General features: G+C 40.1%; 2 protein-coding genes across 4 annotated transcripts; both read right to left on the reverse strand.

Moving 5' to 3' along the window:
- Nucleotides 1–35,064: 35,064 nt before the first annotated feature.
- igf2b (insulin-like growth factor 2b) lies at nt 35,065–43,224 on the reverse strand. The gene is made up of 4 exons (XM_012853243.3): nt 43,053–43,224; nt 42,068–42,218; nt 39,671–39,852; nt 35,065–38,542 (listed from the first exon to the last, which is right to left on the reverse strand). Exons 1-4 carry the CDS (start codon nt 43,125–43,127, stop codon nt 38,303–38,305), a joined length of 648 nt encoding a protein of 215 aa, XP_012708697.1. The 5' UTR covers nt 43,128–43,224; the 3' UTR covers nt 35,065–38,302.
- Nucleotides 43,225–45,617: 2,393 nt separating this feature from the next.
- th (tyrosine hydroxylase) lies at nt 45,618–55,409 on the reverse strand. 3 transcript variants are annotated; one of them, XM_012853240.3, is made up of 14 exons: nt 55,205–55,409; nt 54,862–54,957; nt 54,544–54,747; nt 53,338–53,512; nt 53,143–53,231; nt 52,942–53,009; nt 52,777–52,827; nt 49,608–49,753; nt 49,367–49,502; nt 47,633–47,702; nt 47,479–47,535; nt 47,254–47,349; nt 47,027–47,160; nt 45,618–46,430 (listed from the first exon to the last, which is right to left on the reverse strand). In XM_012853240.3, the coding sequence occupies exons 1-14, from the start codon at nt 55,286–55,288 to the stop codon at nt 46,271–46,273; spliced, it is 1,566 nt and encodes a 521-aa protein (XP_012708694.1). In that variant the 5' UTR covers nt 55,289–55,409; the 3' UTR covers nt 45,618–46,270. The 3 variants fall into 3 exon arrangements, with proteins under 3 accessions (XP_012708694.1, XP_021166642.1, XP_012708695.1); XM_021310967.2 differs by having other exon boundaries at nt 54,862–54,946; nt 55,205–55,268; XM_012853241.3 differs by lacking the exon at nt 54,862–54,957 and having other exon boundaries at nt 55,205–55,408.
- Nucleotides 55,410–60,948: the final 5,539 nt, after the last annotated feature.

Here is a 60,948-nt window from a genome sequence, read left to right on the forward strand (position 1 = left end):
GGTCTTTATCGTAATAGTCGGACCCAGTAATCTTTACTCCTTAGTTACTGAAAGGTTATATCCTGGTGTCTTAAACCATAGCCATACCATTTCAAAACGTTGTATTTTAGCCAGAAAAAATGGTTAATGATCAGCCTAAAGACTATTTGTGTGTAGCCAACATCTAGTCATGTCATCAGTCTGGTTTCAGGAAACACACAGTAAAGTTACAACCACCATAAAAGTTGTAAATGACATTGTTGAAGCCTTGGATGCCAATAACTACTGTGCTGCCCTTTTCATTGACATGTCTAAGGCACTTGACACTGTTGATCATAGCTTCCTTTGTCAAAAGCTGTCTGATATTGCTTTATCAGATAATGTTGTACGTTGCAGTGTTGTTTTTTGCAATCATTTTAGTCTATTGGATGAAAATTCTTATTGTTTTTTTTCACATTTAGTAATTTCTATGGAATGGTTTATAGTCTAGTTTTAGACAACGAAAACTCAAAATTGTTTTAGTCTAGTTTTAGTTTAAGAAAGTGTGTTCTCCATGTCTGTATATAAAGTGCACCATCTGTAAAATGAACAAAAAAGTTCTCTCTCTCTCTCTCTCTCTCTCTCTCTCTCTCTCTCTCTCTTTCTCTCTTTCTGTCTGTCTCTCTCTCTCTCTGTCTCTTTCTCTCTCGCTCTGTCGCTCTCTCTCTCTCTCTCTCTCTCACACACACACACACACACGCGCACACACACACACACACACATGCACACACACACACACACACACACACACACACACACCTCCTTGTTTCAAATACTTACTGAGGACCTTGCTTTGAGTTCCATTAATCTTAACCCTTTCTATGGCCTAATTCTGAACCTAACCCCAAACTTAACCTTTACCACTTACCATTACCATTACCTTTGCCATTACTGCATTTCGTTGCCTTGTACCTGTACCTGTGTAATGAAAATAAAGTTTAATCTAATATAATCTAATCTACCACTACAAACCTAACCCTAACCCAAACCTAAACGTAATGGAGACCTTGGTCCTAAACATAATCCCTAGCTCAGAAAAAAGTGAGGACTAAAGAAAGGTCTGTAGTCCTCACTGGTTTATAACAGAGTGTAAATCTCTCTCATCATTGTACCTTATATGCTCAGGTCAACTGGCCATCAATATCAAGCTGTAGACTCATGCATTGGTATAGTTTTTATCTTTAAAGCTATCCTTGGATTGTTTATACCTTGTCTATCCTCCTTCATGTCACTTAGACAATTCAGGCACAACCTTTATGTATTTCAGTGTTCTGTTAATATGATCTTGGAAAAAATGTCTTTTTCTAAATCTACCCCCTTAACGTGGAACACTGCAGCAAGACTCAAAACTGTTTACATTGATTCCTAGAGATATTAAATTTATTTTAAGAAAAATAGTGAAAACCTATCATGAAATTTACACTTATTTTGGGTCATAAACTATCATCTTATTTTATTTAAATTTAATCATTTGTAATACTTCTGTTTATAACTTTATTGTTAGTTTGTTTTATTGTTAGAGAAACAGTTTTTTCTTGTAACTGACCTGTAGAATATGCAGTCTTATAAACAAATAGTAATGAAAACAAACACAAATTATGGCATTATCTAATCCAGGCTGGGATATAAAGTGTTAAACAAGCTAGCAAATGGTTCACGTATTCATGTATTGTCTATTCACATGTGATTGAACCCAAGCTTTTGTTGTATGAACGATTAAGGGTTTTTGTTATTAATACTACAGAAAAAATATCTGGCACCTTATTTAAAATCTGTAGTTTTAGTTAATCAATATTTGGCTAATACACCTCTTCTTAAAGTTTGTGCAGGCTGGTAAACAAGGCTATAATTAACGGAGACATTGCACTGATATAAAGAGTTACAATTGGAAAATAAGGCATGTTCCAAATGCTGATAAAAACTTTAGATATCAGGGATTTTGTTCTTATGTCTTAGGGGAACACCTAAGACATTTTTATATGCAAATTTTCATATTAAAGTTCACAATTTCCGGATTCTCTGTAATACTTATCGAAGTGATTTAGGAATAGGACTTTCAGTACCCAAGCGCCAGTTGAACATTACATTGGGAAACAAAAAAGTCAATGTGTGAAATGTTAACACGGCATTGATGAAAATGTTATCACTTTAAAGAACAGGGATTAAGCTGACATTATTTTGTAAGTGTTTCATGGTGTACACTGATATTGTAATTGTGTCCAGTATACTAAATCAAAGCTGAAGTCCAGGCTGCTGCAGTGTCTAGCATCCACTTTTTTTGACAGGAAATTTTATTTTGTCTCAACCCAGGTTTCTGGGTTGAGACAAACCTGAAAATGCTGATCCAACACATTCTAAGCTAGGTTAAGAAGGCTGGTATAATGTCCTAGCCATCAAGTGATGTAGCTACTATGGAGAGAAAAATAAAGACAACGCACATAAAGTTAAAATTTAAATAATGGCAAAAACAATGCAAAAATTCACATCACCTGCAAACGCCTGGTGGGCAAGCCTGGGCTGCTGGAGCTTGGCTGGGCTCAGCCCACAGAAGCTACAGGTAGCCCCCTCTATGTGAGCCCACCACCTGCAGAGAGAAACTGCAAGAGGTCGAGAGCAATGCAAGCTGGATGGCAGGAAAGGACAGGGACATTGCTGTGGTAATCACTAGGGGCATAAACTGGCTTTAGGGACGTGGAATGTCACCTCACTGATGGGGAAGAAGCCGGAGTTGTGTGTGAGGTTGAACAGTACTAGCTAGAAAATGTTGGACTCACCTCTACACACAGATTGGGCTCTGGAAACTTGCATCTGGAGAGGGGCTGGATTCTCTTGTACTAGGGTTAGAGGTGTTGGGCAGGAATGGGGATATTCACAAGCCCCTGGTTGAACACCTTGCTTTTCCCCAGTGAGCGAGAGGGTCACCTCATTGTGACTTCAAGGTGCAAGAAGGAAGGTTCTGAGTGTTGTCTGTGCTTATGTAACAAACAGCAGTTCAGATTACCCGACTCTATCCTAGAGTCTCTGGATGATGTCATGGAATGGGTGCCATCTGTGGCTTCAGTAGTACTCCTGGGGAACCTCAACACTCATGTAGGCAATGAGGGTGCTACCTGGAGGGGTGTGATCAGGAGGAATGGCCTCCTTGACTTGAAAACGAATAGCATTTTGTTGTTGGATGTCTGTGCAAGGCCATACCAAGCGCAATGTTCAAGCACAAGGTGGTTCATAAGTGTACTTACTTTGTGCAAGCCCACCTCGGGCCAGAGGTTGATGATTTTGTAACCATATCATTAGACCTGTGGTGTTACGTCTTGGAAACATGGGTAAAGAAAGGGACAGAACTGATCACTACCTGGTAGTGAGTTCGATCCAGCGGCAGGGGAGGCTGCCGGACAGACCTGGTAATGCAGAATGAGTTATGAGGGTGAACCACGAATGTCTGGCTGAAGAACCTGTCCAAGTGATTTCTCCCGAAGGAGGTTGGGGACACTGAATTAAAAAGTGGTGGCAACCAGGGGATGTGCTTGTCGATACTAGTGGTGAGTGAAGCTGTCAAGCTAAAGAAGAAAGCCATTTAGACTTGGTTATCCTTGGGGACTCCTGAAGTAGCTGATTACTGGTACTGGGCAGCCATAAGGACTGCAGCTCCTGTGAACGTGGAAACAAAAACTCTGGCATGGGAGGAATTTGGAGAGACCATGGAGAAAGACTTTTGGTTATTCTCAAAGAAGATTGAAAAAATAACTAAATTAAGAGAAACAAGTTGTGTATGCTTTGGGAGTAGAACTGCGGCCTCAAACTGAAGACATTGTTGTGCGGTGAAAGGAACAGTTTTATAATTTCTTCAACCCAGTCACCATGTCCCCTGTGGAGGAGGCAGGGCCTGAGGAATTGGGTGAAGGCCATTCCTTCACTGTGCCAGAGGTCGCCATGGTAGTTCAAAAGCTCCACAGTTGCAGGGCACCATGTGTGGATGACATTTAGTCTGAATTTCTGAAGGCTCTTGACATTGTAGGGCTGTCATGATTGAAACCCCTCTTCAATGCCACATGGAGGACCAGGACAACACATATGGAGTGTCAGACAGGGGTGGTGGTCCCATTTTTAAGAAAGGGTACCAGAGGGTGTGTTACAATTATTGAGGGATCCCTTTTTTCAGCCTCCATGGGAAAGCTTACTGTGGGGTGTTTGAGAGGACATTGATTCAACTGATTGTTGAACGTCAGATCCAGGAGGAGCAATGTGGCCTTCATCCTGGCCATGGACCAGATTTGCTGGGAGTATGCTACTCCGGTCTACATGTGTTTAGTGGATCTGGAAAAGGCATATGACAGTGTTCCTCCACATATTTTGTGGGGTGGTCCTGTGGGAGTATGGGGTAACTGGACAGGTTTTAAGAGCCATGCAGTCCTTGTATGCCCAAAGCAAGAGCTGTGTCTGCATTCTCTGCACAAAGCCAGGCCTGTTTCCATTACGCGTTGGACTCCACCAGGGCTGCCCCTTGTCACCAATCCTGTTTGTGGTGTTCATGGACAGGCTCTCAAGGCGTAGTCGTTGAGAGGAAGGTGTCTGGTTTGGGAACCTCAGGATCACATCTTTGCTTTTTGCGAATTATGTGATTCTGTTGTCTTGTTGGAGGCATGACCTCCAACGTGCACTGAAATGGTTCGCAGCTGGGTGTGGAACGGCCCGGGATGAGAGTTAGCTACTTTAAGTCTGAGGCCATTGTCCTTGACAGGAGAAAGGTGGATTGCCCCCTTTGGGTTGGAGGTCATTCTCTGCCTCAAGCAAAGGAGTTTAAAGGAGTAATAAGAAACATTTTAATGATTTAGATAGAAAGAACTAAAAATAACGCTGTGAAGATAATATTTCAGATGGACTATGGTATGATGTTACGTCGCAGCTCTCTGAATTGTTCTCCAGTCTCTTGTTTACATAGATGGGCCAGATGTCAGTGTAGACAGCTGCCCCTCCCTGCCCGAGCAGCACAGTGTAGGAGCAACATGGCAGAGATCACCCCAGCAGATCAAAATATTCTCTTGCTAACAGCATTATAATGTTATGAGTTACTTACTACTTCACTTGAAGTGTTCCTCCAAAAGGTGATGCTGTTTTGTTGAGTTTTTGTCCTTTACAAATATGCGCATAGAAGGCGACAGGTGAGAAGGGGAAGGAGGGGCACGGCTTGTTACACATCTTGTTTTGGTCTGTTATCCGGGGGGGTGCTCAAAGTTGAGCCACTGCTTCTCCACTTCGAAAGAAGCCAGTTCTAGTGATTTGGGCAACTGATCACGATACCCACTAAGTGCTTTCCTTTGAGGGTTTTCTAGGTGCATTTTCCACAGGGACCACAGGGAAAACACAGAACCTGCGGGGAGGCTATATATCCTGTTTAGCCTTGGAACACCTTGGGGTCTCCCAGAATGAGCTGGAGGATGGCGTGGGAGAGAGGGGTGTCAGAGTTTCTCTCCTGGACCAATAACGGATAAACAGAAAACAATAAATGGATCAATTTCAGTGTATAGTATGAATACTAATAAAGTCAAAGCATATCAATGAGTCTAAGGGATTTTAAGTGATGGAAATAAAATTAAATAGGAAACTAAGTAATATGAGTATATTTTAAATAAAAACACATTGTGTGTTTTTAATTTAAAAAAAAATATGGCTTGAAACTATTTAACTAGTTTACCTGTCATCATGTTCACTCTGTTGGACTAAAGTTCTGGCATTTCACTTTTATTTCAAGCAATTCGATTTGATCTCAACATTTATGAACCTTTAATCTAACCTTTTCATTTAAGTTGTACCAAACCAATTCTTTGAACTTGTTCTTTCTGATAGCTTAACGACAATCCCAAACTCAAAAGATATGTCAGAAGTGAATTACCAGAACTTTGTTCTAGAGGCCTTCAGCACCTGGTTATAGTTAAAGCTTTAAGAGGATCAATGCTGAGTGACTGTTTATTCTTTCAAGCACTCCCCCTTAGATACTTCATCAACTGCCGGACAGATGAGCAAACATTTCTTATAACCGTAAAATGAGCTCACCCCGGAGTTACACTGACTTAAGGGAAGTTATTAGGGTTGAAGGTCAGGAGCTCACAGCAGGTTTACGGCCTGAGGTCTGAAGTGAGTAAAGCGGACTTACACATCCAAAGCACATCACGGGCACCCTTTAAAAAAACAGAAAGAGTCATCTGATCAACAGATGCAGTTTAACGTCTGGGCTGCCAGCTGTTTGCAGTGTAGCTTTGTAGCTTGTATCTCTCTTAGTCACGCATGAAAAAAAAGAAAGATCCTGGCTCACCGGGCACCATATTTACAGCATGTCATTTAACTTTCAGCAAGCAGGATGTTTCATAGATTCAAACACTTCCTGTTGCTGTGTTTACTGAGGATGTCTCCTCATGCATTATGTGAGAGGATGCCATTTGAGATGAGTGCGCTGTTTTTCCCGGCACACTTACTTTTCCTTTTTGCCATCTCAGGAGATGTAAGGAGAAGCTGAAAACAAATGAAGACTGTGTGCTCTTTCAGAAACAGAGGACAGAGAACTGAAAGGATGCTGTGCACAAGATAGCTTTATCTGTTTACATTATACTTTTAACTTTTAAACTTTAATCAGACTTTAAATGTTTTATTAGAGTTGAAGTAAATCTTTCCCTGCTTGTGCTGAAGGTTTCTCAAGCTGTATCAGCCCTGAGCAATTATTTCTTCAAATATTAAAGTATCAGATTTCTTTTGTAATATTAAAATCTAAATTATTTAATACTATCTCTTGCAAGACAGACATTTGTCAGACAGTTGCCAGTATTTTGGGTAAATTTCTAGTAGATTGTTTGATCTTGTCCATTCAATTTGCTCCGGCCCTATGGGTGTAGATGAGTGCTTCAGGACCACGGACAGAGGCTCTGACGAGGTACACTCTGGTATTGGATGTTCTGCTACAACAGCCCCTCCTTCCTTTTAATTTATTTTTTATCTCTAATGTTCAAAAGACTATTTACTGCATATGTTAAACAAATATAATATTGCTTGCACATACACGAGGGATGTGTTTTGGGTTTCAGTCTTAAAATCTTTCTCATATCAGAGGTTTTGTAGATTACAATATTTTTTAAAACAGGATGTGTGTGATCACAAAAAGCCAAGCAGAGTCTGATATGATCTGATGTAACATCCAATTTGGCCTATTTAATACATTTGTAATAATTGATTTATTTTTATTATTATTTATCCCAAATTCATATTTTAAACAGAAACCTTTGTTGATTCATCCAGACACAAGATGCTGTTGTCATAACAGAAGCACAAAAGGATTAGATTATTTCTTGCTTAATTCTATTCACTCACATGACGAATCACTAGAGGAATCATGCTTTCTTTAGCTTCATTATTTGCACCAACGTGGCACCCACTTCCCAGCTATTAGGGAAGTGAAAACACTCTTAAATGTCACTCAGTGGTTTCTCAATAGTCCCTGCATGAACTCAACTTTGCTGATTTCACAGTTTAAATGTGCAACAGCATGGAACAGTGGATATCTATGGAAAATAAATAGGTCATGTCTGAAATGCTTCCACAAAAGTTGGATGACAATTATCATTAGTTGGTAGTCAACTATTTAATCTTTATAACTTATTCTTGTTTATTTTCCCATCCAGGCAGATCTTTAGTTTATGAGTTCTGCAGACATTTGCATGTCTGGAAAAAAAAGCTACATTTGTATTGTATATTTTATTGGATAGATCTGTAAACTTACCATGTTATGACAGTCCGTCTAAATTCACTGGATGGGTAAGGGCAGCATTAATTAGGGAAGAACACTAGAACCCTATGGTCACTCTGGAGGAGCTGTAGTGATCCACAACTCTGATGAGAGAATCTATCAATTGGACAACATACAGAGGCACATTTTACAACTCTGGCCTTTATGAATGAGTGTGAAGAAGAAGGCTATTGTTGAAAAAGCCCTGCTTACTACAAGCCATCAGTGTACATGGCAAACATAATTAAAAAAAAGGTGAGACCAAAATGGAACTTTCTGACCCACAAGCCAAATGCTAAGTGTGTGTGTGTATGGGGGGGACACTAACATTGCAAATCAGTCATGTACTAATTAACGTAGATCAACGTCCAACAGACTGTAACTGCAGAAAAACTTCTAATATGATATGAGTCTAATATATTGATAATATACCTAGGATTACAAATATATTATATATGTGTCTAAAATATTAACTCATTAGCAGGCCGCACATTTCAGATTTATTTATTTAAATAATTTTCACCATTTGAACAAATTTGTATTGGTTTATCACTCAAAATTACAATGATAAAAACTGGGGTTTGTGGCTTTAATGTGACAAGACATGAAAGTTCTAGCACCTGTTAAACTACCTGAAAGTCCTCCAGATCATCTTATCTCATCCAGCTTAGGCCTTTTCACTTTCCCCTTCCATCTCCATTTGTCTTCCTCCACAGTGGAGCCGCTGTTCATTGCCAAGCTTCCAGTCTCAACAAGAGCGGATGCTCATTTCATTCCCACCGCTCTACTCAAAAATAAGCCTCACTCTACATGAGTAACAGCAGTGATGCAGACAAGAGCAACATGGCAGAGAGTGATCAGAGGAATGTGCATTTTTCTGTCTTCAGGTCCCTGCTGGTCTAGTGCAAAGTTTTTGGTTGAGGTGCAGATGGGTTGGGTGGTGGGGAGTAGGGGGGGTCGGCCTAGCTTAACCTCTGACCTCACTCTTCCCCCTGGGTAACCCTGCCCCTTGCCCCCTCCTGAGCCCCTTTAGCCCCTTCCGCCCCTCTACCCCCTCGATTTCTGGCAGAGATGGATGAGAGGGAGCCCGACGAGAGATCACACGCATTCTACACCCCTCCTCAGCAAAAACAAAGCGTGTGGCATTTAAAGGAAGAGCGAGAGAGCGGACCTTTAATCTGACAGGCCGTGCCGGCCTCAGACAGACCTTGGGAACAGCTGAAGAACACACACAGAGGGGAAAGACGAAGGTGGGGGGTAAGCGACCCCTGATAGAGACGTCCCTCTGCATTCCTCCTGTTGTCCAAGCAAGCAGTAAATATTTGTCAACGGCCCACAACATGTCTTTACCTTTCCCTGCTGTTTCTTCTGAACGAGCCACATATCAGGGATGCCTGTCTGAGCAGCGAGACATGCAGTGTCTCAGACAGACGCGGTAGTCCCCTCTTCTTGCCGGTGTTTTGTTACCCCAAAAGCACCTCGGTCGGCTTGTTTGCCCTTCAAGTAAAGAAGTAAAACATGGCCTTTCACTTTTACAACACAAAATTGTAGGAATAATGGAGCAAAGGCGGAGAAGGATGTGGAGTGGTGACCCGCCTGTCAGGACGTCTAAACAAAGAGGGAGTGGAGGGTCAATCAGGCAGACCTGATAAGCCTGGTCCAGGCCTCTGCTAGCCACTGTTTATTCTGTAGACATACCACTGATCCACAGTCACTTCCTTCCAAGTGGATCGTGGGCACAGAAAGGGATGAATGAGAAAAACATGTAAGGATATGCCGATACGTCCAGGTTGCTATGTTAAAATGTCTGAAAAAATATAAAGGAAAAGTGGTTGGTGAGAGAGGAGGAAGAGGACAATCACTGGTGAAATACAGTGTGATTTTTTTCATTTCATGTGTGTTTTATGAAGATTTTTTTTTTTTACTTTCACATAAGACACATGCTACTTTTGAGCTTTAAAAAAGCATTAAATTATTCACAATAAGTTCGTTTTTTTATATTTAACTTATTGTATTTTTATTGAATCGTATTTTATACATCAACCTTGTGGTTGATTAAAAAAATGCTTTTTTGGGGTAAGAGAATATGTTTATTTTGTAAGAGATGGGATTCTAAAAATTAAAAGCTTCTAGGATAAAATAAGAGCTATTTTATGAGTTCCTAGTCTTTGGACGGCGCATTGAAGGCAGATGGTTTAAATTTTCAAACTGGGATACACCTTGTTGAAGCATGAGAGGTATTTAAATGATTTAAATTCAAGTTGAAAAAGGGGCTTTGCTTCTAGAGCAGAAGTAAATTAACTGAAAGGGATTTGCTCATCACTGGCAGTTCAGCACCTTTGACATTACCTGAAGATCTAATCTTCAACACGAAATTGGAGAACCCCTGAAGTAGGGTATTAAAGGGATAGCTCAAAGTCCTTAAAGTGAGATTCTGTTTTAAATAAAAGCATCAACAGGTTAATATTTTTACCCACAGTACCCACTTAACCTTTCAACTATTTTTCACTTCAAAAATCCCCCAACCGTCCCTTCAGGCATGTTCTTATCTATGGTTTTGTAAATCTCAGGTTTTTGCTACTGAATGAAAGGAGAAGCAAATAAAAGCAAGAAAAAGTAATCCAACAGCTGAGCCTTGATTTCACAATTGGGACCTGGAAAAGTGATGTAATTCAGAGAGAATGGTTGTGGTTGCCTTTACTGTGAGAGGTTTACTGGCCCCAGGCTAGCCGTCTAGAGGGTACACATGTCTATTTGCAGAGAGCGGGAAGCACAGTGCTATAAAAACGAAAGAGCTTATGTTCAGAGCGCCTCATAAATTAAGGCCTAATAGCAGTGAAATAACACCCCAAAACATCCATAATAAAGAAAGACGTGTAAACATCCTGTATGTTAGGCTGAGCTGGAACCTGTCAGTCTCTGGATTCCTATCATCTCTGCTGATATTTATTTCCCACGGTGTCCAGAGAAGACCTCTTGGCCTTTCTTCTCCCCTTACTCTGTTGTGCTTTAGATTTTGACCCCGCCAGTGGGTTTTACCTGTTCTGGCTTAACACTCGCCGCCTCAGACATAAGCCAGCCGAGATTTATCACAGCGCAAGATATCTCACTTAGAAGGTATTTCCTGATCTACACTTTCCACTCTCGTCGTTGGTGGTGGGGTTGGAGGGGTGAGGCTCCTCTCATCCCTGATAACATATTATCTATTGGCTTAAGAAGTTGACAGGAAACAAATTCCTCGGAATGACAAAAGCCTGGAATGTGCTACAAGGAGGTTGTCTCCCACACTCCCTTTGCGAACCCACTCAACCCCCTCCTTTCTGCTCGGCCCTTCATTCCCTTCCATCTGAAGGATGTTTTTGTTGGGTAATTGATGCAAAGGTGCCATTGATAAGAAAGAATGAAACATCAAACCAACCTCACAGAGGAGCAGACAGGTTGGGAAGGGTGGAGGGCGGGGGGAGTTTGAATCAATCGTCTAGGAACACCTCAAAAGGGAGGATTAATCAGTCTTTCTTCTCCATCTCTGTTCTCACGTTTTCTGTTTTTCTTCCCTCTCACCCCTCCTCCATCTGTGTTTTTCCTTTTTCAATTTTTCTCGGCAGTGTGTGTGTCTGTGTGTGTGTGTGTGTGTGTGTTTTCACCATTAAGAACTCATAAAATTTCGGGAAATGAGCACAAAGCTCTGAAATGCAAGTGTTACAGAAGGTCTGTTTCCTCACCACAAATTAGACTGGGTGACAGTGCGGCTCTGACATCTTTAATTCATCACATTAATCGTCCTCTAATGGTTAAGATGTGTGTGAGACTCGGACAAGCCGAAAGGTGTGGTGAAGGTTAAGAAAGTGAAAACAGTTTGGCAGACGGTTAAGGTTTATGGTCGTGGTTTGTTTTCAGAAAGCCAGCGGTCATGATTGAATCAGAGAGAAACTCACCACAACAGCATTTTAGTGTTTACCTTCTGTCTGTTTCAGTTCTGCCAGGTCACGTCATTTTTTTTTTTTTTTTTGCTGGCTCTCACGTGTCTCTCACATGCTTCTCAAAGATTATTAAGAGTCTCTTTTCTAAATTAAATATGAAACAGTGCTTTGCAAAGTTCCTTGTACCTCCTTTAGCTCTTTCAAAAATTCAGCATGTTACAAATACAAACTTTATTTTATTGTTTTGAGATTTATTTATGATAGACTAACGCAAAGCGAAAATTGCTAGAAATAATGGTTTAAAGACTTTTTTAAGAATAAAAATCAACGAACTGTGGTCCCTATTGGTATTGTGTCCCCATTAGTCTGATGTTCCTAAATAAAATCCAATGCAAATCCAGATATGAGTTTCATAGCTCGACAACTATTAGCTGTGTCGAATAGGGAAATCACCCTGATCAAGCTATCCCTACAATGAAACGTGGTGGTGGCAGCATCATACTTTGGAGAGGTGTGTCTTTTCCAAGGGCAGGGAATTGGATGAAGCTAAATTTACGGCAGTCCTTGTTTAAAAAAAGCTGTTACAGAGGGATGCAGGAGACTTGAGACTTGAGGCAGAGCCTCGCCTGTCAGTGGGACAGCAACCCTAAACATGCAGCCTGGACTACAGCATCTTCATGGCTCAGTCAAAATCCAGACCTAAATTTAATGAGAATCTGTGACAAAACTTGAAAATTGCTGTCCACAGATACTCTCCATCCAAACAGGATGAGCATGAGCTACTTCCTAAAGAAGAACAGAGGGGGAAATGTACGTTTCGTGGCGTGCAAGCTGATAGTGTCATGATTTTGAGAACTTTGAGTTTTTGATTTTCTGTTTGTTTGTTTGGACTTTTTCCTTCCCATTTTTACCTGATCCTAAAGTTTTGCCTTCTTTAGTTCACTTTTCAGTGCTCCTTACTTGTTAGGAGTTTTCCTGATTAGATCATTCTTTAATTGAGCCTTGTTTAGCTTAATGTGTACGAAAATAGGAGCTGGGAAATGGGTAAACCCGAGTAAAAAGGGTTCCAGTTAATACAGTCGTAAACGTCGGGATTCCAAAATAAAACCTTAAACACTAAATGTTAGGATTCCAATATGGTAACAGCCAGGAAAGCTGTTGGTTTGTTCGTAATACCACTTCTAAACGTCCTTTAAAGCTATATGTCCACATGCAAACACCGCTTTAATTGTGTAATTTGATAGATTTTAGAGATTGGAGTTTAGAGTTGCAGCCTCTACATTTAACATTGATTGTAGACACACTCTTACAGCTGTGTCTTGGAAAATAAACATATTTTATCACAGCTTACTGTTGTTGATGCAAGGAGCTGCCATGTTGGATCTGACAATTCGCCGTAAAAATGTCTTTCCATGAGGAAATTCCGACTATAACGACTGTTACAATTGATTTTTTTTTTATCAGAAGCCAGGATTTCCGACTGCAACATCACTCTCTCCCTCTGTCTCTCACTCTCTGCCACTCTGCAGTCCAGCTTACTCAGTTCACCTGTGTCAGCTCCTTATCTCTCATGCCACTCACCTGTTTGCCACAGAATTTAAGCTCCTGTTTTTTTTTGTCTTGTTCCTGGATTATTTCATTTTTGTTCATGTTTATGCCTGGCCAAGTTATGCTTGTTTTTTGTTCATGCTTCATGCCTCATCCTCCTCATGTCTCCTCCGTAAGATTTTATTTATTTTTTCTGTATTAAATTTCTTAAAAACAAATGTCCACTCACCGTGCTGTATTTGGGGTCTTGCTCCTGAATCTAGATAGAGATGACTTGAAGCTGTAATTTCACTAAAATTGGGGGTTCTGCAAAGCATTGACTGACTACAAATGCCAGCCACAATTGTTTTGATATTCGAAAAGAAATGTTGAATCCTGTGTATAATTTTCTTTCCATCTTACTAATAAGCAACGCTTCGTGTTGGTCTTTTACAGCACAATAAAGCCTGCTGAAGCTTGCTGTTGCATCTGGGGTGTGAATACTTTTTGCAAGGCATTACACATCACATTATATTCCATCTCATCTGAACCAGGCCCATGTTGGACAGACTTTGGCTTCTTTGCAGTAGACTGATGTCATGGGTCGAATTCCTGTCAAGAAGTAGGCCAGGGCCCTGTATGATAGCAGATTGCTGACTAATCATAGGGAACAAGCTGGAGAGGAGACAATGCTCAAGCTCAAAGGAGCTTTGTACTGACAGCAACTCAGTGAGTGAATCAATGCTACCAGGGGCCTCCGCCGTGGTGTTTCCAGTCCAGAAAGTTTTGTCGCCGCTTGATGCAACCTATAAATGGCTTTATCAACATATTTTCTTTAGAGATAAAAGTGATTGTGTGTGCTTCTGCTGCACCTGTCTCATGTGTTGTATCTGAAAAATCCCTAACTGTGCAAGGAAGAAGCCCGATGTAGCCAGTTTCTGTTTATTGTTCCTCTGCCGAGCAGATCTCTCACTGTGGCCTCTTGGAACGTGGAGATGCCTTTCCATTGTGAGAGGGGGTAGAGGAGGAAAAAAAAAAAAACAATAACAAAAGGAAGGGGGCAGGGGACTGTCTGCTCATTGTGTGGTTCTGGTGTGCGAGTGCACAGACGTGTATGTGTGTGTTGGAAGTGTGTTGTGTAAGGGAGAAGTTGCCTAGAGGGGGGTTTGGGCTCGACTGCTCCTAGGGCTGGGCATGTTCCTCGAATGCCGATCCTGGAATTCCACACCCGAGGTCAAGATTTGTATTTTCAATCTCACCTTAAGCCATTCCCCAAAACACACACGCTCTCACATCCCTGATATTCTGCTGACCAGGAGAGTGAAATGGCCTTTGTAAGTGAAGTATCCACTCGTATGCTAAGGTGGGTCAAAAGGAATTTGCCTCCAGCAACATGTTTTCCACTATTCATATTGACCTATACAGGACCGTCAGATAAAGCAGCTGCAAATTCTTTGATGCAAATTGAGGTTCCAACTTTATTTTTTGTTTTTTGGGGTAAAAGAAAATGTGAACTTTGAATTACTTGTTAGCACAAGGCTGCGTTGACTCTAAGCATGATTTATTTAGCTGTTTGCAGACAGTTGAGGATGCTCCCAAAGAAGCTTTAGAACTGGTTGGTTACACAATGACGTGACTTGCAAATCATCTTTAGACTGTTAAATTAAATGAATGATGCTCAAGTCAAAATTATTCCAGTGGCAAATTCCATCAAATGATTAGTTACCGTAACTTTAATAAGTGTCAATTTGGTGGAATTATATTATTATTATTATTATTATTATTTTTATTATTATATTTTTTCTTTATATATATATATATATATATATATATATATATATATATATATATATATTATAACATTTCATTTTTTACATAAAATATCATGATTAGTCCACAGCATATAAGCTATCCAATCCAAAATTAGGTTTGTGTTAAATGCAAAACTGCCAGTGTTTTGTGAATTGGCAGCCAGATTTAAAAAAAAAAATTGTAAAATATACCTTAATAAACTATATGCAAATATATGTGACAGGAGACTCAAATTCAAAATGAAAATATTTTAATCTGTATTTTGTATTAATTTCAATAACAGACTTTTCTACTACATTTAAGCATAAAGGGATGATATTTATCCCCACAACATTAGAAGCTTAATCTAATTTATTTTACCAGAAATTGAAATTGAGTTAAGTTTACTTAAATTTGCTATTGTTGTATGAAATTTACATTACTGTGATGTAATTGAACATAATTTAATATTTGCAATATTAGATTAATTTGCAACATTGACTTCCATTTCCCATTTTTGTGGGGGCAGGGGGTTGAATGCAGAAAGTATATAAACACTTCTTTCAAGATTTATCTTGTGGAATCCTGTTTTCAGTCAGCTTGCAGTGTAAATCTTTGAAAGTGCCAAATTATTCCCCAGTGCTTCAGGCGCTTTTTGTATCCACCTGCTCAGAAACATGCAATTCATGAGCAATGTGTCCTTCGAGTAGTTCACGCCCACAGTTCAGTCATGTCAATGCACATCTTCAGCCCACGTCCTGTAAATTTGCAGCAAGACGAAAAGCTCCTATGACAAGTTAACCAAGGGGTGATCAGCTGCTCTACTGTCTGTGTTCAAAAGCTTTTTTTGGAACTGCTGCAGAAGTGATGTGTTGGATCAGCCAGATGTGCTGGAGGTCGGCCTAGCTGTACAAGTTATGCTTGTAAAAGGACCGCAATAACTTAATATAATGGTTTCTCTAAAACGGATCATGCATTTTGATTGGATGATGTAAAACAGGTTGATGTTCTGTCTTGTCCCACAAAATATTTGATTAAACATAATTAACAATGGACCCAAACATATTCTCCATAAATATTTAATTTGTATAACGAGTATAATGAGTATAACCAAACTTGCAAGATTTCTCAATTGCTTTGCTTTTATGTGGAATTCTTCTATAAACCTTTGCTCATAGATACAGGAACAACTTATGTCAAGTTATGAAAGAATATATATATATATATATATATATATATATATATATATATATATATATATATATATATGAAGTGCAGTTACATTCAGTGATTGTCATAATTATTGGCACTCTTTTTAAAAATGCATTAATATAATACATCATCTTCAAAGTCTGGTTTTATTCTCTAACCTTAAAAGGTTAGAAAGTACAACCTTTAATTTTAGCCATGTATCTGCAGAATTTCTCTCAATCATCCAGAGTGACATAGTATATTGAATAAGGGACCACATGAATCCTTTGGAATCTGGTTTGCTGTTTCTATCCCAGATCATCTACAGCTCTAGGCACATTCTCATGCCCTCTCGTCTTTGGCTCCCCTCACAAATGTTCTGTAGGATTTGGTTCAGCAAACTGATTAATTAAACCATTTCTGTGTTGATTTGGCCATTTGTTTGAATCAGTAGCCTACTGAAAGACAACAAAGACAAATTTTCAGTTTTCTGGCAGATGCTTGAATTTTAAATATTGAGTTTATGGTACTTTAAGCTCTAACAAAGTTTCAGGTCCACAACACCACAGCCCACAGTTTTGTGATGTGTTGGTCGATGCACCGACAAGGATAGAGGAGATCATCCAAAAAGATTGCAACAACTGCTGAGCAGCCGAATATGGAAAGTAAAAACAAAGCTTGTTTTAAAAAAAATAGGTGACGAGAACTCCACTCTTTTTCCAGTGTGAATAAGGGATTTCTATGTATGAAAATAAATGCATTGCTTTTGCGAACTTTGTTCTCTCTTTTCAGCTCTTCTTCTCCTTGTCTGTTAAGATGACTCGGCGCAATATTGACCCCCAAGAGGCTATTGTGAAAAATGTATATTTCTGAGTGGAGCGCGGTTGTTCAGATGAGCTAAAAAATAAACATGAATGAACACGTGCTTGGCCACGGGTTCAAGCGGCTCCTGTGCACAGACGCGAAGAGGTTTGACAAGGCGTGAGCTGTGAGCTTTGGAGATTTTGTTTTAAATCTATTTCCTACAGTGCGGTGGCCCTTGTACGGTATTATTTTTCATAAAATCTATTGTTTTAAACTATGGTCTGACGGTGGATCTTCCTGATACCATTCGGTGTCTTTAAAGTTCAACAAGAATAATTCATTTCCTGTTCTCTTGTCTTTCCCGTTTTGAATAGCTGCTCACACAGTATTTAGGGCAGGAAGGCTTAGACCAGGGGTGTCAAACTCATTTCTATATGGGGCCACTTTGGCGTCATGAAGTCACTAAAAGGGCCGGTTGCACATGTATTGACGATACTTTTCATTTCATAATTTCATTCCAGTTCACATAGAAATATAAAAAATGCACAGTAACATAAAGGTAGCAACCTTAGGCCCAATATATACAGTTTATCTGCAAAAAAAGTTGATATTGGGGTGAGTTACACTTACAGGAGGCACAGTTTTAGCCACTTTATACACTTTAAAAGGATATATGCCTCTACTTTATGACATGAAGTGCCTTTTTTTTTGGCTCTTGAGGGCCAGATAATTTGCATTGACGGGCCGGATTCGGCCCGCGGGCCTTGAGTTTGACACCTGTGGCTTAGACACTCTAATCAACTTAAAGCAGTTGCAAACCAAACAACAAACCCTGAGCAAAACGGCCCAAAAAAACTGTGTCTCTTCATTAAAGCTTTATATGAAAATAATATAGCAGTTAAACAAAACACAACCCCAGGCCAGCAACTTGTATTTGACGGGTTGCCAGTCCAACGCAGAGAGACACAGAAAAAGTAACCATGGAGAAGCAGCTCGGTTTTTATTTGTCATTGCAGCTTTTTAAATTCCAACAAAGTTTGTTGCTGCATCCTGCCTGTCCCTTTAGGGAGCAGTGGGCCGCCACCTCGCGGCACCCACGGAGCACTCCGTGGCCAAGCGTCTTGCTCAGGGACCCACAGCGGCAGTCTGGGTCTCTACCCACTTTGCCGCCACTCCCCCACATTAGAGGGTTGGAGTAAATCAGAAAAACAAATTAACCTTACGTGTGTTTTCAGACAGCGGGAGGATGCCAGAGAACTTGGAAAGTACCTACGAATGCACGGAAAGAACACGCCAACTCCCTGCATAACAGTACTGATCTGGATAGTAACGCAGGGCCTCCTTGCTGCAAGGCAATGGTGCTAAAAATCTGCTGCAAATTTGCACTAAATAATGTTTGAGTTTGAGAAAAATTGCAAGACTATGCTACTTCAACTTTTTTTTTAAACGGTTTTACCGAGTGACAACAACTGCAATTAAATCAATACCAAGGTACCTTCTGGAGTTACTCAACCTCCTACAAGAACACAGTTGCACTGACTGAACATTCAGGAAAATATCACCTGGGAACACATCGATGCTCTGCCGGCAGCGACAGAGTAAGGAGCGACTTGAAAGGACGGACCGGCTCTCCCTCCCTCTCCAAAACATGCCAGGATTGAATGCTCCTTTTCAGCCTGAAACAGCAGAGAAACTGGAGGAAAAGAAAAAAAATGTCAGCTGATTGAAGAGAACCATTGTTTGTTCAGTAATCTGCTACAGTGTCAGCATCTGTCTCATGTGTTGCTGTCAGTGATGTTACGCACACGTTGACAAGCAAACACTGCGCTGCGGACTCTTTCCATGCCTCCTACTGTTTCCCAGGAATTTGGCCTGAAGCACCGCGGACACACTCCAGCAGACACACGCACACACACACACACACAGTCAGACATACGTTGTGGCCTAATGAACATAACAGAGCAGCAAGCCATTACACATACCTCATTCATTTCCCTGCACTGTTTTGCTTTGTCACAGACGCGAACAGCTGCAGATGCTGCACGTACACACACACGTGTGTCCTCTTAGGCACGCTCCTATCAAACAACACTTAGTATTGCACACAGTCACCGAATCCTACCAGCATACTTGAGATTACACGCTCTCCCAAATTTTGTGTGTGTGTGTGTTTGTGTGTGTGTTTGTGTGTTTGTGACGTTGCACTAGCGGGAAATTTGGCTGTGAGATGAATCCCTGCTTTTATTTCATGTTGTACTTGGCGCCTGTTGTATGACTAAACACGCACGCACACACACACACATTTAGATTTATTGTCTAAATCGTTTTTGCTTTTTATTTTTGCTAGGATTACTGTTAAAAGATAAAAGGTGTTGAAAAGACACCTTTTAACGTATTTTTGGATACGCGTGATAACAAAAAAAGTGTGACTGAGTCCTTTAATCTCTCTGTTAATCTCTTTTTTTTTTGGTCCCCCTCCCCCGTCATCCACTCAACAAAAAACAACAACAACAACAACAAAAAAAAACAGGATTGTTGACTCTGGGGAGCCAAGCTGAGGCGACAGACGCATCATCCCTTATTGTCAGACTGCTGGAAAGCCCGGGACAGAGAGACCCTCCAGGCTCTCCCTGTGGGGTACACAGATGAGCAGGTGATACTGCTGGTATTTGGACCGGGACAGGTGGAGCGGGACATTCGGAGAAGGGGGGGGGGGAGATGGCCCTGCGGTGTCATCGCCTGCACTGCACGCTTCCCCTCTGGAGCGTCTACTGCCAAACGTCTGACATCGGCCCTGGATCCGGCGTGGTGTTTTGCTTGGCCGCTGTGTTTATTTTCATAGAAAGAACATCTTTATTGATAAAACTTTGTCTGTTGTCTGCGGCTGTTTTGCTCAGTGTTTTTGTTTGCTTTGCCAGTCTGTCGCAAGAACTCTGTCTCTCCTCTGACCTGCGGGAGGTGCATAGTAAGTTTTTTTTTTTTTTTTCTTCCTCCCATTTTGAGGAAAATAATGCTTGTCCTCAAAGAAACCTTTAGTGGATACAAAAAAGAAAACAATATATACAGTGTTGTGCAAGTATTCATATCCCTTGAACTTTACCAGATAAGATCAAATTACAACCACAGGCTTGAGCCCATTTTCTGTGATTCTTGACTCTTCTTTTTTTCCCCAGGCTCAGTAAGAAAACACGGAGAGTGTCTGTAAACAACCGTTCTCTAATCCTACCACAGATTCTCTGTTGTATTTGGGTCAGGTCTTTGACTAGGTCATTCTAAGTCATGCAAATGCTTTGATTAAAACCAGTCTATTGTTTCTATAGCTGTATGTTTACAGTCATGGAAGGTGAACCTTGAAAGGTATTGAGCCCCAGCCTCAATACGTTGGTGGCCTGTGAAAGGTTTGACTCCACAGCTTCACTGTCTTTAGCTCCAATCATCTTCCCACCCGTTCTGAGTAGCTTCTCTGCTCCTGGAGAAGAGAAGTATACCCACAGTATGATGCTGCCACCGCCATGCTTCTCCATGAGATGGTGTTTGTAGGGCCATGTACAGTCTTAGTGTTCTACCACACACAGCCTTCTGCTTGGAGGCCAAAAAGGGAAATGTTGGCCTCCTCTGACTGCTCCGCCTTCTTTCACATTTACTGGTCCCCTGCATGGCATGTAGAACATTTTAAATGGGGGTTCTTACACATTTATCCTCTTCTTGCCACTCTTCCATATAGGCCAGGTTTATGGAGTCCACAGCTGATGGTTTTCCTGTTGACCGCTTCTTCAACCAGAGCTTTGGATCTCTGCAGCTCCTCTTGGACTTCTATCTGTTTCTTGGCTGCTTCTCTGATTAATGCTCTCCTTGCCTCGCCTGTTAGTTTAGGTTGGCTGTCTCTGTAGGTCTGTCATAGTCTTATTGAGCATTGCTCTCTGAGATTATTTAAGTTTTGACATATTGTTTTATAACCTAGTCCTGCTTCAAACTTCTCTACAACGATTCCCTGACCTGTCTATTTGGTTTCCTGTCTGTCGTGATGGTAATTAATGTTTTTTGCTCACTAACGTACTGCAACGAAACCCAATGACTTTTGATTTAGATCTTTTTCTACCTTGAAAACAATGTGCCATCCTTTTGTTTCACTTCAAGGTTATGCAATACTTGTAAAGAAACAGCTTATTACATTAAAAATCTCAATAAAAACATTTAAACCTGGTGCAGCGCTAGACAAACGCGACCCATAGACCCACAGACACCAAAGTCTTGAACGACGCAGTTGTCGTGAGTTCAAGGCCCGGCCCGGAGCCTTTTTTTTCAGCATGTTATTCCCCTTCTCTCTTCACCCGGTTCCTGCCTGGCAATTGTCAGATAAAGACCACTAGGCCCACAAAATACACACTCAAAAAATTATTTAAACCCAATTAAAACGTTTAAATCTGCAGTTTTAACAGGACAAAATGCTAAAAAGCCAATGGTTAAAATGCACACTTTTGTTTTGCAACGTACGTGACGATTCCCAGTATAAAAAAAGTAGCCCATCTTTTCGCAGTAGCATCGTCTTTTCTTTTCAGCTGGCCTGGGTTTTGCCGCATTTTTTGACAACAGCATTGAACAAGGTGGAATTTCAGGACCTCAACATTTGTCAATGCTGTGGTGTTAGAGCGGAGCACCTGCCCCCGAGCAGTCTCACGTGTTAAGAGGGCCCAGAGCGGAAGGACAGGTACAGTTTGTTACACACAGAAACTCGCAGCTGGCCGTCTGGAGCGGGAGCTGAGGAGACCTCATTGTTTACAACGGCGATGGCTCCAGGTGGCCGAACCGGTGGGGTCGATAGAGTGCAGTTTCGCAACACACTGCCACACTGTTCCAGAGAGGAGAAACCAGCAGTACAACCTTTTATTTTCACATTTTCAATAATTTGTTTCAGCAGGCACAGTTTAAATAGAGACAGATTGTTATTTGCAGGGATGACCTGGCGGTAATTGCTACTAGCGGGCACCTGATTCACCGAGCCGCAGTTTGTCTGTTTAACCTGGTCTCAGACAGCTAGCTAACTCTCGCTTTAATGATAATAATAAGGTTAACTTGGTGCAGCCTCTCTCCCCTTTGAGCCCACAATTACTGGCCATGGTACACTGTGTACGCACAAGTCTGTCTGGGGAGCAAGCCACCGCATAATTCCTGGTTACCTGTCAAAGAAACTTCTAACAAACACATTTTACACACTTCCAAAAAAAACCTAAGAAAACTCTATGAAAATGAAAACGCATGGGCAGAAATGCGTTCAGGGAGCATGCCCCTTTTTCGGTGATGTGAATTAGCCGGCATGCAGAAGGTGGGGAACGAGGATTTGCTACTGATTCTCTTGGCCAAAAATGCTTGTTGAGGTTGAGGTCAGTACAGTTACATCATCTCAGGGTCATTCAAAACATCATGGTGCATTAGCGCTGCAGTCAACGACAGGAAGTAACTCATGATGTTCTGGGCTGATGACGCTAAAAGAAACTGATTTTTAGGGTTTCTTAGCTTTGCTTTTCCCTAACTAATGATAAGAGGGTCAGAAAAACAAAACTTGAGATCCTGGAGACCTCCAACGCTGTGGCCAAACCCACTGATGATTTGGTATAATCGCGAAGAGATAAAATAATCTCCTTGCGTTTACTACGACAGATCGCGTCAGCAGTACCTTGCGAAAGCATTAATGTTCATGAATTTCCTCCTAAACTATTGCAGCTTTCATCAACAGCCCTCTCACTGTCAGTGCACGGCTAATTATTGTCCTCTCCACAGATTCTCCCACCCAGAGGTATTGCTCACCTTGACCATCCAGTCAGTTTACCCGGATGGCCACGATTCTGCAGGACTGCAGTTGTGACACATTCTTTCCATGTTTGGATGAAGGGTCAAACAGTGCTATATGAGTTGTTAAAAACTTTGGATATTATTTAATAATTGAACCCTTGCCTTGAACTTTTCCACAACTTCAGTCCAAACTTTGTGTTTTAGGACTCTACAAAATTGGCATATTAATTAAAGGTCAGCCCATAATAGTGTGAAGAGGCTACAATAACACAGAACCGATTGTGAAATGTGGTCATATACTCATTTTTAGGGGCATAACAATGTAAAAGTCCAGAAAAGGTCTCGTATTGACATCTAAAATTGACAATGACCCAGCTGAAAATCATGGTGCTCCTCTTTTGTCAGCAAAGTTTCTAAACTATGATAATTATAGTTTTTGCAAAACAGCGATGATAGCAGTGGTTGATTTAATCCACTTTGAATAAAATAAGGTTTCCTGAACACATGTTCTGACACAAACTGCACATGTTTTCCCCACCTAAAGCAATCATCTGAAGTGTTGCTCTCAGTACCAAATAATCAAAACAGCCTGTGTACTCAATACCCCCAATAGGTCCATAAATCCACATCATGTCCCATTCTCCCACTTTTTATGACTCAACCACATCCTCCCATTTAGCATTATGTGGCTGAACATTAATCAAGCTCATCCATGCTGCACACTTGCCCGATTTATCTCAGTTTTCATATCATCTGATAGACTATGGACCCATGACAAACACACTCACACACACACACACACACACACACACACACACATATATATATATATATATATATATATATATATATATATATATATATATATATATATATATATATATATATATATAAATGTGTGTGTGTGTGTGGCGTCACTAATAATTAATTGTGCATGCAGTCATTTTCTGAACATCAGGATATGCGTTTTCACTTGTCAGATTAAAGGAACCTTTTAAAAACAACCTTTAAGCAGGTTATAGAATAAGGTAACAGGTAACGCCGTAAGTCTACCTTAGCTTGTATTTTCTTGACGGTAGTAAAATGCATTTAATAACTGCACAGGTTAGTAGTTTCCGTCTTGCTCTTCATATCTGCTTATCAGCTTTGTTTAAGTGGTGCAATATAACAGCTCATAAAAACTGTTTAACAGGAGTTATTTATGTTTGATAGCAGTACTGACTTGTAGCACCTCATTGCCATGAATAGCATGTTTTTTTCCATCTGCCTCCTTTATCTTAATGAATATACCCTATTGCCCTGCAGGAACGCTCCAAGATCAAACTGAAAGGGAACAGACAAATTTTTTTGCAGCAGACTGCCACCCATTCAAATTTTTTTTTTCATCTCAGCCTATTTGTGGACACTTTTGAATTTGGGAACACTGGCTAAAATGGGCTGAGCTGCTCACCATTCATAATGCCCTCCTCAGTCGTTTCTGGGATAAGAAACTGTCCTCCAACATGTCTTGTATTTTTTTACGTACATTCTCTGCCTTGGCCATTTTTTTTTTCTTTTCTTTTTTTTGGCCTCCCAAAGGCAAACCCTTAATTGCTTGGCGCCTCTCAAGAAAAAGAAAGAAATAGAAAAGAAAAACAAAAAACAAAAACAAACAAAGAAACAGTTTTGTTAATAGCTTGCTGCTGTTGGCTGCTGATTTGGCCCTAGTAGTAATGCCAATTGTCTTGGAACACACACAAACATCAAGCTGCCACCCATCATTAGCAGGGCTCCATGAACACAAATAAGAGTGTGTGTGTGTGTGTGTGTGTGTGTGTGTGTGTGTGTGTGTGTGTGTGTGTGTGTGTGTGTGTGTGTGTGTGTGTGTGTGTGTGTGTGTGTGTGTGAGGTGGCATGGACATGTTCATACTTGCCTGGTTTTAAAGGTGCATACATATTCATGGGCTTTATGCATATCTGCTTCCATATAAGCAGGTATCCTTTGTTCGTGTTAGCTTTTAAATGTGAATGAGCTAAAACTTTGCTGCTTCTTCGCACTGCCTGAAAACTTCCATTCCACCCACATGGTAACACACAATCTGAAATACATTTTGTATGCACAGACCTTTATCTCTGGCCTTTTTGGGCATCTTCCTCCCCTCTCTCTGCTGAAGCATGAGATTGAATCGACAGTCTCAGGCCGAACGATGGCACAGCAAACACAAACAACTGCTGCCAGCTTTCATGGCTGGTCTCAAAGGAGAATAGTTTGGCGCAGCCAAATGGCATAGCCGTAATGTCCTCCTTAAGCAATTTCCTCACAAATATTTGCACCCTTCTGTCATGTTTGTTTGGAATGCATATGAGATGTTGTTTTTATGCAACATTGTTCACACCATTCCTGTTGGCGGAGTAGATAGAAATGAAAAAGATTTGTGCAGATTAACAATGGGAAATTGGTGGCAACGGTGTTGCTAAAGATTTTTGCACACGATGCAGAAATCCTTGCAACACATAAAAACAGAAGTTGCACAAAAAAGTAAAAGGTCAAAGAGAGGAAGAGAAAGAAACAGAAAGAGTAACCCTAATAACCTTTGGGAGCTGGTATAGAACTTATCTGGCTCCATTTGGGAAGTTACTACAGCATTCATCTGATCAGAGAGAGAGGGATATCCATATTGTGCTCATACTGTTAGCTAGAGAGTATAGAAGCCTTTTTGTGTGTCTGAAATAAGGACAGCTAGAAATACATGCGGGATCCCATTCAAGTGTTGCACAAATGACCAACTAAATACGTGTTAATCAAAAGAACATCCTTAGGGATCTGCTGTGGTTTATAAATCTGGAGAAAACAAAAATAAGCTACAAATACCGATGATAGAATCAGGTGAAAAAATTTCCCATTTGGCCAAACCAATAGGCTACTGTTTGAAAAGGTAATTGCCCTTTCGCATATCTGAGTTGAGTTTCTTTAGGCAAACCCAGGTCTTATTATTCAGTTAAATCAGTTAAAAAGAATCTTTCTGACAGGATAAAAGAGGCTAAAAGATCTCAAAGAGCAAAACATCATTCCCAAATCTAAAGTTATTCGCAGACAAATGACAATGGTACTTATAAAAACTAGTCTTAGTGTTTAAAGGGTTGAAAACCAATTTCTAAGCATTTAGGACTGCAGCAAACCACAGTGATAAACACTATCCCCAAATGGAGAAAATATTGAACATATTCCTTGCCAGGAGAGGTCGGCCAACCAAAATTACTGCAAAAACACATCGACCACTCATTCAGGACGTCGCAAAAGTACAGAATGACATTTAAAGAACTCCAAACCTCACTTGCATCACTTAAGGTTCATGATTTAAGAAAAGGAAAGAGACCGGTAGTTCTTGGTTCTCCAAAGAGAAACCAGCTGTATCTGATGAAATTCAAACTTAGAGAACAAGAAATATTTACCTACAGTCAAACATGCTGACGATAGTGTGATTGGTCTGGGCTTGGCTTGCTGCTTCAGGACCTGGACAACTTTCTGTAATAAATAGAACCATGAATTCAGCTCTGTGCTTGGACATCCTGAAGGAGGCTGTTTGACCATCATTTAGGGAATTTGTGCTCAGGTGCACTTGGGTTGAGCATCAAGACAATGATCCCAAGCACAACAGGAAGTCCATGGGTAGAAATGGCCAGAAAACTCAAGTTTTGGTGTGGCCATGTCAACGTCTAGACTTAAGTCCCATTGTGGACCGTTAATACCTGAGAACCTTCCTCGGTGGCAGAATCAAAATAAATATGGTTCAAAACGCCTCCTCACCGATGTGGAAGACTCATCGTCAAATATCCCTAAATGCTTGATGGAAATTGTTGCAACCAATCAGTTGTTAGGTCCATGCAGCGAGGCATTTGTCTTTTCACATGTGGGAGAGTTTGGTTAGCATGGCTTTTCCTTTTCTTACGATAAAGGAATCCACCGTTTAAGAATTGCATTTTGAATTTAGACAGGTTAAGTTTGTCTGACATTGAAAATGGTTTAGTTATCACAAACACATGTATTACAGCGCTGTATACTTTAACTTAACAGAAACGTTTAAAAACCAGAACAATTCATATTAACATTTGATGATTAGTGTGTGATTTTACATGGTATTGTTGCCACCCTAGGTGATGTTCCGTCTACCTGAACAGAAATGTTGTTGCCAACCAACCCAACCGACTCATCCAGCGCAGGGTTTTGAAGTGAGGGAGAGGAATGGATCATAGCCTGCCTTGTAATTAACAGAGATTGCTATTTTCCCCTCAGAATGGGCTCTCCTTTCCTGATCTGTAATTATATGTTGTTCAAACATTGAGGGGAGTGTCCCTGGTGATTGTGAAGCCTGCTTTATTGTGTCTCCACTGGCACGACAAGTGCCAGCATCACTCATTGTCTGTCTTTGCTTTTAAAGATTAAATTCTTCACACTTCATCATTATCGTTAAATCGAGTGAATTCATTTTTTCTGCTCTTCAGTTCTGCCATGGTTCTGTGGATAATGGATCAGTGCAAAGCGTGTCTGTTTGTGCTGCGTGCCAGGTAGTGCTTCAGTGACCTCTATACACAGCAACACCGGCGTGCAGCAGTGATGAATAACCTGAAAGAGTGAAGTAACGAGCCGCCTGGATAATGTTGATATAAAGAACATCTTCATGTTACAAGACGCCTGCCTTTAATTTAGTTTATTTAAGTGCAACATTTGGGTTTTTAATGCTGCCACCCACTTCACCCATCCTGAGAATTGATACATTTTTCTTTTCATACATAGTAGAATTTCTTTGAGAGATTTCAAAAGACAAGCTTACGTTGGGCTGGACATATGTTAATACCCTTTCAAACAATTCACATTTTGTCTTCTTACAACCTCAAACTTTAATTTATTTTATTAGGGTTTTATGTGATAGACAAAGTGAAAGAAATTCAATACATGACTTTCAATGTTTTTTAACATTAAAAACCTAAAACCTTCTGTGTCCATTTGTATTTGGCTACTCTGATACGTCTAAATACAATCCAGTGCAACTAATTGCCCTCAAGAGCTAATAGGTGGAGTCCAGCTGTTCTCTGAACGTCAGAGTTTTGTTGGAGGACATTAGAGAACAGACAGCATCGTTAAGACCTGGAAATCCAGTAGACAGGTCAGAGGTGACTTGATGGTCTGGAGAAGGGCTGGGTTATGAAAACAAAGAGACTGGACTTGTTTTCCATAGTTGAAGACGTTTCGCTTCCTCTCCAGGAAGCTTTCTCAATTCAAAAAGTCTGGAGTAATGTGGAGTACCAAGCTTTATACTACTGCCCAAACAAAGGCCTCGTAATGGCCATTAGATTAACAATGCGAAATACAAGGACACAACCCCCAAACCTGAAGCATGAAGGCGGAGTGGGTTGGACAAAACCCCAAAACATAAGATGAGCGGAGTGGTGTATGCAGTTCAGTGCAGTGAGGAATGTTCTGATCTTTATATTGGAGAAACCAAACAACATCTCCACAGACGCATGGCTCAATACAGGAGAGCTACCTCCTCAGGACCAGACTCTGCTGTCCACCTACACCTTAAGGACAAAGGACACTCTTTTGAGGACCAAAATGTTCACATTTTGGACAAAGAAGACAGATGGTTTGAAATGGGTGTGAAGGAAGCCATCTACGTTAAGAGAGAGAAACCAACCTTAAACAGAGGAGGTTAGCCTTAGGTTCCAACTCTCAAAAACTTACAACACAGCTATACGATTAATTCCAGCCAATCATCACCTCAATTCTCACCCTCATATGGGTGATCAAAACATTGTTCCTTTAAGCCAAGCCAACAACAACCCTAACGACTCCTCGTTACAGTGGAGTGGAGCAGTTTCGGTTCAATCTGCTGGCTTAATGTTGCATAATTACTAAGGGGTGGACCTGTTTCTGTTGTATTTGCATGTTATCTTAGCCATTACAAGGCCTTTGTTTGGACAGTAATATAAAGCTTGGTACTCCACATTACTCCAGACAGAAAGCTTCCTGGAGAGGAAGTGAAACGTCTTCAACTATGGAAAACAAGTCCAGTTGCTTTGTTTTTTACTTCTTTTGGGATGACCATGACCTGGATGACTGAGAACCTTCACCAGCAGGCTGGGTTATGAAATAATATCCTACGCGTTCGCCATCTCTAAAAGCACAGTTCAATCCGTAGTCTTGAAAAGGAAAAAGCATGGCATTAATGGCTGTCCAAATAGCATCATTCAAAGAACATGCATGTACAATTTCTCAGTCATTGCAACAGGTCCCACTGGGAAACATGTTGGGAGGCATTGTGTTGTGAGATGGGTTTTATTTTGCAAGGGACTGGGAAACTGGTCAGATTTGATGGGAAAATGAGTTTGATGCAGGGCAGTGTTGTCAAAAACATATTAGCAGCTGAAAAAGGCATGAGACTGACACGGAGGTTTGCTGCCGGACATTTGGCCCTAAAACTTACACCCAGAATTATTCAAATCAGCCTAGAGCCAGTCCTCAAGAGTCATGCATATCTTACATGCTACCATGACTTGACACACTAAAATCAAATGGTTCATTAACAGGCCTCTGCAGAGCTAGCCGTCAGGGTAAGGAAGTGAATTAGCAATTTGAATCCACTGTGTTGGAATAATAAAAGATTAAAAATCTATATGGACCTTGATCTTAAGGTTTAGCTGGACATGCCAGATTTAGATCAATGAACTGTGTTAGAATGGACCGGTCCAGACCTAAAACCACCTGAGAATCAGTGAAAAGTCTTGAAAATTAAACACTTTCCATCCATCCTGAATGAGTTTTAGTTGTTTTATATATCCCAAGTATCCCAAGCTGTAATTGACTTTCCCCAAAAGAGCTGCAGCTGAAATTAAAGAGGATGATGCATTCAGGGGGGACTGAATGCAGAAGGAAACTTTTGACTTCTACACAGAGAATACATTTGAGCGTCAGTCTGTGAACCTCTAGTCTTTTTAGCTGGAGGAAATTGTCCTGCAGTGACACAGTCACCGCACCGGAAACCACTTCCACAATTGTTAGGATTTTATTTTATTTCATTTTGTTGTTTTTGCATGGCATAACCGCCTCTTTTTCCATGTTTTGACCGTACAGAACAACACGTCTAAGTCACATCCACGTTGCTCAGCCATGTCTCTGACCTTTCAGTGCGTGTTGACAAAACCACCAAAAGCCTCAAAATTGCAAAACTTTACAAATGCAGCGTTTGAGGCTTTCTATGTTTAGTGTCTGAGTGGGATGTATGAATTCTTCCCCTGCTTTTTTTGGAACTAAAAGAAAAAAAAAACACTGGCATATTGCAGCTGTTTGGTTTCCCCAGGAACAGTTTGTTTGTTTCTTTCCTTTCACTCATGATTTCTAATGTTTTGTTCTTTACATACTCCGCCTCTCGCCCATTGGTAGCTGGAGATAGGCACCAGCACCCCTCGCGACCCCAACAGGGATAAGCATGTAGGAAAATGGATGGATGGATGTTCTTTACATGTGATCATCCAAAATGTTGCGTTTTTTGGTGTGGCTGTATTATAATATTATAGAATATATATAATAAAATCCAAAAGAAACCCCAAAGTTTTTTTTCATACCATTTGGCTCTTCTCATTCTATCTTCTTGTTGTTTGAATCCTTTTAAAATTCACAAAAATTTCCATCACCCTTTTAAAACCTGAGATTATGTAACTACAATAGCTTCTTTGCAGCTCCTAGCTGATTAGAAATTGACAATTGGATAGTTTTGTGGGGCGCTGAAGAAAGACAATTCCCTCTTTATGCTCAATCTCTGCAGCAATCACCTCAGAGCCCACACAGAGATGTCAACAGATTTATATTGTACATTGTAAACTCTTTGGGTTTAAAGAATCTGAATGGTCTTGTTTCTGATTAGCTGTTAACCATTTTAGTCCTGTATTCTAAAGCGGGAACATCGAATATTTACACCCTTACACGTCGTGAACGAGCTTGACTGTCGCAGGGAGCCAGCACAGTTTGTTCTAGCTATTGAGGTGCTGCACCATGACCCCCTTTCCTCCTAATTCTCCCTCTCACTGTCTCATTTTCTCAATCTCATTGCCTTCCCTCCATCCTCTTTTCAGTCCACAGCAATTAGAGAGGGAAAGTGGGGAAAAGAGGAATGTGCAACCATGCTTTGTGAGGACCGAGAGCATGAGAGAGGGAGAGCACAAGAGACAAAGTGATAGATAAAGAGAGGGAAATGAGAGATAGAGAGACAGAGGGGGAGAGGAGAAGAAAGGAGCAGAGGAGGGCTATCTTAATTGGCCTGTGTGACCACGCTGTGCTAGGATGGTCCAGGCCTGCCAAACCCTATGCCTCAATAGTTGGCGCGGCCGAACATGCATCCCGTGCATCCGGCCAACCACAACTAACTCCAGTGTGCTCTTTGGCAGTTTCCAATGTCAAGCCTGGAAGAGTTGTGCCACCCACATCTGCGCTCTGCTCTGAAGTTCATGAGGCCTCTATGATAGGGATGGATTTGAAGGGTCGGGTTGTTGGCGTCATTTAGCTCCAGCAGTTTAACTAAAGGTAGGATCTTCACCACCGGGTGAGGTATTGGTCAAGCAGTCGTATGTGCATAATACTTTTATTCATACATTTTAAGGAGTAAAGGACAAGTTTTGATCATTTATGTGTTTGTTTGGTTATATTTTCATTTTTATCCTTCACAGTACCTATTTTTGTCTTGTCACTCACCCCTGGTCCGTCTCTTGAATTATAGCAGGATCAGCTATTCTGGTACAAAAAACAAAAGGTACGTAATATCATTTTAAATTTCCTGGACAGAAAACTTTTCAGGGGTTAAAAAAAAGCATATTAAACAAGTCAGTTTTTATTTATCATACTTCATACACTTGAACATGACTCAAAGTTTCTCACATATAGCCAAAAACGTCAAGTCATCCAAATAAAACTAAAATATATATAATGTGCATTCTAAATACAATAAACAATGAAAACATCTTGGGTGTACAAAAGTGGAAAATACAAAAATAAAAAGCATAAACTTTAAGGCTGAGTCAGCGTTTTTTCCGGAAGGTTCCCCAAGTCCCTTTTTGAATAGTTGCTTATGTGCAAGACCATGTTACCGCCTCTTGCTCTCCTCAGGGGGATTACGTGAAAAAAGTCTCTCAAATCCACTCTGGTCCTATTCCTTTCGACTGAGGTCTTCGTCTTCTCATAAACTTATACGTGGTTTGCTTCTTGCGACTTTCAACCATTTTAAAAGTATTCGGTGAGAGCAGCGGCGCTAGAATAAATGGCTAATACCAACGGCAACACCGAAGCTAACCGCTAAGCTAACCTCTAAGCCAGGGATCACCAACCATTTTGAAACTGAGAGCTACTTCATCTGTACTGTGTCATACGCAGGGCTACCTGTTACGACCTTTGAACTACAAGGGTCCAAGCTCACCTTAACTTTCCGTAATGTAAATATGTTTATGTTTTTGTCGTTTTTACATTTATATAGATACAAGTATTATTAAAAAGGAAGAGCAACTGAATAAAATATAATTTTAAATGCAGCTCTCTGGAAGGTTGTGATATTTTTGAACAGGCTTGTGGGCGGCACATATGGTCCTTGGGGGCTACCTGGTGTCTGCGGGCACCATGTTGGTGACCCCTGCGCTAAGCTAACCGGATACATAAACACTGGAAGTGCGCATGCGCAGCCAGCAAGTGGAAACTCACAAGGAACGAGCACGCACACTGGCATTATATGAGCGCGTCAGAATGATTGGCATGTGGGACAACCAATAGATAAGGTGATTCCCCCCTGAACGTGTGGGACAGAGGGGAGTGAGGGCAGGATCAAAACTCTGACAAAGCCCTGCCATTCGGTCCGAATGGTTAGAGTTTTTATAAGCCTGCAGCTCTCTCAGAGATCACATTTTTTAACCTGGGGAGATCATTTCTCGCAGCCAAATTTTCATTATGGCCTCATAAAGACAATAAATATTCTTGATTCTTGATAGGAGCTAATATAAAATGTAGTTCTTAAGGGTTTTCTTATGTTCAGAGACTTAGCTTCCCAAATTTTACTTTGTAGTGTTTTCCATAGTATCCGTGTGCAGCTACATTAACAGACATGTTGTAAATTGGCAGTAGCTCACTGTCATGATCTGAAGGATATGCAATACAATTACAAAGAGGGATTGTAGTGTAACCTGGTCTAGATCCATTAAGAGCTTTCAATGTATCGTAAGGATCTTAAAATCAATTCACAGGCAGTAACAAAAGCCTGTGTAAAGCAGATGTGCTCTAACATATCAAATTTGATGGTGTTTTTGTGCTCCAAAACATTAATTTAGTAACTATTAGGTTGTTTTATAATCATGGTAAATGATAACCATTTATCATTTTATAATCATGTGGCAGGTGTTATTTATTTTTGCATCAGACCTAAATTTCAATTTGCTGTAAAGACACATTTAACGCCTGCAGTTATATTGTTTTTTTCCCCAACATTTTCAATAGCCACCCCCCCCCCCCCCCCCCCCCCCCCCCACCCCCTCGTGCCACCTCACACAGGAGGTTATGGCGGCGCCCCTGGGCATCGGTCCAATGTTTACTGGGGTGTGGTGACTTCACAATCCATGCCTCAGACGTACCTTGACTTTATCGGGAATGCACTTCTCTAATTTGCATGCATACCACACATCCAGTTCCCTTGAGATTTTCTGCACAACAATAAGATTCATTAACTCCTTTAAATTCAAATCACTTCTTCGAAGCTACGCCACGCCAGAAACGTTATTGGCTTTACCGGCCCTGACAGCTTGCCATGTTTCAGATCGACTTATTCCGTGCCAGGTGGTGTCTTGTCATGACAGGATGTTGATCTTATTTCCACAATTGAGAGTCACTGTAGTAATCTACAGGGAACAGGTTTGGTCAATGAATTGTCTCTCTCACACACACACACACACACACACACAAACACACGCACAAATGCACAAAAGGCTGCAAAGTACCTATTAGATTTACCTTAAAAAATTATGTTTTCTCAGCACAGATAAACAAATTATTGTTTACAGAACTTGGTGCATTTCACCCGAGCAAACATATTTCTGTTTTGTTGATTCAGCGTGTGCCTTTTTATTTTCTTCTGAAGCACACAGTCAATGAAAGTTACTCATTAAACAGTCAACGTCGATACTTCATTCATCAATCAAATGACATGAATGAAAAAAAACCTGCATTCACTGGTTAAAAGAATAAACCCATGGAAACTTTTCAACGCACACAGGACTTGGTATGTACCCGATATGTGCAAACGTGCACCGCCTGTCCTGTCTGTTGTCTTTGGCACACACTTGCAGTGTTTTTCAGTCTTTCTGTAAGGCAGAATGAACCCTATAGTAAAGTAATAAGGTTTCATGAGACAAGCAAAGGTGATTTAATAGAGCGATTTATGACCATAAAACACAGAACATGAGCTCCAGCAACGATGGCCAAACATGCCTCTCCATTCTGCCAGAGGGAACACATGTGCATCTCATCACGGCAAGACAAAAAAAAAATTGCTTTAAGCCCAGAGGAAAAATAGATTCTTGCGTTTCCAAAAAAATTTAAACTAAAACTTGAAAAGCTCCTGTGATCTCTGGTAAACTGAGATAACCTCAGAACCCCTGAACTGTTTAACTCTGGGGGAAACAGACGGCTGCTCTGTAAATCTGCCTAGTAACAGATATCCTGTGAGCGGGTGTGTGGCTCCATATTTACCAATGAAATGAAGTGCCATTTTCAGAATGCATGTGATAATTTCAGAACTACCAGTTGCTAAACTAAGTTGCCAGGCACTGAGAGCTGCACAATGGAGGATGCACGGGTGTGTCAGACACCAAAAACAATAGGTTGGATTTGGAGGATGCATGCAGAGGAGGAATCACAGAGGAGTTGTGGGCATCCGACTAGAAAGTTTGTGGGTGCTGATTTAAGGAATAAGTGACAGACAGACAGGAACAGACAAGCAGCTGTGCAGGCAGGCTGTCGACTGAGCAAAAATACAGAGAAGAGGGGGAAGAATGCAAGCTTAAAGCAGCTGGAGATTCTTTGCAACGTCTCAAGATGTAACAAATCATTCGCAGGGTGCACAAAGTTTAAGCAACGTAAAAATATCCTAGAATTTGCCCCGAGGCGCACGACAAACTGAAACCTGAAACCCAACAACACCACATCAAGCATGAGAAACACAACGCAGTAAATCCTTTAGCCACTTGTATGTTTGATAAAATGTTTTTTTTATTGATATTAAAAATGAAAGTACATGAATTGTGCATTTCGGACGATCTAGCGTGCAGAGATTAAATCAATAAAATACACAGGCTTGAGTGAGCTACTGACACAGAAAATGTTGCCTTCGCTCTGCGAGTCATCTCTTCATGTTCAGCGAAAAGAAGAAGTGGTTGTCTTTCACGCCATTCATAACAACACTAAAGTAGCCTGTTTGAACATTACAATAGTGAATGAATGCAGTCCTAGCAGGAAAAATATAAAATATAATAATAATAATATAACATTTATTATAATTGCACTGCCTGCTTTTGTTGCACAACTGAAGTAGAATATAATCAGACACTCAGATATCTCAAACAGAAATAAGACGTAAAGTGTTTTCTCCACTCTACGCCACAGTACTTTATAGCGAGCATCCATTTAGTCTCGGCTCCAGGTCGGGCCGCGTGACCCAGAAGAGGAGAGGAGGAGAAAACGCTATTGTGGCACAAATATACCTTGTTTGTTCTTTTACCTAATGTGGCCCCCATCAGTGGTTTGTCAACAGAAATCAGCGGCATTTTTAAAAAGATAAGGGTAGCAACGAGAAGAAGATTATCACGTTAACTCAGCAGCAACTCCACTTCTCATCCTGAGTGCCTCAGAAATGCTTCAGCGTGATAGCCCTTCATCAAATGCATAATGGATGCATTAGTGGGAGATTATGAGGAGTGAATGTAACCCAACCCCTTCTGCATGCCATAGAGAAAATGACACAGAGAGACAGACAGACAGACAAACAGACAGATTTTTCTCTTTGACAGACAATGACCTGCAGTTCACACTCGTTGGTTCCTTTCATCACTGTGACGTCATCAGGGCATCGGTACAATGACTTGTCTGAGTCACATGTGAGTTGAACCAAAAAAAATGGTTCTCGCAAGATCACTGGACATATTTCCCATTTGATTACACCTGGTCATCAATACTAAAGTGGCTTCAAAAACATAGTGGGTTTGATTTACAATCAACATTAAGCATCTATTGAACCATGAATTGGAAAAAAAAATAAAAAAAAAAAATCAAACAAACTCCCAAACCGATGCTTCTGGAAATCCATGCCGACCGTCCTATTTAGAGTATATGTGCCTATTTCTGTGAAACATTATGCCTAAATCAATCCAGGCTATATGCTGCGGTTAAAAAAAATTAATTTATGGTAACTACTTCAAAATGAGAAAAAAAGAGAAAATATGACATTATTTTTGGTACAAAGCATCTACAAAAAAGCCTTACAACTCCAATTGGAAAAACAGAGATCATACAAAATAAATCTGTCAGTTGAGCATCAGTGCTACGTATATTATTTGGACCAATTTTTTTCAAATATATTTTATAACAAAATAAATAATGCCTTTATACAGTGCCCTTATTTGTATTTCAACAAACAAACAAAAAAAAGGAAAAAAAAAAAGCTTGGCGGCTCATTATGCAAGATACAGCTCAGACTAAAAGGAAAATAACATCCCTGGAAACTAATTATATTTCTATATATATCTATATATATCCTTATATGCATTTATACATACATACATAGATATATATATACTGTATTTTCAAGTATTTGTTTTCAGGCAAAAGCAGGTGAATACTACTGATATAAAATAAAAATAAAATGTTAGTTGACAATATTGCTGTTCTTTTCCCTTTGAATTGAAACTTTGTGCCTTTCTTTTAAAACTGTAAAATGACATAATAACAATAACCATGAAAACAAACTGGAAAAAATTAAAAATGCCTAACTTGGAAAAAACAGGAATGTCACGGTACCAGAAACTGACAGGGTTTTCCTTTTTTTTCAATGAAACATTGATATGAAAAAAGACAAAATAAAATATAACCATTATTATTATCATCCCACTTTGTTTTTTTTGTTTTTTGTTGTTTTTTTTCTGTCCATGCCATGTCAATTCCTGTTAAAGCAGTCTGCAAAGGCATGGCAAACAGGAAGTACTGTCCCACAGCTATAGTCCAGAGGGTCCACTGAGTCCCACTTGTGTCCAAGGTCGCGCTCCGCGTTGTCCAGCAGCCTCAGAGGGAGAGGAGAAAACAGGGACCGGGTCTCGGGTCACCTCTCCATGCTGCTTATGCTGACAAACTAATAATGAGCAGCCGATAGAACTCGCCACGAGCCACGATGCCAACACAGCCCAATTTTTTTTTTTCCTCAATGACTCTTTCCCCCCTTTTTGACAGTGCCACTGCCAGGAGCTCCCCCATATCCTTTATTTTCCTTTCTTTATTTTAAAGTCCCACTTTCCTTAAAACGGAAAGTTTAATATTCATTCAAAAAAAGGAAAACAAAAACATGCTTTCAACCTCTTCTTTGAGTCCATTCCCAAAGCTAGCACCATGACATTTATTTTTTAAGCTACACGTTCATTGTTCATAAAAAAATAGTGCCTTTTTTTTTTCTTTACTTTGACGTAATCCGTGGCAATGTGCAATTCTGCAGACTCTTTTCTGCTTTTTGTTTGTGATCAAAAAAGGTGCTGGAACAGGAATCTAATTTTGCAAAATAATTCCTTACAGTGTGGAAGTCCCTTTATAGGTAGAGGTGCAAACTAAAAGAGAAAAAAAAAAAACTAAGAGAGGTTTTCTTTTGCCTCAGGAAAAATTAAAAAATGATGTGGAATGGATTCTTTCATGCAAGTTGTTCTTCACTTTCGGTTGTCTTCCACCAGGATAGTAAAAGGAAAAAAAAAAAAACATTCTGCTAGGTGTCCTCTTGACACTTGCAAACATAGATCTCTTTCATCTTCCTTCTCCCTCCCCTTGGCTTTTTTTCCCTTTTTGCTCGGGGATCCACCTGAATTGCATTCAGCTGAATTGTTAGAGTTCTGTTCAACTCTTGTGTTTGTTCCTTTTGTATTGGTGACTGAAAGAGGAGGGGAGCAAAAGAGGACAGGAAGAATGTGAAGGCATGTTTGTATGCCAGAGGAGGGTGGGTGAGGTTTAGGTGGAAGGGATTGGGGGGTGTGGGGGGGGGGCATTAGGAAAGGGCCAGAGGTTCAAGACGTAGTGGACAAGAGCAGGGGGGAGGGACCGGTGGGCCCGGACAGGGCAGGGGAGGTCAAAGAGGACTGCCACAGAAATGACGTCAGAGACAAAGCTATAATCCCCTAGTCTTTTTTTTTTTTGTCACCTTCAAACTCTTGTCTGTGCAAAGGGCTGGCAGCGGGCTCACTTGTGGTTGACAAAGTTGTCCGTGGTGTGGAACACGGGCGGCAATTTGCTGGGAAGGCTGATCAGGGGCCGGTGGAAGATGGCCTGCTCCTGGGCTTTAATCTTCTCCGCCTGCCTCCGAAACTTTTTGGCCCTCAGGATGGCAGGGACGCCCCTCCGGAGCCGCTGGGCCGCCTTCCTCTGCCACACCTCGTATTTGGAATACTTCACGGTCACATGCGGCTTCCTTGGGCCTTCCTATTGTGGCGTGCATGGGAAAAAAAAAATAAAAAAAATAGGAGGAAAAAGGGAGAGGAGGATGTCAGTTCATTAGCGGAGATAACATTACTGTTCAAGTGCTTGGTACAATGGAGGAAAGGCTTGTTTATTACAACGAAACCGTCGCCATTGTTTTGGGCCACTAAAATGGAAATCAAAATGTCTTTCTTGCGGCGCTGAACGTCAAAACAACCTCGCCTCGCCTCCAGCCTGCCCTTGTTTTGGTTTCCTCAAGTGAGAGAAGCTGTCAATAAGTGCTTGGCCTCTTTAGCATGCCGCCACAAAGGAAAGGCAGCCACTCTCCCCTCATATACATATTAGCTGCATGTGGTCAAAGGAACCAATGGAGGCTCCTGTCAGTAGACCTATGCTAATGCTGACAAACAGTCGTAGGTGTTGTTCTGAGCACCCGAGATTGAGACAAGTAGAGGCGCTGGCAGTTGAGCTAGCTGGGATTTATGCGTGTGTAGCCAAGCCTTCATGTGAATGGCTTGTTTTGGTCCTGCCACTTGAAGAGTGTTTACACCCCCCCACCCACCCCCCCTTCATTCACTCCAGAACTGCTCAATAGCCCCAAGAACAGCTGGTCCTCACAGCAAGCTGTACCTATCTACTCTCCCCACGGGAGACATGTCCATACTAATTCCCCTGTTTTTTGTTCCCCATTATAGTGAGGATTCGCTTCCTAAATCTGCCGTATTTATGATTCCTTTTGGCATATCCTTGGCTGAAAATGTAAGAGATTTTGTCGAATATGTCTCAGGGGTTCTTCAAGCCACATCAGGTGATTGGAATATTTTAGGACAGCCCGCTGTTCTTTGACTGATTATCAGACAATCAGAACATTGCTGTTTTGTTCTAGATCAGCACTCAGGCACTTAACCATGGGATTATTGACGCTGCGATCTCAGGAATATAATGTACTGGGACTGTCCTGATGTTTTCCACGACGGTCAGCACTTTGCAACTGCTTAGCACTGAGAACTTAACAGGATAAACCTGTTTTTGTGCGAATTTAAGGCTGCACTCTGTGTTTCAGGTGAGATAGGAGGGCAGATAAAGACCCGGACTTGCAGTTGTGTTGTTGTTGTTTATGCTTGGACCTACCGGCTTTAGTGCGGGCATGACTGGTATCCCCTGTATAGAAGAGGACGACACGTCCCTCTCGGACTTTGCGGGTTTGGCACAGTATTGCTCCAGCAGGTTGAGGTCACAGCTACGGAAACAACACTCCTCTACAATCCCACGGTTCTGGGTGCGCCGGTTGTTACCCCTGCTGGTTGGCCTACCTGAGGAGAAACACAGCAGAGATGTAAGAAAAGTGATGGAAAGGTTAAGGCCTGAAAAAAAAAACACATATGGCCAACAGTAACGAATTAGGGTTGTTTTTTGCAGGATTACTTCACCAATCAAAGCAGACCTCAGAGAAAAGAGGATAAAAGGAAATCTGTGACGACCAGCAACAAATATTTTTGGTTGGCAGGGATAATCTGATTAGGCCTATCTGGGCATCCAAAAATGAGTGTATTACAAGTAAACACCATGTCCCAGGCAATCAGAAACCCAAGTAATAGCTCAGAAATACTTCAGAATAATCAAACATTTCAATTTAAAACTCTTATGACGTCAAATCGGCTAAGAATTAGGAAAAACAGAAAGTAAGAATGGTAAAAACTAAATAGGAGAAGAAGTAACACAGCAGCAGACAAAGATGAGGGGGTTGCGCAAGGTAACATTACACATGATCAATAAAGGCCTTGTCTGAAGACTGGCCGCCCTCGCTAACTTGGGAGAAATCTCACAAGAGGGAAGGCTAGATTTGATTACAGAAATAGCAGAGCATCCAGGGAGAGGAAGGATAGACTAAAGCTTCTGTGATAAGCACAAGATTTGTCAAAAGGTAAAAGAGAAGCTGGAGCACAGCTAGACATGGGTGGGCTTGTTACCAGCGTCGACGCATGTTGCGTTTTTGAATTTCAGAGCTTTCAAAACCGCTGACATTTTCTGTCAGACCATTGCTACAGTTTAAAGCTGCACACAGACGGTCAGCTGGCTGAAATATGTCAAATTCTGATGTTTGGAAAAGATTTCCAGTTGAGCAACCCATGGATGTCAATTTGGAAGTGCTAGGAAGTGCCCGACTACAGGCTGGCTACCTGAGCAGATAGCCTTACTAATCAACCAGCTTTAATCAACTTGTTCTATTTGTGTTACTCTACATTGGGCACAACAGCAAAAAAAGGGGTTTAATTAAATACTAACGTTGAGATTAAGCTATATGTTTTCCTTGGTCCATATATCATCCTCCCATAAGAGTTTTATACATGATTGGTTCCCAGACTTTCCAGTTTCTAACCCACAAATCCTATCACAACCGGAAATACAAAATAACATCAACAACCAATTTATTCCTTTTTACTATTTATAAAAAACACTTTATATCGCGATACGGTTTACTGTGTACTTTGGTTAAAGAGCATCTTAAGATGCTACACTTCCTGATTCATGCCCGATTTGGATCCCAGCCAAAACCTTGGGAACCACTGATATATAACATCATCATAACTGCAGTAATCAACACCGTAAATTATTTTAACACCAGTAGGGGAAAAAACAAAAAAATACAATTACCAGGTGAAAATGTTTTACTTTCCGTGCCTATATGCAGCCAGGATCTTTAAAAGCAAATAGGGGAGCAGTCTGAAGAAGGGGGAAGTTGTATCAGAAGCTTCTCAGACTGTGCAAACAGAAGCTTATCCAGTTGAGGATTAACAACAATGCTCTGCATAAAGCCACACGGCCAAGCCCATCATCGATACAATGAAAATCATGTCGATGATCGTTTCTCTCATTCACACATCAACGATCCCTCTCTCTCATCCTCTCTGCATTTCTTTTTCTTCCTCCCGGCTAATCAGTGTGGTCTCCTGGCCTGGGAATACTGGTGCTGAGGTGACTGGTGAGGCCTCTTGGGGTGCTATTACTTTACTGATAAACAAGCAGCCCATTGTGTCGCCGGGGTCGTGCATGTTCCTTCACAGCTCGCCCGAGCAATTGCAATACGCAATGAGAGGTGCAAGCTGTGTGAGTAGACTCAGTAGAGCAAACCTGGAGAGGCACAGCTGGCTGCAATCTCTCTCTCTCTCTCTCTCTCTCTCTCTCTCTCTCTCTCTCTCTCTCTCTCTCTCTCTCTCTCTCTCTCTCTCTCTCTCTCTCTCTCTCTCTCTCTCTCTCTGACGCTGTTTGCGCGCACGGACGTGTGTGCGGTTGTGTGTGTGTGTTGCATGGGCGTTAGTGCGTGAGAAAGAAAAATAGCAAACACGCATACCGCGCAGCCACAGACAGTCTCAGCTATCCAAACAGATGTGAAACAACAGAAAGAGAGGAAAGGGGAGTTAGATGGAGGGGAGGGGGGGTGGTGGTGGATAAAATACAAATGTGGTCGAATCAACTTTGGCGCAGCTCGTCTTTGGAGAAACTTGCACAGCACTGAGATAAACCTACTGAAATAGAAGCCTCTGTCTTCGCACACAAACTGCAGGGCATCCACCAGTTCTCCCCCACACAACGTCTCTGCCGAGGCCATTTCCACAACGTAGAGCGTGAGAGCCAGCGCGAAGAGCAGCGCACGGCTGGTCGAGCACATCTTCTTGGCCTGCAGTAGAGAAACACACATTAAAGCACAAAAGTATATCATTTGGGGGGCAAACAACTTGTCCGACTTGTGATCCATAATTCTAAGAATAAAAAAAAATAGTATGCAATAACTACAACTATAGCCAGAACTTTTGATCTGTGAGAGATTAAAGTCTTAAAAGATGTTTTACGCACGGACCTAGTAACTCGGGGCTTGGGGGGGAGTCTGCTCCTCCAGTCAAATGAAATCAAATGATCGCGCTCCAAACACTAACCAAGCACCGGATTTTTATCAGCTGCTGTCATGTGTTTGGCACCTGGGAGAAGTGCTTATTCTGAAGGAAAAAAGTCGCCTGTATCTTGAAGCTTTCACTCTCTTACACAACTCCCCCCTTCCTCCCCCCCCCAGAAAGTTGCAAGGCCGGCAGCTCGATAGTTAACTACCCTGAAAAGACAGACTCAGCATATAATTTCCCCTTGCTCACCCCGGAGTGAGCTCAATGACCCTCAGACCTACCGCCCCCTGTCTGCCGGCAAAGCGACCAGCTGTTCTTGTGCCCGTGTCCGGCGAACGGCGCACCATCCAGATCAGGGGAGTATTAAAAATAACTCTTTCCTTTCTTTACATTCTGCTGTGGCATGAATACACAGAACGGCTCTCTTTGCGGTTTGTGCGTCCAGGACTTTCTCTGCTGCATGCAAACCAAGAAAGTCCGCTTGCTGAAAGCGCAGAAAACTGATGCCAGCAAGCATCTATCTGTTTCTCCTCCTTGCGCAACAATCCACTCCACTCTCTGCCCGAGCCCTCACACGGCTCAACCGGAGGATCTGAAACTAATTGTGCCTCAGTTACCTTCATCCTGCAGCTCTCCGTTCTCCGGCAGGTGTGGCAAAGTGAGTGGCGTGCGGATCTTTGCTGGGTTTCCATGACAGATGGCAGTAGAGTAGTCAAAGTCGCAGAGAGTTATTTTGGTAGGCGATATTGCAGGTGAGTTAGTTTCCCAGTTGGTGAGGCTATAATAGAGATGATGTGTGTGAGGCTGTCCCAAAGACCAGGCAACAGGCAAAAGTTCTCCGGGAGAACTATTATATACCAGCACACGCCCCTTACACCCATCCCACCGCCCTCGCTCCTCCTCTTGATAAAAAAATGGCCCAGATATGTTATATGGAAAAGTGCTTACAGGAAAAAAAAAAAAAAACGCGCAAAAAAGAGTGAAGAACAAGAGGGAGAGAGCGAGAGTTGCCAAATTTGGAACTCTTCCACTGGCATTTTCTGCGTTTACGCACTGTAACCTACAATCACACTGTTTACACAGGGCGCAGACTGAACGAGAATAGAACGTAATTCCTGCGACTCCAAGAAAAATGTCAATGTCTCCGCCCTGCTGTAATTAAGATTAAGATTGAGTGGAATCGTTGCCCAGAGTCTGCGGGATGTCCTCTGACTCAGGTGCGCATATAAAGGTCCTTAAGGGGAATCAAAGGTGGTCTGACTGTGGAAAGTAAAGACTGTGGTTTTCCGACCTAACGCTGATACGGAGAGGCAGGACGCAGCATTGCCTCTATGAAATACCGATCAATGAGGTTATCAAGGACTCTAAAATTTTTAATTATAGATAAACGAAATCAATAAGGGCAAAAAAAATAAAGTAAAGCTTATTAATCATGAGCAAGATCCCGGCATTTTATCCCGTCGAGATAAGCAGCTTTGCTGTAAGCAAAAACATCTTAAACTTCATAATGAGGGAGATCACATCAGTTTGAGTGAAAGTTTACAAGGGGGTCCCTTATGTAAGTGTGTCTTGCAAAAGAAGGTAAAATCTCCACAGCGTCTCCAAAGTCAGACTGACACCTACTGGTCTAGATCGCGAAGCTCCGTTTGTTTGTCTCTCAGCTTGAAAGCAGCTGCGAGCCCTGCTGATCCAGGATCTGATTTGCAGCCTCATTCTCCGCCAGGCAGCGGGTTATCTGTCCGGACAAACTCCTCCACAGAATGCCAGTGAATTCAATGCTGCACTGTCTTGTCTTCTGGCCCGACACAAAGAACTACAATGGTATCAAGGCGCATCCTTTTAGAGCACAATAAAAAATTATGCTGGATGGCATTGCTTTTTTTAAATAACTAAGTGCATTGAATTTTTAATCAAGCGTTTCAGCTCCTTAACGCAATATGTCCAATGTTACTTGCTAGCAAAAGGATCAATTACTTTATTTTAACAGCAGTTGTTTAGAATGTAATGGAAGATGTTGGCTGAGTCAGCAGTTCTTCTCATTTGGTGCAGTGTCCACCAGAGTTGTGCATGGGTTGTGTGCATACAACTTATTTGGGTTGTGCCTACACGTCTCAGTGTGAAAATGTACCTTCAGTTTAAAAAGCAAAACTTATAAGGACTCATTACACACAGAGACATATATTTAAAAGGATTATTTCTTTTCATTTTGATAATGATGGCGTACATGTTATGAAAAAGTTCAGTTTGTTCAAAGATTAAATTACATACCACATGATACCACACTTTTTCCTTCCACTCAGTGTTCCATCAAATTCATTAGTGGATTAGCAGTTAGCTTCTTAAGGATTGACTTTTTCCATCCTTGTGGAGGGTATCGATTTTTTTTAACTTGTCAATCACAGAAATACGCATGTATTATGAATTAGTATATTAACTCAGTAAAAGTTAAAAACTGTCATTTCAGGATCTTTACACGTTTCTGTATTGAGACAATAATTTAAGTCTGTATCCAATCTTAACTTGTTTAGTTACAGTTGAATTAATTTAGCTGAGTTAGTACATTTGACAACAGTTTGAATTAATTGTCTTTTTGCTTTCACAATCCTCTACAATAATTCTGTTTAGGATTTTTTTTTCTTTGTGCATGCAAACTGGACTGTATGAATGGTGGGTCAGTTTGTAGCACATTGCACCAAGAAGTTCCTAGGTTTTAATGCCTAGGTCCAAATCACAGGGTCTTTCTGCAAGTAGTTTGCAAGGAGTCCTGTGCATGCGTGGGTTCTTTCCGGGTGCTCTGGGTTCCTCCCACAATCCAAAGACATGACCCTTAGGTTAATTGGTCCCTCTAAATTGCTAAATGAGAGTGTGCCAGCATGATTGTTTGTCCCATGTGTCTGTTGCCCTGTGGTGGACTGTCCAGGGTATACCTTCTCTTACCCAATGACCCCTGGAGACCCCCCTGCACGGACAAACCTTAATACACAACCGATGAATGGATGGAAGTTAGTGAATTGGTTAGAGCAAAGTATTAGTATTGCTAAAAACAGAAAATTGTGGTTGTCGGATTTTTTTTTTCACTTAATAATCTCTATGGTTAAACAATTTAACAGTATGAACAGGCACATTAAATCTGTAGGAGTGCGCCCTCTAGTGGCATAGATGAAAACATCTCATTTTCCTGCTTTAATTGTTTAGATTATTTATTTATTTTGACAGTATACACAGTGCAAAACACATGGGAACAAGTTACAGATATTTAACTATGTTTATTCGCGTCTGATTAGATGCACCTTTTTTTTACTATCTCTATAATGCATTTAGAATGTAAAACAAAACAAAAGCAAATACAGAACAAACAATACATCATGAATTAATTTACAAACACCTATTCAAATACGTGAAAATAAATAATTTAAGAAGCACTTACAATATATTTTATTATATATTCTTGGTAAAATAATTGACTAAAATATTGCATTTCCACTATGCCGTTAAATTTCTTTGATTTTAAAATAATAATTTTGTTTTGCTTTCTTTCAGTACATTCATAAATACAACTCCCTTTGATAGTGGCTCCAGTTTGAGTACATTTTAACACTTTTACTTACTAAAGCGTGAATTTTTCTAGTCAAGTGGAACTACAGTACATTATTTCACAAATGCATTCACACTGGGCAACGTGTTCAACATCTTTGGAGCTTTTCATACACGCACACACTGCAACAACTCGGCATCATACTGGATTTTCATATAAAGCTACACAGGTTGGTCTCGTCACACTCTGGACACTGCAGAGCTCAGCATGGAGGAGACCAACAACCGGCGGAGGCTGCCATCATGACAAAACTGCGAGGGCATCTGTCAGCACCTTGATCTCATCTTTCACACCTTCTAGACCTCCTTGGATCTTCAGCGGGTTGTCCAGGACCTCGACGCTGCACGTGTACGGGTCGTACCTGACTGAGAAGGGACGCTTGATGCCTGCCACATATGCCCTGGTGAAAATAGGAGACAGAATCAAGTGAAATGCCTATGCATAAAAGCATATTCTAAAGAAGTAGACCATTAAATTAAAAAGGAAACTACATCCTGTGTGTGTTTGTGTGTCTATGTTTTTTTTCTTCTTTTTAACTAGGCCATTCAGTTATTTTATTCCTGCTGTTCAGCATTGTGGTGCAACTCTTCTGTTGTAAAGTGTTATATAAATAAAGTTGACATCAAATATAAAATAGAACAAATTAGTTTTTTTATCTTAATTATTATGCTTTTTCAAACATTAACTTCTCAACTTGTCCCCATGTTTTGCTGGTCGTTTGCAGTGTCCCGCCTGGAAACTTGTTTTGCAGAGCAACGTTTTATCTGTTTTGCCAAATAAAACTGCAGAGTTTTGCCTTGGTAGGAAAGGCTATATTAGCAACAGCTGTCTTCTGGCTGCTATGGCTGACCAACAAAAGTTTGTGGCCTCGGGGGTCGGCTGGCTGTTCTCTGACCTTGTCTTCACACAACCTCTTGCTCTTTTTCTTCTCCTCTTTTTTTCTTCCCATCTCGTATGATCCTATGTAGCTGTATAATTCAATAAAGGACTGCATACCTGAATTTCTCCTTGGCATCTGGAAAGCTCTCTGAAACAAAGTAGACAGGCTGGTAGGTCTGGTCTTGATAGGGCTGCACTGCTGCGTGCTCTGGATCAAACTCCCGCACCTCCGGTTCGTCAGAGAGAGAATGCTGGAAGGAGGTGACGGGGAAAAAGGAGTTAGCCGAGGGCTTACTTGGCTGTGGTCGCTGCGTTTAAAGAAAGAAAAACACGCTGGAACATACCACAAGCTCGCCATAGGAAGAAAGGAGTCCGGCCCCATAAGCCTTAACCTCACCGTTTTGCTTACAGAGGCCATACTCAACTGTAAACCAGTAGAGCTGGTGGGAAAAGCAGCAGAGAATAGTGTCAATACTGACAAACTATACTGCAAATTTATAACTCATGTGTGACATTTTAGATTTCATGTCTTTTTAATTATTTTGCTGCAGTCCAAATAAGAGTATTACTGTAGAGAGTTTCTCTATGTCTTCATCTGATGCCCCCAGCGATGCCAGACCAAGATTCTGCAGGAAGAGGAAAAAAAATAAAAATGAAATGAAACATGAAAGCTCCACACTGGAGATAAAAATCGGAAAGGCTCGAGGCCTGTTGGACTCTAACCTGTGAAAACTGGGCGAAAGTTCGATCAGCCAACATGGGGACATGGCCCAACAGTTCATGGACACAATCACTGAAAAAGACAAAGTCAACTTTGAACATGAAGAGAACAAAAATGTGGGGAGCAAAGCTTGGATTTATTTTGCTAAATGCACAACTTGCTGGTTATTCAATATAGCTGCAAAAACAATAGAGTTAGTAAAAAAAATATTATTTAATTACCAAACAAGTAGCCAAATTGCAGAAGCAAATTGAAGCTTTCTCATGTATTACTTCATAAATAATTTATATGTGGAACTCTATTAAATAATTTGAAATGACACATCTATGGTCATTTAAAAAAATGCCTGTTTCTCACTGTGCTCCTTAATTTGGATTTGCTGCCAGTAATTTACTGTTTTTTTTACCAAGTTATACATGGAAATGATAAGCTAATTCTGTACCACCTAGGAACATAAACAGTGGAAGCCAGATGTTTACATTGACTGTTTAACAAGATACATAACCATTTATTTCACTCTGACATTAAATCCGACTAAATTTTCCCAGTTGGATGTCAGTTATTCGTTAAATGCCAGAAAGATGAACAGGATATTTTTTAGAGAACGGTTTCCAGTATTCGTTTGTTGGAACTTTGGTCCATTCCTAATGAAAGAACGGGTGGAACTGAGTAGGTCATTAACCCAGAGCTTTCAAGATTTCTTTATCAGCCCCCTTGGGGGAAAAAAATATTTCTTACAACAAAGACAAAATAAAATGGTCAAATGTTTAATAATTAGCATAAATAGCACTGAAGCAAAATCTGGTTAACTCTTAATCATAAAGTGCTCGTCACAACATCAGCATTCCGGTCCTCTTTGAACATATCATACTGACTTACAACCATTCTTGTTCAAAACTATTGATCAACAGGTCCTCAGAGGCCTCCTGTAAATCCCAGGTTTACATCCAGCTTATCTAAACATCTGACTTCAACTGTATCTGTTCCTAGGAGGTGCTTCAACAAGAAGGTTTCTACGAGAATGACATGGTTACTCCAAAACCATTGACTTCATTATTCCTCTGCCACTTTGTAACTAATTTGGCTGTGTCCTTAGGTGCATAATTTGTTTGGAGGACCCATCTATTATAGACTTCAACTGCCTAGCTAATGTCTTAGGAAGCTGCTTCGATATTTCCACACAATGTTCCTTCCTCATTATGTCACCACAGTCCCTCCAGCATGAAAACCCCTACACAACATGACCTTTGTAGTTCACACTTGCCATTGGTGTTCTCAGTCATTGTGATCGTACTCTTCAATTTCAGTTTCATCTATTATTATTATTATTATTATTATTATTATTATTATTATTATTATTATTATTATTATTATTATTATTATTATTATTATTATTATTATTATTATTGTCCCGGTGTGCATTTTCAAAATGTCTCTAGACTTTTTATGTTGATTTTGGAGGAATGGCTTTTTTCTCTCTGAGTTGCCTTTCAGCCTGACATTGTTAGATGGACTTTCCCAGGGTTTTAAAAGCTAATTCATTGAAGTTGTTTCAGTATATGTAAACTTCTGAATATAAACAAAGAAATTATATTTTAGAAATAAAGCAGAAAGCATTTTGCCCTAACTTATTGTCAGACAGTGAGAACATCGTATTTTTACACAGATGACCTTTGTATATACATACTGTAGCTGCTTTTAACTGCGCGTCTCACAGGAGGCGCATGAGCACTCACGGTTCTGGGGAGTGATTGGGGGACGAAGCATGTCGGATGTACTGGGTGCACTGGAACACGCGAAACGCCAGACTCGCCAGAAAGTCTCTGGCTGAGAGCAGACCAGCCACCGGACGCAGCTGAAACCCTGTGCGTTCTGTGTGTGTGTTCAAAACATTTTAAGAAGCATCAAGTCTGCGTGGAGTCAGACAGCATCGATGTTTAGGTTTCATTCCTCTCATAGATTACATTCAGATGATACCTTTAAGGAAGCGTGACACGTCTTCCAACTGGGGAATGTTGTCTGGACTGTAGCCGCAGTGCTTCTCCAGGAGACGAAAGGCCTCGAGGTGTTCTTTGCAGGCGTGGGTGGTGTACAAGTCCCTAAGCGTTGAATAGACTTGACGCCTAAATGAAGAAAAGCAAAGTGTAACCTCAGTTTGTTAAAGCCTAAGCTTCAGTGCTTTAAAGGGGAGGACACTAACTGAGGAGTGAAAATGTGGAAAACCTTCATTAACAAAGTCATACAGAATTTCATCTGACTTGTTCAGTTTTATTCTTGCTTCACTATTTTTATTGTATTTTGCTTTGTGTTACATCCTTCCGTAATTAGTGGTGTCTTCAGTGGACAGCCTTCTGAAAAACATTTTCCTGTATGGGCCTGGAGGTTGATGAAATTCCTGAGCATAAGCTACTTCATTACACACTAATGATTGTTAAGCCATTCGTCGCCACCTACTGGACAGCTAGTGTAAGTTCACAAAAATGCTTCAAACAGTACATGGCCTGTATCCTGCCAGTCTTTCTTTAGTATGATATCCCTACATTTAACAATAAAAAATATTGTTAAGATAAAAAAAAAATATTCAAGTATGGACTGAACAATGACTGAGAGACTTAGAGGCAAAAAAGTGGAGATAATACGTTAGTCAAATGAGTATGATGGTAGTTACGATGCCTTTGACTGCTTCTTGGGGAGGAAAGAATTGGGTTGTACTAGACGTAACGACAGGGGTCTTTCTGCATGAAGGCTCTCTCATAGTAATTTGGTATTATCTCACAGTCCAAAAACATGCATATTTGTTACATTATTTGGCCACTCTGAACTTGCCTTAGGTCTGAGTGTGTATGTGTGTGTGCATGGTATGAAAGAGTGGCAACCTGTCCAGAGGTATACTTTATCTCTGCCCCCAATGGCTACTGCACACAGACACAATCCCCACTGTGATTTCTGCACTGATTAAGTCGGCATAAGATGGACGGATGATCAACATGTAAAAATCTCTTTGACTTGTTCAAGAAAAGATGACTGGAAAACAGCTCATCATTGTAAATTCATGCATGAGCAGAAGAGTGGAAAGCAACCGATACGTTTACCCGAGTAGCTTTTTTGAAAAAGAAAAAAAACAGCAACTTACTTTTAGAAGCAGTTTTACTATGGCATACTTTTAACTTTTACTTGAACAGTATCATTTGGAAGTATCGATGCTTTTACATGAGTACGGTTTCTGGCTACACTACCCACCTTGAGTAACTTCACAAAAAAGACACTAAAACAAACATGTTTTAACCAAAAATCCAGCAGACAAAAACTCACACCTACAGTTTATGTTTAGGTCAGACTTCTTGTTAGTGCACAAGCTTCATTGTTTTAACGTTATTTTCTATCTACTGAGCCTGGTGTGTCAATTGGAAGGCAAGTGAATATAAAGTAAAGAGCAGATGTTGTCACTGGAAGTACTTTGCGATGTTTAAACACATACACCCTACCTACTGTGAGTAATGCCTTATTGTTTTATAATTTTTCTATTCTTTAAAATACCAGAATTTGCACATGGCAATATTTTTGTATGTCTGATTAAATCATTTTTAAATATTAAATCAAATGTCATGATCAGTTGCTCAGTGCTTGAGAAGTCTTTATACTGAATCCATTTTTACTCATACTTGAGAAATTTCTTTGATGGCAACTTTTTACTCACACTTGAGCAAAAATCTGTTGACGTAGTGCTACTCTTACTTAAGTGAAAAAAAAATGGACCTACTCTACCCACCTTTGTGCAAGAGATAGTTGATTTAATGACTTATCATATAAATCGCCTCATTGAAATCAATCATCCATGACATTTTGAACACCGAGAGGCATACTACTCTCTTTTTTCAGTTTGGTCTTCTGCATGAAATCCTGGATTCTGGGATTCACAGCCAGGAACACAGCAGGATATTAACAGGCTGTGGAGAAACCGCCAAAAAATGTCTGGAAGAATGCAGAAAGGGAGTCTGTGGTTTTCATTCAACCTCTGATGGTGCTCGATTATATCTGCTTAAACCGAGTTCACAGATACCCCAACCTACCTGGAAATCCATGCCTACTGTCCCATTTAGAGTATGTATGTGCCTATTTTTGTAAAACATTGCGCCTAAATCAACCCAGGCTATATCTTGCTGTTAGTGTTAGTGTTAACTAACGATAAATACTTTGAAATTAGAAACAAAACAAAACATGACCTTATTTTTGGTGCAAAACACAAAAAAAAAAACATTTGGAAAGACAGAACAATACAATATACAATAAATCTGAGCTTCAGTGTTACATTCGATAGATAGACAGACAGACAGACAGACATTTCTACAATATTTTTGTGAAAACTAAAAATCCCATTTGTAGGATCCAGCCCTAGACCTCAGGTTTTCAAGAACTCCAAACACTGATTCAAAGCTTGCTTTATCGTTATTTAAATAACTCAGTCTAGTTTGACCAGTCTACCACATATACTGTGCACACTTGGCTAATTCTAAGGTAGCCTTAATCCCCCCAAAAAAAACACATCAAAAATACAATATTTCATGTTTTCTAAACAAAATAAAGTTTAAAAAAAAAAAACTTCAAATGGTGTTTTCAAGAAATCTCTGTACAGTGCAGAATTATCCAGTTGAAAAGTTGTAACTGTTTTCACAAGAAATGGTCAAATGAAATAAATAAATAACCTTTTATTTTTGCACTGAACCATAAGCTGTTATTCAGAAACCAACTTCAGAGTCATTAGCCATTCTCAGGTAAAGCCAAATTTTCTTAACATGTTTACACTCTGCAAACCACAGAGGGGCCATTACTATTGACCTAACATGCCAATGAGCTGTGACAAAATAGTTTTGGAATAACTTTCTTATTGTTTGGTTGGTTGGCTTTTGCCTCTTGGTGCCACCAAAGGGATGACGCACTGGCAAAAAGCCATATTGCACACATTAAAAACAGCCACTGTTATAGATTTAACTTAGTCATAAATGAATTGGGAATTATTAGTGGAAGAGTGAATAGGAAAAAAAAGCAATGTTCTGACTATCAGCTGATTATACAGTCTGAATAAAATGAAAATTCTATTTTTGATTGATATTTGCTGTTTTAACCATTTTCTTTAGCAAGTTCTTACCATGTGGAAATCTCCTCCTCTGTGTACTCCACTCTGGGAATTGGCTGCCCTCTGCAGACAATGATACATACACATTCGTTTAAAAAAAAACAAAAAAAAAAACTTAAAGTATTTGAAGTGTTCTTATTGTCTGCACAGTTTTGCGGCAAACTGCCTGTATCTCACTGTTTGTATGTGAAAGCAATGTCCCCGATCAGTTTTCTTCTCTGTCTGTAGGCGGGATCTCTGTAGCCCTGGACAAATCAAATATATAAAAAACAATAGTCAGATTGTCTGTGTTATGACATAATGGCACAAAGCACAACAGCCCTTGTACTGCGAGATGTATTCCTGCTCTTCCTTGCTTCTGGCAAATACATTACTTACAGGATGGTCTTCATCTAGATCTGGATCGAATTTCGTGACTAGATGATGACATCTGTCCAGATCTCCAATTTTCTTTGGGAACCAGTGAACTAATACGGAAAGCAGTAGAAAGAAAAACAAAAAACAAAATGTAATGGTACTTTTTTGTTCCTATTTGAGCAAAACATCTGATCTCTATTCAAAATGCATAATTACATTTGACTTCTTTGGTGGTTTTGACATCCTCTGCGTTTCTCTTGATAGAGCTGACCAGAGTACTGACGTCTGAGAGGTGTAGCTCACAGCGAACAAAGTATTCGAGGCCCTCGAGATTTTCCCTCAGCTTTCTTGGCGGTCGAGTCTCCAAGTGGTGAATTTTTGCTTCAAATGTCTGAAAGGCAGTCATCACATTTATATGAAGAGTGGAACAAGCGTTCTTCTTCCACAACAACTATGAGACCAGTGTTGAAGGGTAATGGTTGCTTGTTAAAAACTCTTCAATCTAAACTTTTTATTACATTTGAAAGGCTGTTTTTCTTTGCAAAGGAAAATCATCTTCTTGGTTTGTTTTGTCCTGTGACAATTTTTTTTTTTTTTTTTTTTACATACATCCATCTTCCTTTCTGTTTGAAAGACCGACACAGCATTTAATCCTGCATCACACTGCGTAACAAATGCTGGCTTTTAGACCCATAGTAGCACCCTATTTAAATAATTAAATCAGAGGAGAAAAATACACATGTTGGTTGTACGAAGGCCTTGTTAGGTAATTTAGATTTCAAACCTTTTGTCATGTTTTGCTGTTTTTATTATGCAAGGTCCAGTTAAACATAATGCAATAATACTATATTTTTCTTTTATTTTTAGCTGCAAATCTTTGGAATAAGCTACACACTTTCAATAGTCTTCAGACTATTGCTACTCTTCATATTCCGGTGTCTTCTTATAACTGCAGACAAAGAAAATAGTATACGTTCCATTTTCGATTTACTGGTATTAAATAATTTACTAATTTCTGTATTGAACATTTGAGAAACAAGTTTATTTGTTGGTAAAGTATCCCTCAAAAATCCCTTATAATGTCATGACAAATCTTAATAAATTTGGGGACAAATTACCAGCCAGGTTTTGTTTCTGCGTGACTTTAAAGTAAGATTTTTTTAAGACAGTTGTTATAATGTAGTGCTCTATTTTTTTTTAACTGAAAAGCCCTGATACCTGTAAAAATATCCAAGTTAAATAGGGGGAAAGTATCCAGATTTTCTCACAATATAGGTCCTAACTGATCCTATTAAATGCTAGGCAGTGGCATATAAAGAACCTTTTAAATGCTAAAGTTTTAAAGTTTTAACCACCTAAACACGCCACAAGTTACCATGAGCTGCATCCTTCGGTTCAGTCCCTTATGAAACAGTTTCATACCTCGAATACTTTGAGTGTCCTCGAAAGCGCAGGTGTTTTCGAGTTCCTCAAAGTGAAGAAAATATTCAGAAGAGCTTTTCCGTCCTCCTCTTCAAACACGATCTGCTCAGTAGCCTCCGCTGCTTCTGCCGCTGCCGCCGCCGCTTCCCTCTCCTTCCGCGCGTCCTCGATCAAGCTCTGCCGTCTACCGATGAACCTCTGAGACTGTTATGGGAGCAGAAAAAAAAATTCCCACTCCTGCATTATATGATTCAATCTCCCAGGCAGAACACATGGACATACAACAACAGAGACAGGCAGCAGTTTGTCTTTTCTTACTTTTTGGATGTCTCTGTGGGTATTTGACGGGAGCGCTTTACATCTCCAAATGCGCATTGGAACAGCAATGCAATCGAGGTAAATCCTAAAACAAAGCTATACCAAAGCGCATATTTTAGCATTCTTTAGGGGGAGGAGTGTGGGGCGCTTTTGTCTATTTAGATAAAACACTTTGCGCGCCCTCGAAGCGCATGCGAGTGGCGTAAAGATTGGTTTTACGCAGCAGTAATTGCGCTTGAAAAATGTAGTGGTCCAAATTTCGACAACTTGCGAATAGCATAAATACACAGATGTATCTAAATGAACAATCTTGAGTTTTGTACGCTTTGCAGGTTTTTCTTACCGTGATGGAATCCGACCTCTCTAGCTCGGACGCAGCTCTGCGGATACTCTTGGTGGAGGACGTGGAACTGCTAGAAAGGGGCATCTTAAGGCTTTACGGTTCTCTCTGTTCAATATTGTCGGCTGTTGCAGAGGGGAAAGTGCGTTTGCGCCCTGTAACCCTGTCAGACTGCGCTGGGAGGTCGTTCACATTTTTTACCAGACAGGTTTTCTCTTTTTATAGCATCATTTGTTTGCAGTTTCTGACGTCAAACGCGCTAATCTCACTCCAATCAATCGGTGCACTGAATGTCTCGCATGGATCCGTCTATATATAGTAAATATAGCCCTTTTACGCTTAGATAAGCGCACTATTTGACTGTGAAGTAGTAGATAATTGGATGTTTTTCTTTTTTTGTTGTATATATATTCTCATGATTTAGTGTAAAATAATTTATTTCTATGTAGGCCATATTCATAAATTTTGTGTACCTCTGTGTTCATTTTATAAATAAGTCACAAAAGATATTCTCCAACCATTACTTGGGAACATTGTATTGTCTTTGAACAAAAATCAAAGCGTTGACTTCAGGGCTGTATTTAAAGGTTAGAAGAAAGAAAAGTCAACTGTAGAAAATTAAGTCACTTTATCAACTCAATCCAATCTCCACAGCTCCTGACAAATTAGATTTGATTGTGGATAGAAAAAAAGCACACACACACATACACCTGTGCCAAACAGGCACAAAGAACAACACATTGTTTTTTCCTCTAGCAGGTACTCTGCCAGTATCTTACCTCAGCAACAACCACATCAAGTGAATTTGCAGCGCTTTAGGCTGACGACTTTTGTGGTTTAACATGATTGTGAATGATGTAGGGTGCCCACAGGCTATATTGGGTAAAGGGATTATCTGTGGACCTCTGGCCACACGCTGCAGTAACAGCGACCTTGCAAGGTTGCAGAGAATGCAGAGGAGGTCCTGTGTGGCTCCTGCCTAAACCTGAACAGTCATACTGAAAATGCTAAAGAGCACCAATCTAACCCTGGATGGTAAAATAATTTACCTTTTTCTTATGTTGGAGGGTGGCAGAGCCTAAAGATTAAAGAAAATGTTAAAAGAACTGACAGGCATATAGAAGCTACTGTGCGTTTAGTTTTCCCCTCCTCTTCAACTTTTTCACATTTTGTCTTGGAGTAGCATGCAATTGTAATTTAGAAGGTAAAATGACACATGGTTATATATAGTTTTTACAAATAAAACTTTTTTTTATTTTGGGCCCTCTCAGTCAGTACTTTAGAACTACCTTTTGCAGCTACTATGGCTATGGGTCTTTTGGTGTATGTCTCTACTAGATTTGCACATCTAGAAATTGAAATTGGTTTTTTTTTACCTATCTTTCTTTGCAAAAGAAAATCCTAAACTCAGTCAGATTGGGTAGTGCGCATGCAAAAACAGTTATTTTAAAGTCATACCACATATTATCAGTGTTATTTCAGTCTGGACGTTTCCACCACAAATATTGGTTTGCTCCCAGCAGTACTTTTCACACTGATATAGCAGGCTGCAGCTTTGGCAAGACACATTTATTTGTATAGCACATTTCAGTAACAAGACAATTCAAAGTGAGTTACATGAACAGAACATAAGAAAATAGTTGCATCAGGTCAAGATGTGAGAACAGTTGGACTACAAACTTCAGCATTAACATTCAAAGGCAACTCTAAACAAATCGTTTTTTTAACCTTGATTTAAGAAAGTTTCAGCGCCTTTATGGTCTTCTGTAAGTTTGTCAGATAAGTGGAGCATAAAAACTAAATGCCATCTTTGGTTCTGGTTCTAGGTCGGTAGAGTAGATTTGAGCCACAAGACCTTAGTCTGATGCATTTTGGTGATGAGCCATTCACTTATTCCCATAAACAGGCTTTATGAGACTGGTGTCAGAACGAGATCTTATCCAGAAATTACCCAACCTTCTCCTTTCCTCCCAAGCGTCAGGTGGTTTGGTCTCCTCTGACTAGACCACCTTCTACAGGCTTGGCAAGCCTCTAAATAGCCAGTGTCAAACTGCAAACAGGACCTCTTATGACTTTTTTGTCAATGGCTTTCATCTTGGCTCTCTTCAATAACAGCCAGGTTTTTGGAGTGCATGAAAATTGTTCACTCAACAGAATATTCAACCTAAGCATGGAAACTCTGGGGCATCCCCCAATTAGAATATGCGTTTCTAAGAGGCTTGTTTGTCAGATTAGAAGCATCTTTTGAAAAAAAAAAAAAAACTTAACCCAGTGTTAAACATATTTTTCATTAAGCCCCCAATTTCTGCAAGAAAATATTTTCTTTTTTTAATCTGTCTGATGCAATATCCTAATGTTAAATGCTGTGTTTTTCTTGGCTGGAGATGGGAAAATTCCTAATTTACAGAAATAAAGGCATCATCAAAATCATCATTCAAAATAATATATATATATATATATATATATATATATATATATATATATATATATATATATATATATATATATATATATATATATATATAATGCTATATGATATAGAATTCTTTACTATATCATATAGTACAGTATTAAAATAACTACTTAAAATCATATATAATTGATACAGATTATTACGAGTAATAATCCATGATAATAATTATTAATATTATAATATAATAATAACAGATATGACACTCGTCAGTACTTCAAAATTTGAGGCCTTCATAGAGTAGCTGGATTAAATCCCACTCAGGTGTAATCAGGTGTAATCTATAACCAGTTGTCTATTGGTTACACATAATTTTATTTAGAGGTGCTGAACATAAGTGGATGCCAACCTTATAGGATTTTTATTTATGAAAAATGTGATGAAGATTAAACATGTTGGATTTTCCTTCTACATCACAACGATGAGCTAGCTTGAGTTGGTCTATCACAAAAAAATCCTAAGAAAATACACTGAAGTTTATGGTTGTAATATGACAAATATTGGACAACTTAAAGTGGTATGAATATTTTTGCAAGAGTCTGTTCCTGTAGGCGTGTCTTCTCAGTCAGGCTTTTTTGTGGCATTTTTCCCTTAATATTGACCTTTTTGTGGAAGTGGTATGACATAAAAGGCTGAACAACAGACAGAAGCTTGACATTTATCCAGAGATAGGAACAATTACCAATTTTATGCCCTCTTCAATCCATCCTTTTTAGGAGCTTGAGTGTATTTTGAGGAAATCAGATTAGAGATAAGTGAAAAAAAACAAACACAGTACTGTTTGCCATCCTAATTTATGAGTCACTGCTGAGGATTTTCCCCCCATATATGTTTATGTATTTAGATTAAAAAAAAAGAAAATTAATCATTGTAGCTTTTTTTGATAAACCTACTCAAAACTACTCAAAAAGGTTCATTCAGGTACACAGGCACAGTAAGGATCAGAACTGATGTATACTTTGCCGGTTAAAGGACTCCTATTGGTTGGTGAGGCTGGAGGTATGGTTTTAATTGAAGCAACAAGAAACAAGCTGAGCATGTATTGAACCAATTTACAAGCTACTTATCACTGAAACCTTTACTTTTTTCTGACTTAAAACAATGACAGACAGCTGTCATTGTTTTAACAATGACAGCTTTACACATGCTTTATATATAGCATTTGTACATTGGAGTAATTTTGAAATCAGAGCTGTAAAGCTGGACATCTCTTTCATGTTCAAAACTGTAAACAACACACTGTGTGTGCAGGTAGGTATGTTAACATACATTTGAAGGTATTTCTGTCTATTTGTCATAAAAAAGAATTCTGTGATTTTCTAAACATTGAAATGTACACAAATTCAATTTAAAAAACTTGAAATATATATATATTTAACTTTCAATAATTCTTAATTACTTTAAATATATCTGGAATATGTTTTATTCAAGTTGTTTCTTTTTTTATTTTAGTGTTTTCTGTGTTTCTTGTTAATGTCCGGTTACTTTAGAAATTAGAATCTAACACAGCCTCCGTTTTGTGCAGTAAACGTTTTCAGCACAAATGCTATATGTACATTTGCCATCATTGGGCTCAATTTCATAAATGTTGTAATTACTATACAGCAGACAGAAAAAATACAAAAACACGCTAATTGAAATATTAGTAGGTAAAGGAATGTGCATTCTGTAGAAAATACTATTGCTCACATATCCAGCCATTTTCTGGAATAATTTTATATAATTAAACTGTAATGTGCAAACCTATCGGCTTGACTTTTGATGCTGTGCGGAGAATTAGCTCCAAGAAATTTCTAGAAGCATGTAGGTTTCCTGCACTGAACTGTGCCTTTTTGCAGTTCCCACCAGGTATCAAGGCCACCTTTTGTTAGAAAAGTCACACTAGAGAAAGCAACGCCCCTCTGCCATTTAAAGCTTCTGTGTTTATCCAATTCCGTCTTCTTCTCTGGAAGTGTCGACATGTCCACAAATGACACCAGGACGATAATTGTTACAATTATGTATTGATTCAGCTGCAGCATTGTGGCTTTGTGTCAGCTTTTCCCTGTATAATTGTCACACTTCACACGGACTAATTGCAGCTAACGCGGCCAGCTGGGCTATTATTCATCATCCTCCACGTTTCTTTTCTTCAACCGTCTGCTGGACAGTATTGGTCACCTTAGTGGAGTTCATCACACTAATTCAGCTGATGAGGAGAAAAAAACAAAATAAATATCCTATTAACAATAATAATGTTGGGTAAACACCTCCATATCACACACTGTAAGTACTGTAACCCTCAATGATCACTGTCATCAAGTCCATTTAAAGGCAAATACAGAATTTAGTCTGTTCAGTCCCTTGCTCTGTGATAGAAGCCCAAATATTTTAAGAAAAACTCATAAAATAAATGTTACAGCTTGTTAATTCCAATTGTTAATTTTTGTTAAACAAAAATGCTTAAATAGTTTCCACAAGGAAAATGTTTAATATATATTTAAATGATTAAAAAAATTAAGAATGAGTGAGACATTGTTTTAGATGTAAAAAGAAAAAACACAAGTAAAAACATTTTTCCTTTCAGAAACTGCATTGTAAGAAAATAACAAATTTAGTCTTAATAAATGCTAATTTTATTTATATCAGTGTTTGCAGATGTCACTTATCATAGAAATAAAAAACAATTTTGTCAGGAAACATAAATACTGGAGCTCACGGAAGCACTGAAGACAGTGATTACTGTAAAGCTCAACAGGGAATTGCTGGTCGGTACAATGTGGTAACTTTTTTCTATATTTGTTAATTAATTACAGTAACACACCAGCCCCCCCCCCCCCCCCCCCTCCCCACCCACCCGTGGCCCTGCACAGATAAGTAGTTATTTGCAGTGAATGCATGTAAACATGCTTGCCTGGCAGGGAAAATGGGACAATGCTTATCTTGAAGCAAAGTGTACCGATATCATGGACATTACATAGTTTTTTAAAAAAAAATCAGATTTTATTTTCAATGATCAAATATAGCTTTTAGTAGCTTCTTTTCCCCTATGTCCTCCCCCAGTCCCTTTTTTTTTTGAGAGTTTGTGTTGATGACTGTGATTGTTTTTGCATATGTCAAAATACAGCTGCCAAGTGGAATGAGTAATCACACAGAGTGCTCTTCCAGTGTTTCTGTCTTCATGTGTAATGACAGCGGTGGCATAAAGTGTTCCTTCGGGTGGGTGAGTAGTTGGGAGACTGATGCTCAATGGCTTGTGACGACTGTCCTCATCACTTTAGTGCCAGGGTGGCCGGTA

The sequence above is a fragment of the Fundulus heteroclitus genome, chromosome 2 (genome assembly GCF_011125445.2).
Source record: "Fundulus heteroclitus isolate FHET01 chromosome 2, MU-UCD_Fhet_4.1, whole genome shotgun sequence".
NCBI lineage: Eukaryota > Metazoa > Chordata > Actinopteri > Cyprinodontiformes > Fundulidae > Fundulus > Fundulus heteroclitus.

Excerpts from the sequence above, each read along its gene's own strand:
- igf2b (XM_012853243.3), bottom strand. The coding sequence starts at position 43,127 with ATGGAAACCCAGCAAAGATCCGCACGCCACTCACTTTGCCACACCTGC. Across the intron at positions 42,219-43,052 it reads CGGAGAGCTGCAGGATGAAG|GCCAAGAAGATGTGCTCGAC; the intron begins GTAACTGAGGCA and ends TCTCTACTGCAG. Across the intron at positions 39,853-42,067 it reads AGACAGAGGCTTCTATTTCA|GTAGGCCAACCAGCAGGGGT; the intron begins GTAGGTTTATCT and ends GTTTCTCCTCAG.
- th (XM_012853240.3), bottom strand. The coding sequence starts at position 55,288 with ATGCCCCTTTCTAGCAGTTCCACGTCCTCCACCAAGAGTATCCGCAGA. Across the intron at positions 54,958-55,204 it reads AGAGGTCGGATTCCATCACG|CTTTGTTTTAGGATTTACCT; the intron begins GTAAGAAAAACC and ends GCTTTGGTATAG. Across the intron at positions 47,161-47,253 it reads CTTCCTATGGCGAGCTTGTG|CATTCTCTCTCTGACGAACC; the intron begins GTATGTTCCAGC and ends ACCTCCTTCCAG.